The sequence below is a fragment of the Lactuca sativa genome, chromosome 6 (assembly GCF_002870075.4).
Source record: "Lactuca sativa cultivar Salinas chromosome 6, Lsat_Salinas_v11, whole genome shotgun sequence".
Lineage (NCBI taxonomy): Eukaryota > Viridiplantae > Streptophyta > Magnoliopsida > Asterales > Asteraceae > Lactuca > Lactuca sativa.
In genome coordinates this window covers 3,973,130-4,045,218 of record NC_056628.2, presented here as the reverse complement: position 1 = coordinate 4,045,218, position 72,089 = coordinate 3,973,130, and the positions used below count along the sequence as shown (strand labels likewise).

At 38.1% G+C, this 72,089-nt stretch overlaps 5 protein-coding genes across 12 annotated transcripts; all 5 read right to left on the bottom strand.

Annotated features, from left to right (window-relative positions):
* Nucleotides 1-41,028: 41,028 nt before the first annotated feature.
* Nucleotides 41,029-42,015, bottom strand: LOC111886908 (uncharacterized). Its single transcript, XM_023883145.1, has 2 exons — nt 41,577-42,015; nt 41,029-41,477 (listed from the first exon to the last, which is right to left on the bottom strand). The coding sequence occupies exons 1-2, from the start codon at nt 42,013-42,015 to the stop codon at nt 41,029-41,031; spliced, it is 888 nt and encodes a 295-aa protein (XP_023738913.1).
* A 336-nt stretch (nt 42,016-42,351) lies between these two features.
* Nucleotides 42,352-44,753, bottom strand: LOC111886873 (uncharacterized). The gene is made up of 2 exons (XM_023883113.3): nt 43,130-44,753; nt 42,352-43,051 (listed from the first exon to the last, which is right to left on the bottom strand). The coding sequence occupies exons 1-2, from the start codon at nt 43,178-43,180 to the stop codon at nt 42,521-42,523; spliced, it is 582 nt and encodes a 193-aa protein (XP_023738881.1). The 5' UTR covers nt 43,181-44,753; the 3' UTR covers nt 42,352-42,520.
* Nucleotides 44,754-44,873: 120 nt separating this feature from the next.
* Nucleotides 44,874-46,727, bottom strand: LOC111886871 (protein MOS2). The gene has a single exon (XM_023883112.3). It carries the CDS (start codon nt 46,357-46,359, stop codon nt 45,133-45,135), a length of 1,227 nt encoding a protein of 408 aa, XP_023738880.1. The 5' UTR covers nt 46,360-46,727; the 3' UTR covers nt 44,874-45,132.
* Nucleotides 46,728-48,895: 2,168 nt separating this feature from the next.
* On the bottom strand, nt 48,896-51,075 carry LOC111886879 (probable inactive shikimate kinase like 2, chloroplastic). Its single transcript, XM_023883120.3, has 8 exons — nt 50,701-51,075; nt 50,322-50,509; nt 50,045-50,239; nt 49,916-49,977; nt 49,769-49,835; nt 49,566-49,684; nt 49,319-49,498; nt 48,896-49,231 (listed from the first exon to the last, which is right to left on the bottom strand). The coding sequence occupies exons 1-8, from the start codon at nt 50,932-50,934 to the stop codon at nt 49,134-49,136; spliced, it is 1,143 nt and encodes a 380-aa protein (XP_023738888.2). The 5' UTR covers nt 50,935-51,075; the 3' UTR covers nt 48,896-49,133.
* A 7,856-nt stretch (nt 51,076-58,931) lies between these two features.
* LOC111886869 (inactive poly [ADP-ribose] polymerase RCD1-like) lies at nt 58,932-63,375 on the bottom strand. 8 transcript variants are annotated; one of them, XM_052764528.1, is made up of 8 exons: nt 63,025-63,375; nt 62,038-62,154; nt 60,391-61,408; nt 59,813-60,054; nt 59,662-59,747; nt 59,414-59,584; nt 59,243-59,338; nt 58,932-59,170 (listed from the first exon to the last, which is right to left on the bottom strand). In XM_052764528.1, the coding sequence occupies exons 2-8, from the start codon at nt 62,120-62,122 to the stop codon at nt 59,117-59,119; spliced, it is 1,752 nt and encodes a 583-aa protein (XP_052620488.1). In that variant the 5' UTR covers nt 62,123-62,154; nt 63,025-63,375; the 3' UTR covers nt 58,932-59,116. The 8 variants fall into 8 exon arrangements, with proteins under 8 accessions (XP_052620488.1, XP_052620489.1, XP_052620490.1 ...); XM_052764529.1 differs by having other exon boundaries at nt 62,038-62,149; XM_052764530.1 differs by having other exon boundaries at nt 62,038-62,115.
* Between the last annotated feature and the right edge of the window lie 8,714 nt (nt 63,376-72,089).

Sequence of the window (72,089 nt, the reverse complement as noted above, 5' to 3'; positions counted from 1 at the left end):
TCAAACCACTATAAATGTTTGCCATATATAAAAGGGTTCTCCAAAAGTCAATTTATCAAGTTTTGTGTTCAAGTTTCATAATTAAAAAAATTAGTTTTTGTTTGGTTTTCATTTCTTTCGTAGTAGTTAAGTTGAGTCTTTGTACATATTCATGCTGCTTTCTAGATTTAAAAATAAAAATTAAAAACAAAAAAACAGAGAAAGAACCGAACCAAGCCTTTCCAGATTTGTCATGATGATATTTTCACAGGAAATTCGTTTGTGTTTGATGTTATTGGCTTGTTTAGCACTGATAGTTTGTTTTGAGACCAACAATCATGTTATACGGTTCTATTTTGCTTGTTTTGTATATTTTTTGTATATATTTCTTTTGCGCTCTTGTTATGGTCATGGATTATTATGGATTGTCGAGAGTTAGCACGGTTTTTGGAAGAAGATATGAAGATTGTGCAACCGCAAGCTGTTGAAGAGAATGGCTAGAAGACTAAGAAGAATAGGATATTCCTTACCAACGCCTGAGTGCCCTCTACCTTAAATAACGAGTGTAGATTCTTTGATAGGAGTGAGTTCACATATCTTGTGAAATGAGTGTGTACATGAGTTAAGTGCTTCAGTGAGCACGTCCTATAGATTGAGATGCACCTACCTTGTTAGTTAAAGTTACTGGGAGAAGCCTTATACTATGTTTCTGTGCATCTAAGCCAAGTGATTGGAAAATATTTGTATTCCATGCCTTCTACTGACCTGATTTTGAATGTAGTACATTCATTTATGTATGGGGTATAGGTTGACAACTCTTTAATCATGATTATGTTTTCGGGATAAATAACTTGAGGCACTCTTTCTTTTTATTTCTATGTTTTCATTTACGTTTGTATTTGCATTTGCATTCATCTTTTCCAGGGTTGATTCTTGTTTTGCTTTCTTGAGGACAATAAAGGGTTCAAGCTTGGGGAGATTTGTTAGGTGCATAAATTGCACCTTTTCATAGGTTAATTTCATGTTTATTTATAGCATTGCATTGTATTTTTAGTGTAACTTTCATGTATTTTACATTTAGGGACATTATCAAGGATCTATCCATATTTCACCATTTTATGTGGATGTTTCAGGGTGATTTGAAGATTAGCGCATGCTTAGGATGCTCGAGGGAAGCTCTCGGTGAAGTTTCGGAATTTTTGGAGCTAAATTGAAGAAAATGGAAAAATCAGAAATTGGCTATCTTTCAGTTCATTACACGGCCCGCGCTTTGGCAAGGCATACGTTACACGGCCGTGCTTTTGAAACATTTCAGCACATCAGGATCATTACACGGTCGTGTAATGACAAGGCATACGTTACACGGGCCATGTAACGTGATCTGAGTGGTTTTTGAGTTTGTAACTTCCGATTTATCTTTGCTTCCAGGAAAATTTTGAGATGACTTCGACTTGGGACTTCAATAGGGCGATTTTGGGAGATCATATCAGTACTTAGCACTTTGGAAACACTTTAATTTGCATTCTGTAAGTTGATTTGAAGATCAAAACTTGTTGAATTTGTAGTTCGATTTAGCCATGAGTAGCAAACCTTTCTATCATTTCTTATTCCGGATTCCAAAGTGTTTGTTATTAGATTGTAATTTGCACTTGATTTCATGTTTATCATCTAGTAATATTTGATTTGGTCTTAAATATATGTTTGATTAGTTCTCCTTTCACTTGATCAATGGAATTAGGGTTCTTATCATTTTAGTTAGTCAAATTGTAAAATTCGTATATGTTTTATGAATTGATATTAGTAACATGCACTTGATTGGTTGGAAATAGATCAAAATTAGTGTAATCAAAGATTAGATGTTCATATTCCCGAACTTATGAGGAATGTTGGATATTGTTGGTAACTGTTGCAAGAACTTAATGTCATTTAGTAATTTGATGCAAGAGCTTATTTGAGTTAAATTAACTAAATGAAAGTTTATTTGAAGAACATATTTTGAATGAAAAACTTTTGTTAACTTTGATATTAGAGCTTATTGATATCTAATTACCAACCTAGATTGAACATAAATTATAGTCACATTACATCTTATAACATAACACATGTATAGGAATCAGAATCAGAAATGGATTTCACATTTTGAGTTTAGTATTAATTTTGTTTGTTTATGAAGTTCAATTTGAAGTCATACAAAACCCCCCATTTTAACATTAATTGTATGATGTGTGAGAATATGGCTAAATAATAAATCCCGTATTCCTATAGACCGAACCTGCTTACCCTATACAATCTTTAGTGTATGTAGTAGCAGTGACTTGTATTTTATTAATATTATTTTATCCCACTATTTGGTGGTTTGACCACCAAACACGGTCCTCATGCATAAATGACGAGTGATAGCTTATGCTTCGCGGCAGCTAAAGCTGCATGAGATGAGATATCCTACGCATAATCTTGAGTTGGGGGCTATGGTTTTTGCCCTCAAGATTTGGAGGCATTATCTTTATGGTGTCTGTTGTACTATCTACACGGATCACAAGAGCTTGAGACACGTTATGGATCATCTGAACCAGAACATGACGCATCACAGGTGGCTGGAAGTAGTCAAGGATTATAACTGCGAGATCTTTTACCATCCGGGTAAATCGAACTTAGTGGTGGATGCCTTGAGCCGCAAGTCAGTTGGACCTTCTGATGGGATGTCATGTATGAGGATATCAGTGGATTCTCCGCTTGTGGGATTGATTAGGGAGGCTCGGGTTGAGGGTGTCCGGGAAGAGAATTGGAAGATCGATAGGATTAGGGGTGAGATCACCATATTTGTCCCAGATAGTCGTGGGTTGTTGACTCGTTACGGTCAGGAATGGGTTCCTATGTCTGCTGGGGTCAGATAGATTGTGTTGGAGGTGGCTAATAAGTCACTTTTTTCTATCCATTCGGGGGCCACCAAGATGTATCGGGATCTGAGATTGAGCTATTGGTGGTCGTGTATGAAGAGGGAGTTTACCTGGTACGTTGACAGGTGCTTGACCTGCAGGATGGTCAAGGCCAAGAATCAAAGGCCGCATGGTAAGCTACAGCCTTTGGAGGTTCCTAAGTGGAAATGGGAGCAAATTTCGATGGACTTCATCACCAAGTTGCTGAAGACGGCAAAAGGTTTTGATGCTATTTGGGTCATCGTGGATCGATTGACCAAGAGTGCCCATTTCCTGGCGATTCAGGAGAGTTCATCGGCCAAGAAGTTGGTCGTTGTGTATACTCGTGAGATCGTTGCTCGCCATGAGGTTCCGGTCTCCATTTTTTTAGACCGTGATGTTTGGTTCACCTCCCGTTTTTGGTAGAAGTTTCATATGAAACTGGGCATGAGGCTACACTTTAGCACAGCTTATCATCTGCAGACTGACGGCCATAGTGAGTGGACGATACAGACTCTTGAGGATATGTTGCAAGCATGTGTCATTGATTTTGGTGGGAGATGGGACTCCTACCTGCCTCTTGCAGAGTTCTCCTACAACAACAGTTTTCAGTCCAACATTGGTGCTCTGCCTTTTGAGCTCTTGTATGGGCAGAGATGTCGTACCCTATTCTGTTGGGGCGGGCTTGGTCACAAGGTTATGGGGTGGACCAAAGTGGTCCTTCATAAAACATAGATGATTCATCAGATCAAACAGAGATTGCAGACTGCTCAGAGTCGGCAGAAGAGTTAAGCCGACCGACACCGATCCGAGTTGGAGTTTCAGGTCGGCGACATGGTGTTGCTGAAGGTCTCACGTTGGAAAGGTGTGATTCGCTTCAGGAAGAGGGGGAGTTAGGTCCCTGATATATTGTACCATTTCGGATTATTACCAGGGTTGTCTAGGTCACCTATCGATTGGATCTTCTTGAGGTACTCAATCAGATCCATAGCACTTTCCATATTTCACAGCTGCGGAAGTGCGTATTAGATGAGGATGCAATTTTGTCATTGTATGATATTCAGGTTGATGAGCGCATGAACTATGTTGAGAGACCAATAGTTATTCTGGAGAGGAAAGTAAAGGTTTTGTGAAGCAAGGAAGTACCTTTGGTAAAGGTACAATGGAAGCATCAGAGGGGCTCCGAGTGGACTTGGGAGCCGAAGGCGGAGATGTGGGAGCATTACCCAGATTTGTTTGATGTAGTAGAGTTCGGGGATGAAGTCTAAATCAAGTGGGGGAGAGTTGTAACATCCCGGGTTTCTAGTATCCTCAAAATTTTCCTTTAGGTTTTAATATGTCATTTTGGGTCCTTGGATTATAAAGATGTAGCCCTACAAATCCCTAGTGGCAAAATGGTAATTTTGGGAGCATGAGTAGTACGATGGGCGTACATATTAGTACGATGGGCGTACACATATGTACATTGGACATACTAATATCCGAGTGAAGCCCTAATTTTTAGGGTTTGAAGAGTATTTAAGAACCTTTATGGATCATTTATCCTCACTCTTTCATCCTCCAAGTCCTTGAGTCATTCTTAGCAAACCCTAACCCTATAAGAGAGTGTTTTGAGCTTAAAGTGTGTTATTTGTGTGCTTAAAGGATAAGGAAGTGCATCAAGGAGTCTAGGAAGGAAATCAAGTTGGTTGATCTTGGATCATCATCTTCATGGGAAGCTCCAGCAGGTAAAAACTTGTTACCTTTAGGCTTGGTTTGCTTAGAACTCATCTTAGTAGCTTTATGATGTTGTTTTGTCCCTAACAGTCCCATTGTTGTGCATGTTTGGTTCTGGACATTTTAAGTTGTCCTTATAGACCCTAGCAATGAGCCTTAGTCATAAAAATGAGGCCCCAATGGCCAAAAGTGTCTCATGCATTTGAAAAAAGGGTCTTAACGGATTAAGACCATGTATTAAGAACTTATGGACGTGTAAAGTCATAAAGTTAGAGACTTTATGACTCTAGGGTGCATTTGGACCATGGAATTGTAACATGGGCTTAAGTGCTTAAGCCATTAAGCACTTAATGAACTTTTCGGATTTGCGAGGGTACTCCCCGCATAGGGAGTAGTATGCCCCGCGTACTTGGTCAGCCACCCTGATGGTGGTCAATGTGAGGAGGTGTACGCCTAGCGTATCGAAGGAGTACGCCCCACGTACGTCTTCTATTGGATTTCGGACTTTGGGCTTCGAGTTTTGGGTCACCTTTTGGGCTTGAATACTTGGGGCCCTCATTGGACTATCTGAGTATGAGTGTTTTGGGCTATTTGGAGAGTTGGACCTTAGGATAGGCCCGATAAGGAGTTTAGGCCCAATTTGGAAAATTTGGGCCAATTATGGGTCTTGAAGTAATTTGGGCCTTTTGGATCAAAAACGGGACTTGGGTCTTGGCCCAATTAGGGAAAAGGTAAAGTGGAGATATACCCTAAGTATGGATCCTTAGTCAAGGATGGTAATCCAATTGTTAATTGCATGTTTTTTTTGTTGTGATAGTTTGGGATTTTTCGTGAGCCAGCAGCCGGAGGTTTTTAGTGTGGTTCAACATTGTGAGGTGAGTTTTCCTCACTGTATTTGCGGGTCAAAGGCACCAATGTTGACCCCTTTGGATTGATATCCTGTTATGCATGATGTTAAATTGTAGTGATCTGTTAGATCGGAATCCTAGTAGATAGGATGATGTTATGCTTAGTGATCTGTAAGATCTGTCTGTTTGTTTGTTGGCTGGTTAATAGAATATCATCTGTATTATGTGAAAATGATTGGTTGGTAGCTGAGGCTTCATTGCTTTGTGCGTAAGCCAACAGGTCGGGGCATTCCAACACGATGGTTGAGGGCCTAGGGTATTCCATCCTGGGAATGATTGGACCCATAGTATGTTGGCATTTCAACCCGATGGTTGAGGGGCCTAGGGTATTCCAACCCGATGGTTGATTAGACCAATAGTATGTCGGCATTCCAACCCAATGGTTGAGGGTCCTGGGTATTCAAACCCGATGGTTGATTGGGCCCATATTATGTTGTTATCTTGTTTGTGCTATTTGTAATGTATTGGTATTTTGGGGGGACTCACTAAGCTTTGGTCTTACAGTTTGCATTATGTTTCAGGTACCTCAGAGGATCGCGGCAAGGCAAAGGCGTGATCGTGCACCTCCTTATGTTTTGTTATATGATTTTGGGATTTCTCTTATGTTGAACTCATTTTGAAAACAATTTGTAAACAATGATGGTTTTTGGGTTTGTTTAAAAGTTTAAATTTTTCATGAATTTTATAGATGTTACATCCATGCCATAGGAAATCACTGAAGTCAAAACTGTCACTCTTAGAAAAATAGTCCCTCATGAAATCAACACGCACCCCCACACTTATTAAAAGTTATGGCTCTCGAGTATCAACTTCAAACTCTCATGACTTTTTCTCTTTTTCTCTCATGACAAAACAGCAGTCGTACCTAGCGGCTGAACTTACTACCAGCTTTCTAAGGGCGAAAATTCTGCAAAAATCTTAAAGATCAAAGAGCATCAGCATGGAAAACAAAATTACATCAACAAAAAATAAATTAAACATCTGAAATTTAAACAAACTAAATACACACCAAAATAAAATAAAACTACTAAGTCTAATAAATCAAAATAAAATAAAAATAAAAAGGATAACTACAGTAACTCGTTATCCTCATCGTTCTATTGTTTCATCCCAGATGTCCCTGCTCCATCACCCCACTGTCCATATGGCGGAGGAAAAGGAATTGGATGATGATAACCATGAGAAGCAAAGAATTCATTCGATGCCCCTTCAAACCAATTATGCCTAGACTCGGCGTAATCAAACCAGCCATCCATGTGATGAGAAAGGGAATCCAAAGGCATTCGTGATATCCGCTAATAGGGTCCTTCTTCCCAAAGAACTCTGGAGCCCCACATGCCTGAAACTCTCGGAAAGTCAAGGAGCAAGCTCCCACCATCATCACAATCTCAGAACGTACTCATCGAAGCACAATAGGGTCCTTCTTCCGCTTTTGGATGTTATCAAACAAACCTTCGTTATGCCAAGTTTATGAAAAATTTATGTGTTTCTAAGAAAAAAATGAAAATTAATGAAACTATCAAAGCTGGCGAATAAATTTATGCTATTTTGCAAAAAAAAAAATGCCCCGAAAGTGTAAGGATCCAAGTATTTTCTTGATTCCTTGTAAACTGGGCAACCTTACTTTTTCAAGTGTCATGCTTGATTTAGGTGCATCAATCAATGTCTTTCCCTTTTCAGTTTTTGAAAAAATAAAATTAGGAACTTTACAAAAGATCGAGACACTCGTTAGTTGGCAGATCACTCGACAGTACACCCAAAAGGTGTATTGGAGGATGTTCTCATCCAAGTGGGTGAGTTTATTTTTCCCATTGATTTTTATATTTTAGACATGGGTGATTTAGACGTATCAGATAAAAATTCAATTATTTTCAGAAGACCTTCTCTGAAAACTGCTAAAACGAAAATTGATCTTTTTTCTAGTATGCGTTCTATGGAATTTGAAGGGGATTTGATGAACTTTAAAATGAATGATGGTGATACTACTTATTATATTTTGTTAATTTTCTTGGTACCAGCAATCCTTTATCTCAGGGTTGTTGTGAGTTTTCTGATGATTTTATACAAGATCTATTTTTAGACAGGAAATCAGATGATGATATATTAATGGGGCTGAACAGAAACAAGCTTGGGGAGAAGGAGGATACAATTTCTACTGAAGAAACATCATAGAAGGAGATGGAAAAAGGATAAAATAAAAGGTAATGATTTATGTTGAGAATATTTCTGAAACGAAAAATTAGAAAATGGAGAAGCTTTTTGGAAATAAGAAGATTAGAAAACGAAAGAAGTTTAAAATTTTGAAGAAGGACTTATTTGATAACAATATGAAGTCTTTCCAGTTTGCTAAACAAGTTCCAAATCCACCAATCTTGTCATATCTTAAGGGATCTGGAGTGAAGAAGAAGAAGAAGAAGAAGAAGAAGAAGAAGAAGAAGAAGAAGAAGAAGAAGAAAAAGAAAGTGGAGCTATAGAGAAGTCCTAACCACACTAGCTAACAAATCTGGTTAGCCAAGTCAAGCCAACGAATTTAAAAATGGGCGGCTTTCCGGGAGGCAACCTGGTGATTAGTTTTTAGTTTTATATGCTTTCATTAAAGAGATTGTCATAGTCCCAAGCAAGCTTGGGGAAATCAGAGGATCTTCAAAGTTGCTGAAATTCAGATTTTTCGCCAACATCATCGTCAACATCATATGTATGCAAAAATTATCAGGCACATTCATTCCTAGCTACAAACTTTTGCTTTTATATGATTTATTGAGTTGTTCATTCCTCTCTGAGCATTGAGGACAATGCATCGTTTTAAGCTTGAGGGGGTTAGTGTAAAAAAATTTAAATTTTTATCTTTTTTTCAGTTAAATTTTTCAAATTTTATTTTTTCTTTTTGCACTTTATTTTCTGCATTGCATTTTCATATTAAAAAAATCCAAAAATCCATAAATATATATTTTCTATTTATATTTTTCTACATCCTTATAAATAAATAAAAAACCCAAAAAGATTTTTATTTTCATTTTCTGCATTTCAAAAAAAAACAAAAAACACATGAGATGAGGACATTCTTGCATTCCATAGCTCTGTATAAATGGAAAATGAAAGTCTTAAACGATCAGATCGATAGTTGTAAGTTCGGTAATAGTTCCCATAACTAGGAGTCGCAAAACATCGTGATCTGAGACACCGGTTATAAAAAAATAAAATAAATGTCGTACTGAAACATTGTGTGGGTGATAATAATAGTTCAGAATGATTTGCTAATTAATGTTTAAAAATAACCTTAATCGACAAGTCTGAACCCACAGAACATGGTCTTATTTGTTGACACATGTTACCCTCATGGTAAGTGAGAACCTTGTATCAGATCCACACAGTCAAAGGAAGGAAGGGTATAGTTGTCATATCTAATACTCAAGTTAACTTCAAGCACTTAATCGAAGAAATCTCGAGAAATATAAAAAGCCGATTGAAGAATTCAAGCTAAAGTTGATACAAATACAAGTTCAATAAAATTAAGAGCCACAACAAAGACACATTTGGCGCAAGAAGAACTGTGTGATATGATATTTGTCGTTCTCTACCAAGTGAAAGCATAGAGTTGGGCTCCTATGGGGTTTGGCCCACTACCACTTCGGCGAAAGCTGATTTGGTTGTGCAGGGTCTTAAGGATGTGTTGATTATGGGTCTTAATTATCTAGTCCTAAGGACATGAAATTCTGAAATTTCTTATTTTCGCTTGCAATGCTAATTAAGGTATAAAGTTTAAATAAAAGTTGCAATTGGTTTATTGGTTCACACCGTCGAGCTTCTTCCTAACTTTGGAAATTTGTAAGAAATGGAAGGTATCGTAATGATCATTTAGGTAGTGATTCCATTTAGCTTTCTTCGGTGTTAAGTCTGATCATGTTTAAAAAAGTGAAGTGTTTTCAGTTTAAGCTTTTAAGTTTTCTTTTATATATTTCTGTTTTTTTTTTCTTAATTATTTTTAGCTCATCTATATTTTTCCATTTGTTTATAATGTTAATCTTTTTATTACTTATGGGCAAGTAAGGTTCAAGCTTGGGGAGATTTGATAGATGTCATTTTATGCATCTTTTAGGATAGTTTTTTATTATCATTTATCATCATATTTTGTATATTTGCATGTCATTTGTTTAAATAATGTTCAACTCATGTCTTTTAAAGAATTCTCATACTGCTAGCGTTGTTGGGTCATTTTCAGATTGTTCGAGTGGGGCGTTACTTTGGAAGAAGCTTTGGATGCATTTAATGGAGAATTGGAGTTAATTGTATCTTGGAACTTAAGAAGGATGCTAAGGAATAACATGGACTGCTTAAACTGAAGAATCACGTCTGAAACGAGCCAGAAATCACTTTCTACATTCGCATTTAGCATTTCTGTGATCGCATAAATGCAATGAAGTTCTCAAGGGTAGAAATATTTCATCAGGGAGTCATCTGAAGAAAAAAACTCATTTCTTTGATCGCATATTGCCTTTCTGCGATCGCATTTCAGTCACGCAACCCTATAAATTTCAGATTTGGCATCGTACTTCATTTAAACGTAGTTCTGGAAAAAATCTGAAAAACTGCGATCACATAAAGCCCTTTTGAGATCGCATTTTTCCCTGAAGTTCTAAAAACGTGGAAAATAGATTCGTACATCATTTAAGGGTAAATCTAGAAAAAATCTCAGTTTCTAAGATCGCATATCTGACATCTGAAATAACATTTTTCATTTACATTCTCAAAAAGCTTCGGTCTTGAGTACAAATATGACCCTCATAATCATATTCGAGGGTTAGACAGTTCCAGACGAAGGAAAATCACTTCTAAAGGCGATTTCTGATACCTTTCATCGATTTCTGAAGAGCTGAAGGTTGTGAATCATCTCGCACAATTACTTTAGAAGATTATTTGCTTAATGCTTCTTTTAACTAGTTTAGAGTCGTTTTTAGCCATGTCTAGCTAAAACCCTAGTTTATAGTTTTGCATATACTAGTACTTTTCATGTAATTAGTTATCACATATGGTTTCCTTTTTGTGTTTCTATCTAGATTTTTCAGTTTTGAACTTAATGAATGTTTGATTTTAAATTCTTGTTAGTCTGATCACCTAGCTAAGGTTTTAATATTGCAGTTAATCAGTTAATAGAATCTGTAAATGTTCTTGTCAGCTGGTAATAAGTAACAAGCATCAGATTGGTTTCGCGTTTAGGATTTAACTCTGATATAAAGTGAAAATTCAAATATTTACGCTTCCGAGCTTGTGAGAAGTATTAGGTATTGCTGAGAATTTTAAAAAGATCATAAAGTTGTTTTTCTGATTTAATTAAGAGCTTGTTTAATTGAACATTAAAAAGTTAAGGTTAATTCAAAGAGCTTGTTTTGGTTAACTAATTAGGTAAAAGATATTATACTATGTCTTGTTAGTTTTTCTCAATACCAACTTATATAGAACGCATTCTAAATAACCATATCTAAGCTGATTGCATGATTAGGAAAGTTACAGCAAAACTAAAATCGTTTTTATTATTAATTTTCATTTAGTTTATTTTCACTGCAATTTTTAATATTTAGTTTAATTAAAAAAAATCCCCCTATTTCATATTATCTATTTAAATGACTAGAATGTGCCTGATGCAAAAAGGCATTGACCGTTAAGATGTGTCCCTGAGGATTCGACCCTACTTCTCTGTGTCATATTATTAATGCAACCTGTAGTGAAATTTTATTTGCTTAATACGCATGCGACAGCGTGTTAACACATATAAAGGAATCTCTCCTAGAATTCTATCATGCAATCCTGAGCAGATCATTAGCCCTAATCTAACATGCTATCCACAAATTCACAATTCAAACCATATGACATAGAACATGTACGCGTATTTTGGGAAAACTTACTTGATCTCGGTCGATTACATGCACCACACCCCTTTCTTTAATTAGAAAATTATTTAATAAAACTTTTCTTTTTATAAAAAAATCTACCAAACCCTCGATTTAAGTTCAGACACACCCGAGAGTATACCCAAATCCCTCAAACCAAGCCTTTGATACCAACTTGTAACGTCCCTGTAACACCTTCTCCCGAATCATTACCCATTTGGGTGTGGGTGATGTAATTTAGATGATCTGGGTGTGCGGATAAGGTTTTAGAGCCAATGGGTATTTTGGTAAAATGGCAGCACGGGATTTTATGGAAATTAGATTTTTTTTTGAGAAATTGTATGGCAAGTATGAGTTGATAAAAGCGTAGAGCTTCTCGTTACCTTTTCATGGATATAAGGATCATCGAAATCGGATTTATAACGAAGAAGTTATGACCTTCGGAGTATTTAAGGGTTTAAGTGGAAACCCTAGTACGCGAGGCGTACTAGTGCGAAGTGCAATACGATGGGTGTACACTGGTGTACGCTTAGCGTACCAAGGAGGAAGGATTGTGAAGCCTCGGCCTCGTACGTTGGGCATACAAGGGTGCAAGAAACCCTAATTTTGATCATGTGTACCCTATTTAAGCATCTTAAGTCTTTAGGGATGGCCTCTTTACCAGCCCCCAAACCTCCTAAAACCCTAAATCGATCCTTTAGCCTCTTTGTGGTGTTCTTGAGCTATTAATAAGACTTTGGTGCCCATTTTTGCCTTTGTGAAGGAAGTAGAGAAGCTTGAAGTTACCTTGCTTCGTGAGAAGGTTTTCGATCTAGAATCATCATCTTTTGTGCAACCTTTCTAACGTATCAAGTTTAAACCTTGGCTTGTAGATGTTTAGATCTCCTTATAGCATATTTTGATATGCTTTTGGTCCTTTTTGGTTAATTGAAGAGTTAAGACATTTTAAGGGCTTCTCCTTTTAGATCGAAGTTTGTATTGGACTCCTTAACCATAAAGGTTCAAGCTTTATGGGTTGGTCACATGCATGCATTAAGTCCTTTTTAAGATTAAGAGCTTCATTTAGTCAAGCATGAACCTAAATTTAGCAACTTTACGTGATAATCCAGCTCAAGGAAGTCATATTTATGTTTTGGAGCTTTGTCTTAAGGGATTAAGTGTTGAAATCAAGTTTTGGGCTGAAGGGTGTGAGTAGGATGGGCGTATAATCAGGTATGCTTAGCGTACAAGCCCTCAAGCGAGTACGTTGCACGCACATGTTGAGTACGCCCTGCATACTCAGTATGTTGGGCCTCGTATGTTTGGGCTATCTTTTGGGATTAATTGCTTAGGGGCATTGTTAGGCCATCTGAATGTGTGAGTTTGGGCTAAGAAAAGTTAGTGGGCCTTAGGGTATGGCCCATGTATGGATTTGGGCCCAATTTGGCAAATTGGGCCATATGTGGCCTTGGATGGTTAATTGGTTTTTAGACCTTTTTGGATTGAAAGTTTAGGCCTTAGTCTTGGGCCAAACTAGGTAAGGGGTAAAATGGTCTTTTTACCCTAAGCATGGATTGAAGGATATAGATTCGACTCCAATTGTTAATTGGGTGTTATTTTATATTGATAGCTCGGGGAATTGTCGGACCAGTAACCAGGGATTATTACTGTGATTCAATAGTGTGAGGTGAGTCTCCTCACTATGTTATGGGTCGAAGGCACGAATGTCGGCCCATTTGGTTATGTATTATAGGAAGACCAGGGGGTGGTCCTTGGTATTTGTATGAAAGACCAGGAGGTGGCCCCGGGCAAATCTGTATGCAAGACCAGAGTTTGGACTCTGGCAGTTAAGTAGATAAGTAGTTGTAGATTGTGTGCAAGTTGTCTTTGTGATGCTTTCATGGAAGACCAGGAGGTGGCTCTTGGCACTTGTCTATAAGACCCATGGTTTTGGTCCCCAACCTGGCAAGGAGGACCATGATACGGCTCGTGGCATAATGGCAAGACTATGGTTGGCACATAGCACCTCTTATTGCATGTTTGATATGTATGACTCGTATGTTATGTATGGTATTTGGTATTTGGGGAACTCACTAAGATTTGTGCTTACAGTTGTTTATGGTTTCAGGTAATTCCGGTTCGAAAAGGGAAGGGTTCGGCTTGATCGCAACGCATACACCTATATTTTCTGCTACCTTGAGATTTTGGGATTATACTTTGATTATTGTTTTTATTATAAAATATCTTTAAGGATTTGAGTAATTGATAAATGGGTGTTATAGTTGTTTTAAAAATGAAATTTTACCTTCGTATTTTCAGATGTTACAGTCCCAAAAGTTTATAACCAAATATTTCATTTTTGTATTAATAAAACCATCAACCAAACATGTTTAAAAAAATCATAAGGGAAATCAGAGTATGTCAACAATCATCCAAAAATACATCATGATCAAATAAGGCGGAAAATCATGATGTGCGCGATGTGATCATCCCGAGCTCTTCCCTTCAAACCGGAAGTACCTGAAACATAAACTAATAATTGTAAGCACAAAGCTTAGTGAGTTCCCCAAAATACCGCATACCATACATGTACGTCAGCTCAAGGTTGTACCAGGTCTATTTCACCCCGAGTCTATTTCACCCCCAGGTCTATTTCAACTCAATCGGTGTTTTTCAACCATTCGAGTCTATTTCACCCCACATACATATAGGAAATAGGCATACATGCATATAGCAAGAGTCACAAAGACAACAAACGCATACAACCCTAGTGTCCTACAGTATATTGAGCAAACTCACCTCGATCCGTTGATAAAGAAATAGATGCTCGGGCTGCTGAACCGGAGATTCCCCGCACTAAACAATCAAATAATACCCTAATTAATAATTAGGTAATAAACCATAACCGGGAATCTAATTCATTAAACCCAGCTCCTAGGGTAAAATATCATTTTACCCTTTTCCCTTAATCGGCCCAAATAACCGTGCCCAAACCCAAAAGCACCCGAAGCCCAAAATAGCCCAAAACCTTCTAAACCCACAGTTAAGAGTACGTTTAGCGTACCTGACTCGTACGTCATGCGTACTCACACCAACCATGACACAGGGTTTAAACCTAATACACGCAACGTACTTAGAAGTACGCCTGGCGTACTGGTCTGTGAACCATTCCTTATATAGATGGCTTAATCCTTTAAGACCCTATCGTCCAAACTTTAGATCTACTCCAAAACAAGGTCTTAATCCATAAAGTCAAAAGCTATAAGCTTATGCATGGCTTAATAAGCCCCAATACCAAATTTTAACATTCTAACCCCGTGAAATGAGCATCAAACCTTTCATGGTTGAGTTATACCCGTAAAGATACCATTTTTATGCACACGGGACCTCATAAAAACTAAGATCTACCATCCTAAACTGTTGGAGTAGCTTATACTCACATGAGACAACTCAAGGGACCAACACATGCCAAGAACTCTAAGCTAACTAGATCTAAGATATGAATCAACAAAGTTGGAATTTTATACCTTCTGGGACTTGCCAAGATGATGAAGATTTGGATCTTTAGGATCCACTCTAATCAATGCTTGATCACCAAGTTCCTACTTTAGCTTTACAACCTAAATTCACATATAAACACAAACCAAATCAATAAGCATATCGTCAAGAAATATGAATCTACATCACAAATAACAAGTTACAGATCTAATATAATGCCGATTGTGGACATGGATCGGATAGGAAGATTAATGAGAATGACATGGAAGATGGTGGTGGTCATCAATGGAAGCGAGGTTGGATAAATCAATGTACCAGATGGAGTTGTGGTAGCCATCAACGAGGAAGAAAACAACTGAGATGGTCATCGGTGTAAGGGAAAGCATTGGTGTAACGACCAAAAATTTCAACCAAATTTAAAACATTTTCTTTCATTCAAAACCACTAAGTTCATACATTTCATTTTCAAAATAGTTTAAACATTAGAGCATCCCCAGAACCATATCACATAAATCATAAAACATGAGGAATGGTACGATCACGCCTTCGCCTTGCCACGATCTCCTGAAGTGCCTGAAACATAACACTACAATTGTAAGCCTGAAAGCGTAGTGAGTTGCCCCCAAAATACCAACCACAATCCCACACACATAACATACCATATCATAAACAGAACAGCCATGCATATCGAGTCTACAGCGTGACTGGTCCGCTTGCACCGGCCTTCAGTCCACCCGGTCCACTCTCTCTCTCTCTCCGAGTCTACAGTATGACTGGTCCGCTCGCACCGGGCCTTCAGTCCACCTGGTCCACTCTCTGAGTCTACAGTATGACTGGTCCGCCCGCACCGGGCCTTCATTCTGTCTGGTCCACTCTCCGAGCCTCGGCACGTCTGGTCCGCCCTCTTGCGGACTTCAGCCTATCCGGACCGCTCGTTGGCCTTCGGTCTAACCGGTCCGCCCTGGGTATGTTGGCCTACAGCATAAAGTAGGACCCGCCTCAACCCAACCCCAGTCCAACGACCATGTGCACATAAACATGTAATCATATAGCAATTCACAACTAATCAACCGATCTAGCAGATCATATAACATAGCAACATCCTAACCAGGATACCGACCTAACCGGTCACTAACATATACCATCCTAACTACCAGGATGCAGACATAGCAGGCAATAACATAACAAAAAACTACTCGGATTCCCATCCGATAAAGGGCCAGCCTTTGTGCCTTAGACCCTGTCGATATAGTGAAGATAACTCACATCGAAACTGCCGAAATCCTGCAAATCTCCGACCACTGACTCACCAGGACTCCCAACTATCACATGATAATCACCAAGTTAGAGTCCAATCATGACTTTCTAGACCAAGGTCCCACAACACTCATTAAGTTCATCATCCTCTTATTGAACCAAGTCTCAAAATCAAATCCTCATGCAAAGCCCAATATTGGCCCAATTTACTAAATTGGGCCCAATTCACCAAATGGGCCTAGATCCAAGGTCCATAATAATTATTGAGTCCAAATTACTCCATCCATGATGTTCGGTCATGGCCCAATCCCCCACTAGCCCAATAACAGCCAATCACTTAAGGCCCAAAATCAAAAACCCAACAGAGCGCGTACGCTGGGCGTACTCCTCTGGTACGCGGGGCGTACCCCGTCTCAGGTTGACTAGAAAACAGTTTGTTGACCCTGTACGCTGGGCGTACAACTTCCTACGCGGGGCATACGCGAGTTCCACAAAAATCCTCATAAGTGCTTAATGGCTTAAGCTCTTAAGCCCAAACCTCAGATCCATTGACCAATTATGCCTAGGACTCATAAAGTCTCGAACTTTATCACTTTGGACGTCCATAAAGTTCTTAATCCAAGGTCTTAATCCATTAAGACCTTTCTACTACTTGCATGGGACCTCATAAGCCATTGGGACCTCATTTTTATCACTCAACACCCCATCAAGACTCTAAAAGGACATATCATTTCGTCCAAAACACAACATACATCATCTTGGGACTTTTGGGACAAGAAATGGTTCCAAAATGCTAGAATGGCTAGATCTATGATATACAAGCATAAAGTTCAAAGCTTTTTACCTTCTGGAGCTTCAAAGACACAAACCAACTTCAGATCTACAAGCCAATCTTCTTCTCCAACTTCTTGGTGCAATGCCTTCACTTCCAAGAGCTCAAAATACCCACCAACTCACACTCTAACACAAGATCTAGGGTTTGGGACGTTTCTGAAGGATGGAGGCTCAGATTGGAGAGAGAAAATGAACCTTAAGGATGCTTATATAGCTCTCAAACCGGGACGTTAGGGTTTTCATCTTCTACGAGTAAGCCCAGCGTACTAGGGCGCGCCCTAGTACGCCCAGCGTACCCTTATGTACGCGCGGCATACTCCTCTTGGTCCCAATTTTACAAATTAGTCCCTCAGCTTTTCAAGACTTTACCCCATCCACTCCCACGGACTACAAATGACAAACTTGGGATGTTACAGAAACTTTCTCGAATGAAACCCATTGCCCACAAAAGACCAAACGCCCTTACTCTTGATCTCGGAAATTCATAAATAAGCACTTTTAGAACAGGGCGTTACAATTCTCCTCCACTTAAATTAGGCTTCGTCCTCGAAGCCTGCGGCAATACAAACTTGCAGATGATACTCCTAGTTCCTCTGATCTCAAACCGGCTCAGATTCCCTCAAATACAGGTATCGAATCTCTAAAATCCATCTCTTCCCTTGCAGGGTCCCGATCAACTGCTTCAAGATGGCCACCGGCTTCTTTTCTCTGATGAAAATGCTCATTAACTGAGTGCCACCTGAAGGCACTACCTTACTTCCGTCCCAAACATTCATCCGCAACTTGCGAAAACTGGATACCACAACACCCACTGAGCTTTCGCCAAGGCACTAGTCCATCTTCCTTCACCCAGAATTGGCGATAGCCCTGATAACTTTCAACCTGGAACGAATCCTGTCCCATCCTCGGGTTCTATCCCTTACGTTCTGACAGGATACTACATCCCTCAGCACCGGTCCAGACTACTCTCGGGTCTGTTAACCTACTGTCTCACCTTCCTCTGTCCCAATCTCCAATCAGGAATCCCTTTCCTTCTCCTCTTCCAAGGGGACCGAAAACATGCATGTGCATCATCCGACATTGCCACAAACTCAACGGGCATCCGACCCGTATGTGCTTCCATATATTTGGTACCATCCCAGTGCTTACTACCAATAACCGAAGCATCTTCGATCATCCTTTTACTCTGTTGCCTTCCTATCAGAGGACCCACACTCCTTCCAGAGCTACATACATTTCCTTTCCATGAAGTCTACTCAACAACCCTTACCGCACCTATAAGTACCACAGAGCTAAACTCCACTCTACACTATCCATGTAGAGCAACCCTTATTCTCTAACTCTAATATACTCTGAATCCAATCACATAACTAACAAGGCCCATGCACGGCCTCCAGCCATCTCCATCATCACGATCAATACTAGGGGCCAGACCATATCGATTACTATTGCATATCGACATATTTACTCATTCTCCTCATATCGATCCACTATCACATACAGAGTCTTCAGCATGACTGGACCGCCTTTCCAAGCCTTCAGCCTATCTGGACCACTCTCAGAACATTCAGCATGTCTGGACCGCCCTCCTGGGCCTTCAACCTATCTGGACCGTTCCCCGAGCCTTCGGTCTGACTGGTACGCCCACCGGCCTTCAGTCTATCCGGACCGCTCAAACACTGTCGCACATCACCCTGATTCATTCTTCCTGGAAACCACTCCCATGTAGTCTGCAGTCTGTTCTAGCCCTCTTGGGGTTCCGAACTCCAGTTCCATTCCCGGAATCCTTTCCATAGCCTAACCCAGGCCTCACATCGACCAACTTCCTTAACTGAAACCATGGTCTGTTCCCTGCCCCACTTGTCTATCACTTGCTAAATCTAAACAGCTAACCAACCCTGGATACTTGCTGTTTTACCGGAGAATTTTCCAATTCTCCCCACTTAGTGCACTGACTACTAACCACCGATGCCCAAAACCGCCATAGCTCAAACGCCCTTACTCCATATATTCCCTCTTATCCATGAACTGAATCCCTCGGGAGTGAGCAACCTCCACTGAATAACCCTTCCGCCATCGCATACCCGAACTCCAAGGGAGTTCGAACCCCAACTGAACACTTCTTGCATCGCAGTCGCTATTCCTAGCAACAAGATCATAAACCTTATCTTTTGACCAAGAATCCTCCTGAACGCTAACCAACTATAACTCCCAACTACTAAGGTCCTCACTCATACCATAATTCATGCGAAAAAGGCGAACATATTTACAATACCACATAATCAACAAGATAACAAGATATCAAAAAGGAAACATACCCGCAGCTGCATCCGGCTTTGCCCTAACCTCCTCTGCTATTAGCTGGAATGCGCGTCCCTGGGCCCTCGGAGGCTTCGCTCCTCCCTGACCCCCGCCAGTAATCCTCAAAGTGGTTGGTGCTGGAGCCTGCACCGATCCTGCAGCAAACTGTGGACAGTTGGCCCTCAAGTGTCCAACCTGATGGCAGTGATAACAAATCCTCATATCTCGCACCGGGGCTGACTGGCGACAATCCCTCGCATAATGCCCCTCTCTCCCGCACTTGCGGCACACACCACCAGACCTACAAACTCCGGTATGACCCTTCCCACACTTCTCACAAGTGTGGCTACCCTGACCCCCAATCCTGGAGTCAACGGTTTTGAACCGTTTCGGCGTCGGCTGCGACTACACCGGGGCCTGCCTCTGCTCTCGCAACTGCAACTCTGTCTCTAACTCATGCCGCCTGGCGGCCTCCTGCAACTCTAATAAGGTATCACATCTCTGCGTGGACACAAACTGTCTAATATCCCTCTTGAGCATACTCAGATACCAGGACATCTGAGCCTGCTCCGACGCGAACTCCGGGGAAAACATCGCCCTCTAAGTGAACATCCTGGTGATCTCTGTCACCGGCTCTGAATCCTACTTCAGCTCCAGGAACTCCTGAGCCAACCTCTCTCTCTCAACCTACATAACATAACGAGTACTGAACATCTCCCGGAACTGATCCCAAGTAACAGCAGCCCGCTGCGCATCAGAATAAGATCCCGTAGTCAACCTCCACCAATCCTTCACCCCGAGCCTTAGAAGGTTCAAAGCACACCTCACCCTCTGATCCGCAAGGCATGAACACGTGAAGAAGCAACCCTCCACGTCTGAAAACCACCTCATAGCAACGATCGGATCCTGAAATCCATCAAAAGTAGGGGGCTACGTTTGTCGAAATCCCGATACTAAAAACTCCGACTGGCTCCTCCCCCTACCGCTGCTACGGCCGCTGCATCTGCCGCGGCCACTGTCTCTGCCAGAGCTGCATAACGCTCATCAAAACACTCAACCATGGCGGTCTTGATCGACCCAAACAGTTCCGGCAACTCAGCTCGGAACATAGCAGCAACCTCCTCATGTAGGAAAGTTGATTGGTGAATCTGCCTTCAAGACCTCTATGGTTATAGACAATGGCAACGAAAGATATGCTATGATCGAAAAGTTTGATCATAAGAGAAAGGCAATGTCTGAAGTAGTTCCATGTGCTGTTCCAAAAGAGTCGATTTGTTTTTATATTGCCAAGAGAAGGGGCATTGGAGACGAAGCTGCCCTATTTATTTATACTCAAAGGTTTGAGGCCATATGGGACTAGTATTATTCTTGTGTTTCACTTTGCATGTTTTGACTTCCAGAATAATTGAGTTTATTAAGAATAATCGAATTATTCAAACGGGCCACAGTCGTTCATATGTTGGAAGTAGATATGAATGAACACTGTCATGAATTGGTGTGTGGATTGTCTAAAGAGCATTAGACATAAGCAAATGTTTGTTGCAACGTTCATGAGTGCTTATGAATATGAATTTGAGCATTGGATTAAACCCACGCTCACTTGGATCACTCCATGAATTGTATCACGAGTGATTGGTGAGACGATAACATCTTATATTCTTGAAACCGAGATGTGTGAGTTGTATCTTGCGAATCGGTTGCACATTGATAATATGTAAACGCACTAGTAACTTGGTGTTATAAAACATATTGTTGTGTGTGATTTGGTTAGTGAGTGCAAGCAAGCATTGAATCAAAGTTTATCCGTTCCTTTTATCCAAAGTAGGATAAAAGCGATATCTTTGGGCCCCTCGATGGTTTAGTGATGACAAACGTAAATGCTCGGTCGGGCTAGGGCGAATTTGATTTGTTCAATTAGTCAGTCGTCATAAATCGGGAATCGAGATATAGTACAAAGAGAATGATTTGAAATCATATCTCATATGATATCTAGAATGGAGGAATATATGATCCCTTATCTAAGGACACGCGTATCTGATAGGATCAGAGTTGACAGCGGCTTTGGAAAGCTACGATTGCAGATCAGGATCTGAAGTCATACGCATAATAGTTATTAGACTTATCCAAGTGGGAGACTGTTGGATTAGTGTCTAAGTCCATAACTATTTTGGTATGTACTTGACCCGATGGTGCATGGTCCTTTTGGGTTGCCTTCACCAAAGCAACTTGATAGGATGAATTACGGAGAGAAAGGATTAAATATGATTTATTAATATATTATGGGAATAACATATTAAAGGGGAAATCATATTGTTTAAATAATATTAGTCAAGAATTAATTGGTAATTAGTTTTGTGACTAAAAGAGATTAATTAAACTTAAGGGACTGGAATTGTAATTATAAGATAATTGCAATTTTGGCCATGGATTGCCTTGAATCAAGGGGTGGACGAATTCTATGGGGAAACCCATAAGGAAATCGTCCATGGGCTTGATTAAAGGAGTCTATGGGTTGCTTAGGGCTTAAGCAACCAAATTAGGGTTTCCTTGTTAGATAACCCTAATAGCCTCACTATATATAGAACCCTTAAGGCTCAAAAACGTGGGGAACTTCCCTTGCTAGGGTTAGAACACGTTTTGGGCAGCCTCCATCCTCTCTCCTCTTCATCCTCTTGCTTATGGTGTTTGTAAGCCATTAGAGGAGTGACACTTGTGACTCTAAGCCTTCCAAAGTCAATACAAGGAGATCTGGGATTATTATTGCAACATAACAATCAAGGTAACATCTTAAACCTAATTATATGTTAATATCGATTTCCATATGCTAGAATTAGGGTTTATAGTCTTGGATAACTTGCATGTACAATAGAGAAACCTAGATCCAAGCATTAGGGTTTGTATGAGCACATAGGATGTTCTTATAGCTAAAACCCATCAGTGGTATCAGAGACTAGCATGGTTTCAATTGTATTGATGCATTGTATAACTGGAAAATTTGTTTCTTTTGGTTTCTGGAGGCTGGACTCGCCGAGTCCATAGCTGAACTCGCCGAGTCCATGCTGACTCGCCGAGTCCATGCTGACTCGACGAGTCCAGGCTTGACTCGACGAGTCAATTCGTCAGATGGAGGGTTTCTCAGGTTTTCTTGCTGTTTTTGCTTATGGATTGTTACCATATCATGTTAGATCAATATTAATCCGATTATATGATATATTTGACTATAATTTTGATCTAATTGAAGATATTTATCAATTAATAAGATAATTGTTTCCTTATGTGATAATTGATTAATTATTTTGAGTAAATTGATAAATTGTTTTGCAAGAAATCATTAAATAAATCAAATATGGATAATTATGTGATTAAATGTTAATTTGAATTATTTGTTATTTGATCCTTGTTGTTATGAAAAGTTTCATATTTTGCCCTTAGGTTTTATAGTTTAAATTTGAACCCAAAAGTTTTGTTGTTTTGAAATTTAAATAGTTAAAACCCTAATGTTTTGAAAAAGGTTTCAAAACTTGACCTCAAGTTTGGGAATTTAAATTTTGATTAAATGGTTTAATTTTGATGTATATTTAAATTCTAAACCCTAATGTGTTGAAATGTTTCAAAACTTGCCCTCAAGTTTTGGAATTTAAAAGTTGATTAAAAGTTTAATTAGGAATGTTAAATTCTAAAACTCTAGTATAGTTTTGAAAAAGTTCAAATCACACCCTTATGGTTTTATTAATTAATTAAGGTGTATAATTAAAAGAGGTTTAATAAATCCATAAAAGTTTTGGTTTACAAATTTAATTGAATTAAAGGTATAATTATTAAATTTGACCACCTAGTATTTTGAAAGTGTAAAATACACCTTATACTATATATATGACATTAAAAGTCTAACATTATATATATGTATGAGTAAAATTCAGTCTTACCGTTAGTAGGCCTCATTCACGAAGCTGGTCTATAAGGGGTGTTTAAGGAAATTGCCTATAAAATGGCGATTGAATGGGTATCCACTCTTACCCACCGTACTCTTGACTAGTGGAGGGTCATTAGCAGAACGGGTAGGATAGGACAAATCCTTCCATTATAAGTATAATAAAATACAAAAGTAACTAAATGTTTTTCAAATTCCCAATCTTAGTTACTTAGGCAAAAGTGAATTGATGCAATTCCATCAAATTACACTTTGTGCCCTTGCGAATACGTTAGTGGAGCGTGTGTGGTTTACCGGCACACTAAATGGTTCTAAGCAAAGGTAGCAAGGGTGACTCAATGTTTGTCATAGTTCGGTGGAGCATGTGTGGTTTACCGGCACATCGAATAGGTGACTGTAACATGTGAGGGCACCATGTAAGTTTGCATGGTCATTCACACCCGCTTTGTGATCCTCGGCATCCCAGTCACAAACTAGAGGGGCATATCGAGATTTAAACATGCCATTTAAAGTTCAATGAATCTCAAAGGATCTAGGAGTTTTCATAGATTTAAAACTTAAATTTTTTTCGTTTTTCATGGTGGAAATTAGTGAATCGTCATTCACTTACCTTCAAATGTTCTGCAATTAGGGTTACGGCATCCCTCTCCCGAGTTGTAGAATATTGTGTTGGGTCCTAGCCTTAGTATCTCATTTGGGTGATTTACCAAGGACTCAATCTATCAACTAACTTGAATTTCGTTTTCTCCCGTTTTGTAGATGTCAAAGTTCGACAACTATGGTCTTCCCGAATCCCATGGAACAAGCATTCCGCGTGAAGATGATATTCCACGATTCGATCGAGGAACAAGAAATCATGTTTCACTTCCTCCTCCTCCTCCAGTTATTCTCCCTAACCCACAAGATTGTAAAATTGAAAGGTTCAATATCACTCAAGCCCTTTTGGCAAGCAAACATAAAGAAGGAAAGTCGGTGTGTGCACACGTCCTAGGGATGAAGTCGCACATTGATAGACTAAGAATGTTGGGATCCGTTGTCTGTGAGGAAATAGCTGTTGAGTGGGTTCTTCATTCACTTCCTAACTCATATAGTGAGTTCGTAAGAGAGTATTATATGATGAACCGCGACATGACCCTTATAGATCTCACCTATATGCTTATTACTGCTGAATCAGCAATGGTTTGGCGCAATAGAAAAGAAAAGTTGATTGGTGAATCTGCCTTCAAGACCTCTATGGATATAGACAATGGCAACGAAAGATATGCTATGATCGAAAAGTTTGATCATAAGAGAAAGGCAATGTCTAAAGTAGTTCCATGTGTTGTTCCAAAAGAGTCGATTTGTTTTTTTATTGCCAAGAGAAGGGGCATTGGAGACGAAGATGCCCTATTTACCTAAGAGATCTAAGAGATGGGAGAGTCGAAACGTATGGCTCTGCTTTAGGTAAAATCCATTGACTAACTCTTTTAAGCTTCTATTCTAGATTCTTAATACATAATGTGATAAGATTACAATTGATGTTTTGTAGGATCGGAGAAAAGAAAGGAAGCTTAAGGGAAGAAGTGAGCACAATCTAACCGTGAAGGAATGAATTTCGATCGCATTTCTCGAAGATTAGATTCTTGAGCTACTACTTAGAGTTAGAATTAGATTGCTAAGAAATATGTATTAGCATAGTTTTTCAATGAATTGCATTGTAACAACAAATTTTTTCCGCAATAAAATAAATTTTTATTTTATATTATTTATTTATCCTTGCAATGGCGTATATGAAAAATTGATGTTTGAATGTTTCTATTAGCAATAATGGAGTTGATTCTTAATTATGTTGTTTATGGAAATGTCGAGAATTTACCAAATAGGGAGAGTTTCTCAGCGCCCAAGTTTCAATTGGACGGAAATTTGGAATCATGCAACTTGGTTGCACGATGAATGAGAAATTTCATATTTGTAAATAAGACTAATTCATTGACAAAGTGTCAAGTGAAGGACTAGGAGATCGAGCACACAAAGTTGCGTACTAATCAAGTCCACCATAAAAGTAACAATGATATTCGTCATGATTTACTAAAGGTTTAGTAAATATGATTATACTTATAAGATTAAGTGTAATTCTGAATTGATTGAAAAGGTTTAAATCAATAGTAGAACGAATAAGAAGAATCAAGTAGGCAGAAAGATAAAAGTTTCTCCATTCTAAGAAGAAGGGAGACTACCTTTTATGCTTTATGATAGGTCTTAATGATTAAGAACCATATCTCAATTGATCCTCTAAGTGAGTCTTAGTACAATTGTATGTTCAAGAATTGAAGAAATGGTTAAATCAAAAAGTCAATCATACTTCGTTCCAAAACAAGTCTTAGAGTTAAGATTGTGACAATGAGTGACAAGTATTAAGAAGGTTTATAACATTCATCAACTGTGGAAAGTTGTGACGATGTCTTGGATAAGAAAAAGACCAACTAGGACCAAAGTTATGAAGTGTTTTTCTTGATAAAAGCTACACTAACTCTTGAATATTTATTTGTCAAGAAATGTTTTGACAAGAGAATCTTATATGTCAAGGAGTCAGTGGGAGTCTTAATGGTCTTGAAAGGTTTCAAGAACAAATCAAATAAACCTTCTTGATCACCACTAGCACACGAGTTGAGGTTTACAACCTATCGTGTTGACATCATTTTGTTTCTGTGCCAATCCAATCGAGTTAATTATGCATGTGAGTTCTATGAGTTCTCATTTTGAACGCATAAAAGGCAAGGCACCTTAATCAATGAAAGGTACATTGATAGGAAAGGGTGAGCTGCTTAACTACTTGGAAGACGTGGTGGGCAGCTGTGCTACCATAAGGCAAGAAATCGAGATTAAGAAAGTTCGATCCATATGAGTTTGAATTTGTCGTAAACTTTGGTTTTGACAAATTCACATGGATAGGAACAAATACACCGTTTAAATCTAAGTGTCATAAGATTTCCTCCTTCATGAAAATGATTGTGAGGAAATGCTTTCATTAAGAAAGATTTTAAGAAGATAGTGATTGTAAAATTGCATTCTCGAATTCGATCATGGTTACGGTATCCCTTTCCATGATTTGAATTGTGAGGTTTGGCAATTAGTCTTAAGTGTTTAGACACACATATGAACTATCGAAGGCAAAGGTGTACAAGTTCAAGAAGCCTTGATAAAAGATTATCAAAGCACTAAGTATTAGAAACATGAACTTAAGAAATTCAATAAGCATTGTTTTTCTGAAAGTTAAGATGTTTATGAATACATGTCGAAGCTAGTGGGAGCATAAGTGTTATGCTTATAATAATCATCATGATAGTGGGAGCATAAAAGTTATGATTGTATGATTATTAAGGCACGTATTGCAAGTTGGCAATATTAATTATAGAAAATAAGAGTCATTCTTTGCAAAGTTGTAAGGAAGGAATGGTTGTTTTGCTATAATTAAGGGAGAGAATATTATGCTTCATTTCAAATCTAAAGGCTTAGGTTGTGGAATGTAAATAAAATTTAGTCAAAGGTACATAGTGTGTTCTTAAAATTTCGATTATGATTACAGCATTCCTCTTCACAATTCGAATTTTGAGAACATAGCAAATAAAACATTATGCGTCGTGTCCCATACGCTTCGGGTATAGGATCGATTGCAAATGCTTTAATGTTAGACCATTCTAAAATTTTCCAAATGTCTAGCGCATTTAGAGGGAAAAGGACTAGAATTGGTTTTGACTAATATAATTAAACAACTATCAAAGGACAATCCAAAGTTCGACGAAGATTGGTCGCTTGTGAGTAGTTGAAAGCATGGTATTGGATGGACCATATCGACATTATTATGAATAGAAAAGATTCTATTAAGAATGAGTTGTCATATGGAAAATATGGAAATGTGTCCATATTGGATGGACCATATCGACATCATTACGAATAGATGAGATTATATTAAGAATGAGTTGTCATATAGAAAATATGGAAATGTATCCATATTGGGAATTGAATATTGAAAATCTATGACTAGATTAGAAACTTTTATGCAAAAGGATGTTCAAAGGAATGTACTTTGAGTGAGAGACATCATATCTAAGGAATTGTCTTGTAACAATCTCCGATAGAGGACTTTGTAATATCATTGGCAATAGTCTTTATGACTTTGGTGCAGCGACATTACGAAAGGATAGTTGCATAGAATGTTAGAATCAAGCATATTCTATAAGTGGCAAGAATTTGATATTCTTAAACTTATGAAAAATGGATTTGGAGTTGTGAAATGAGAATGATTGGAAATGTGTCCAATGTGATCTATTTCACAAAGTAAGAGCCATGAGTAAACATTGTGTGCATGCTAGGAGCATGGGACAAGTGTAATAATTCAAGTAAGAAGTTGATTAACCGAAACGACAAATAATGAGTAATCGATATGGTGATAAATAAAAGGTGTTTTATTTATACTCAAAGGTTTGAGGCCATATGGGATTAGTATTATTCTTGTGTTTCACTTTGCATGTTTTGACTTCCAGAATAATTGAGTTTATTAAGAATAATCGAATTATTCAAACGGGCCACAGTCGTTCATATGTTGGAAGTAGATATGAATGAACACTGTCATGAATTGGTGTGTGGATTGTCTAAAGAGCATTAGACATAAGCAAATGTTTGTTGCAACATTCATAAGTGCTTATGAATATGAATTTGAGCATTGGATTAAACCCACGCTCACTTGGATCACTCCATGAATTGTATCACGAGTGATTGGTGAGACGATAACATCTTATATTCTTGAAACCGAGATGTGTGAGTTGTATCTTGCGAATCGGTTGCACATTGATAATATGTAAACGCACTAGTAACTTGGTGTTATAAAACATATTGTTGTGTGTGATTTGGTTAGTGAGTGCAAGCAAGCATTGAATCAAAGTTTATCCGTTCCTTTTATCCAAAGTAGGATAAAAGCGATATCTTTGGGCCCCTCGATGGTTTAGTGATGACAAACGTAAATGCTCGGTCGGGCTAGGGCGAATTTGATTTGTTCAATTAGTCAGTCGTCATAAATCGGGAATCGAGATATAGTACAAAGAGAATGATTTGAAATCATATCTCATATGATATCTAGAATGGAGGAATATATGATCCCTTATCTAAGGACACGCGTATCTGATAGGATCAGAGTTGACAGCGGCTTTGGAAAGCTACGATTGCAGATCAGGATCTGAAGTCATACGCATAATAGTTATTAGACTTATCCAAGTGGGAGACTGTTGGATTAGTGTCTAAGTCCATAACTATTTTGGTATGTACTTGACCCGATGGTGCATGGTCCTTTTGGGTTGCCTTCACCAAAGCAACTTGATAGGATGAATTATGGAGAGAAAGGATTAAATATGATTTATTAATATATTATGGGAATAATATATTAAAGGAGAAATCATATTGTTTAATTAATATTAGTCAAGAATTAATTGGTAATTAGTTTTGTGACTAAAAGAGATTAATTAAACTTAAGGGACTGGAATTGTAATTATAAGATAATTGCAATTTGGGCCATGGATTGCCTTGAATCAAGGGGTGGACGAATTCTATGGGGAAACCCATAAGGAAATCGTCCATGGGCTTGATTAAAGGAGTCTATGGGTTTCTTAGGGCTTAAGCAACCAAATTAGGGTTTCCTTGTTAGATAACCCTAATAGCCTCACTATATATAGAACCCTTAAGGCTCAAAAACGTGGGGAACTTCTCTTGCTAGGGTTAGAACACGTTTTGGGCAGCCTCCATCCTCTCTCCTCTTCATCCTCTTGCTTATGGTGTTTGTAAGCCATTAGAGGAGTGACACTTGTGACTCTAAGCCTTCCAAAGTCAATACAAGGAGATTTGGGATTGTTATTGCAACATAACAATCAAGGTAACATCTTAAACCTAATTATATGTTAATATCGATTTCCATATGCTAGAATTAGGGTTTATAGTCTTGGATAACTTGCATGTATAATAGAGAAACCTAGATCCAAGCATTAGGGTTTGTATGAGCACATAGGATGTTCTTATAGCTAAAACCCATCAGTATCACCACATCGCCCTAAGCACAAACATACACAGCAAGCACTCAATCCTCACCCCTAGAGGAACACTTAATAGCTCCTAACAACGAAACCCTAGGCTAGCAGACATCATAAATCAGGCAATTTTATCATGCAATTCCTGAAGATCCCTAGCCTAGTGCTAGCATGCTGTTCTAACATATCACATAATCAAATAACTTGCATGATATTTTGGGGTCAACATACTGGCTCTAGCTGATCGTACCCTCTAGATCCTCCTTTACTTATTTCGAAAACCTTTTGAAAACCATTTTGAAAATCCCTCCTTGATTTGAGACTGGATTCACACAAATGTTCCTCCATTTCACTCAAACCAAGGCTCTGATACCAACTTGTAACGACCAAAAGTTTCAACCAAATTTAAAACATTTTCTTTCATTCAAAACGACTAAGTTCATACATTTCATTTTCAAAAAAGTTTAAACATCAGAGCATCCCCAGAACAATAACACATAAATCATAAAACATGAGGACCGGTACGATCCCGCCTTCGCCTTGCCACGATCTCCTGAAGTACCTGAAACATAACACTACAACTGTAAGCCCGAAAGCTTAGTGAGTTACCCCCAAAATACCAACCACAATCCCACACACATAACATAACATATCATAAACAGAACAGCCATGCATACCGGGTCTACAGCGTGACTGGTCCGCCTGCACCGGCCTTCAGTCCACCTGGTCCACTCTCTCTCTCCGAGTCTACAGTATGACTAGTCCGCCCGCACCAAGCCTTCAGTCCACCTGGTCCACTCTCTGAGTCTACAGTATGACTGGTCCGCCCGTACCGGGCCTTCAGTTTGTCTGTTCCACTCTCCGAGCCTCGGCACTTCTGGTCCGCCCTCTTGGGGCCTTCAAAATTGGTTCCAACATGCTAGAATGGCTAGATCTATGATATACAAGCATAAAGTTCCAAGCTTTTTACCTTCTGGAGCTTCAAAGACACAAACCAACTTCAGATCTACAAGCCAATCTTCTTCTCCATCTTCTTAGTGCAATGCCTTCACTTCCAAGAGCTCAAAATACCCACCAACTCACGCTCTCACACAAGATCTAGGGTTTGGGACGTTTCTGAAGGATGGAGGCTGAGAGTGGTGAGAGAAAATGAACCTTAAGGATGCTTATATAGCTCTCAAACCGGGACGTTAGGGTTTTTATCTTCTACGAGTACGCCCAACGTACACAAGATTACGCCCAGCGTACTAGGGCGCGCCCTAGTACGCCCAGCGTACCCTTATGTACGCACGGCGTACTCCTCTTGATCCCAATTTTACAAATTAGTTCCTCGTATGAGGTTGACAGTGATGACTCCGGTGTTGGACACCATTCAGGAGGCCCAGGTGGAGGCCATGAGACCGGACAACCGCAAGCGAGAGCGGGTGATTGGTCAGATATATGAATTCATTGCCGATAGTCGGGGGCTTATGACCTTCCAGGGCCAAATTTGGGTGCCATTTGAGGGTGGGGCATGTGCCATTTTGATGGAGGAGGCGCATCGGTCGAGGTTTTTGATCCATCCCGGGGTCACTAAGATGTATTTGGACCTGAAAAAGAGATTATTGGTGGCCCTGTATGAAGAGGGATGTGGCGTGGTTTGTATAGAGGTGCTTGATCTGTCGCAGGGTTCAACCTGTGCACCAGTGTCCACATGGCAAGTTGCAGCCGCTTGAGGTTCCCTAGGGGAAGTGGGAATAGCTTTCCATGGATTTTATCACCAAATTTATGAGGATTGTGAGAGGCGTGGATGTAATTTGGGTGATCGTCGACCGGCTGACAAAGAGCGCTCATTTTCTTGCTATTAGTGAGAGCTCTTCCGCAGAGAGGCTGGCAGAGGTATATGTGACGGAGGTGGTATCGCGGCATGGTGTACCGATATCGATTGTGTCAGATCGAGATGTACGTTTCACTTCCAGGTTCTGGAAGAAGTTCCATGAGGAGTTGGGTACTAGGCCACATTTCAGTACCGCTTACCACCCACAGACGGACGGACAGAGTGAGCGGACGAATCAGACACTCGAGGACATGCTTCGGGCATTTGTGTTGGACTTTGGAAGGAGTTGGGACATGTATCTGCCTTTGGCTAAGTTTTCCTATAACAACAGCCACCATTCGAGCATTGGTATGCCTCCATTTGAGTTATTGTATGGGAGGAGGTGTTGGACTCTCGTTTGTTGGAGAGAGGTAGGGTAGCGAGGGATGGGCAGCACTGAGATGGTGCTTCAGATGACAGAGCAGATACAGCAGGTTAGACAGAGGTTACTAACGGCCCAGAGTCTCCAGAAGAGTTACGCGGATAGGCGTCGATCTGAGCTCGAGTTCCAGGTTGGTGATTGTGTACTCCTGAAAGTGTCTCCTTGGAAAGGAGTGATCCGATTCAGGAAAAGGGGCAAGTTAGGGCCCCGGTACATTGGACCGTTTAGGGTGATTGCGAGGGTGGGCAGGGTAGCTTATCGATTGGAGCTACATGCGGAGTTGAGCCAGATTCTTGATACCTTCCACGTGTCTCAGCTGAGGAATCGTATAGCCAATGAGTCAGCAGTGGTGCCATTGGAGGATATCCAGGTGGATGCGGGTCTAAATTATGTTGAGAGGCTGATCGCGATCTTGGACCGGAAGGTCAAGATTCTGAGGAACAAAGAGGTGCCTCTGGTTCAGGTCCAGTGGCAGCATCGGAAGGGGTCCGAGCTGACTTGGGAGCCAGAGTCAGAGATACGGGAGCAGCATCCGGAGTTGTTTTCGGCATGAGACTTCAAGGGCGAAGTCTGGTTCTAGTGGGGGAGAATTGTAACATCCCGAAATTTAGGTAAGCTATTTAACCCTTCCATTTTATCAAGTTTTCAAGATTGGTCCCTTGAGAGAGTTCTTGTAGCAAATAAGTACGATGGGCGTACTAGGGAGTACGTTGCGCGTACTCATGCACTTAATTTGGACGCGGACTCACCTGAGTACGTTGGGCGTAACGGGTCCAGATGCAAACCCTAAATGATTGGCTTGTGCACTATTTAAAGGATGCTAAGGCTCATTTCTCAGCCTCCATATCAGAGAGTGAAACCCTAAGAGAGAGCCTTCCATCGTCCTTAGCTTGAGTGTGTGTGTGTGTGTGTGTGTGTTTTGGAGCTAAAAGTGTCTTGGTGTGTTTGTGAAGAAGAAGGAGAAGAGCTTGTGGTGGCTAGGGCTTGAAGTGCAAGTTTGGATCTGAGATCTACAGAGAAAGTAGCTTCATCTAGAGGTATAAAGTTCAAAACATTCCTCTTTATTTGGTTTGATGTTGCATGGACCATTTTTAGGGTTAAAAGTACCAAAGGTGGAGACTTTATGAGTGTAATGTACTCCATGGACCTAGATCTGTCCCATTTCAGTGATATTTGTGTTATAAATCCATAAAGTTTCCATCTTGGTCGTTTTTTGAGGTCATGCTTGAGTTATGAGCTTTCTAGAGTTGGGAAATGGAATGTTATGGGTGTTAGTGACTTGTCCAGCCATGCAAAGGCTTAGAGTCACCAACTTTATGGATTAAGAGGTTTAGAAATCGTCAGATCTAGAAGTTGGACGTGGGTCTTAACTATTTAAGACCTCAAGAGCTTAGAGTCTGAAACTGGGAGTTACACGGGGCGTAATCCCAGTACGCACGGCGTAAGGGGTCGCGCAGCCCGTTTCTGTGAGGACGCCGTGTATGCGGCGTACATGTTTGGTACGTGCAGCGTAACCCGAAGAGTTGACTTTTGTTGACCTTTAAGGTTTGGTCAACGCGCGGCGTAGATGATGTGATTTCTTTGTGATTTATGCTATGTATGTTACAGAGTTTTTAGAGTTAGGACCGGAAGGTCCACAGAGTTAGGGCCAGAGGTCCCACGGAGTTATGGGACTGGAGGGTCCCACTGAGATACATTGACCAGAGGGTCAAACAAAGTTATAGCCTCAAGTGGCTAATATGTGTTGTGTGTGGTATTTTGGGGAACTCACTAAGCATTTATGCTTACAGTGTTGTGTTATGTGTTTCAGGTACCAATGAGGATCGCGGGGAGGCGTCGGCTGGATCAGTACACACACGAGGAGCTTTTACATTTTTATGATCTTGGGATGTGATGTTATGAACTGATTATGTGATACAATGATATTTTTATAACAATTACGAATGAAAGTGTTTTTTTTTAATGTGAAAAATTATTTGAAAATTTGGGTGTTACAAGTTGGTATCAGAACCTTGGTTTGAGGGATTCGGGTGCACCTTCGGGCGTATGTGAACTCAAACTGAGGATTTGAGGGATTTTCAAAATAAAATTCACAAAATTTTTCTCAAGAGTAACAAGTTTTTGAAAGAGCAGAGCAGAGCCGTGTGTACGATCAGTCAACGCCCGAACGGTGATTTCCCAAAATACCCTTACATTAAGAGTTATGAGATATGTTATGATATGATATGCATGCTAGATTTGGCTAGGTATTCTTATTAGGACTAAAGTCCTGATTTGTGATGCCTTAGCCTAGGGATTTTGCTGCTAGGAGATGCTTGAGAGTGAGTAGATAGCAGCGAGGAGCTTATGAGAGACCTGTTAGAGAGTAGGCTATGCATAAAGAGAGTAGAGTACTTGGGACTTGGGATCCTAGGAGGAGGACTTGGGGTGAATATTGATGTGGTGTGGACGGTAGCATTGGGCCCGTACTACCGAAGACACCGGATCCGTGCGCAGCCCAAGTAAGAATCCTTAGGGTACCAGGGATCGAGTAGGATTGGGATATCGAGTGTGTGTACACTCGAGCGAGTCTCTGATATCTTGTGTTGTATTTCAGAGAGACATCATGGTTGGGACACGCCACAGGCCAGGGACTAGCGAGGGGGGTGTGAGCGATGAGGATCTCCGCCAAATGATTCATGATGAGGTGGTTGCTGCCATCCGCGCTGAGATTCCAGAGATGTTCGGGTCTATCAAGACCACACTAATTGAGACTTTTGATGAGCAGTATGTTGCTCTTACTGATGTTGTTTTTGCTACAGCCACTGCAGCCGTTGCTGCTGCCAGGCCGCAGGGGGTGACGCGTTGCTGTACCGGGAGTTCAGTCACAAAAAGCCACCAGAGTTTGATGGGACTTAGGATCCGATAGCCACGATGAGGTGGATCTCTGACATTAAGGGGTGCTTCTACACATGTTCATGTCCGGAGCATCTGAGAGTTCTGTTCGCGCTGAACCAGCTTCGCTTGGGGGCAAAGGATTGGTGGAAGTTTGTGACAACGCACTATTCTTCTGCAGAGCTTGCTGCGGTGACTTGGGAGAGGTTCACCTTTATGTTTCATGATGAGTATGTTCCCCCGGTGGAAAGGGAGCGTTTGGCCCAGGATTTCTTGACCCTCAAGCAGGGTACTGAGTCTGTTACTGTGATCACCAGGATGTTTCATGATAGGGCGATGTTCTGCCCTGAGCACGTGTCTTCCGAGCAGGCACATATGAGTCAGTATTTGAGTATTTTTGAGGAGAGACATCCGCGAGTTCGTGGCGAACTCGACGTACCGGACATTTGTCGAGCTTCAAGAAAATACCCGGAAGAGGGAGATTGAGCTAGAGACTCAGGCCAGGGAGGAGGCGGAGTCTCAGGGGAGAGATCGGCAACTGACACAGTCCCAGCCGGCTGCCAAGCGGGCTAATCCCGCCGATTCGAGATCAGGGAACCAGAAGGGCCGCACTTGTGGCAAGTGCGGCAAGAGTCATGACGGGGTGTGCAGAGCAGGGTCTTGCTACAAGTGTGGCAAGGAGGGGCACATGGCCAAGGATTCCCCCAAGGGGTTTGCAGTTTGTTTTCACTGCAACCAGACCGGACACCGGAAGGCCTAGTGTCCGCAGTTACGGGGGTCAGCTCCGGGAGGTTCTCAGGGATCTGTCCCTGCTGCTGTTAGAGCTACAGAGAGTCGGCCGGTAAAGGTCGAGGCGCCAAAGGCTCGCGGGAGAGCCTTCTAGTTGACAGCAGACGAGGTCCGCGCAGCACTCGATGTTGTGGCTGGTATGTATTCTTTCATATGTTTATTTTGAGATTGTGGTGTTATGCTTATATTGTGATATGCGTAGGTACATTTCTTGTGTGTTCTATACCTGCTTTGGTGTTATTTGACTCGGGTGCGAGTCGTTCTTTCATGTCATTAGCCTATAGTCAGCACATCAGTATTCGTCGAGAGGCATTGAGTCGACCTTTGCGAGTTTCCATAGCTGACGAGAGAGCAGTGTGTGCCACTGATGTGTACTCGAGATTTTCATCGTCGATTTTCCGATTGATTTGGTCCCGATTGCTATGGGAGATGTCTGTGTCATTGTGGGCATGGACTGGCTGAGCAGATTTGGAGCGGTTATCGACTGCGAGCAACAGTTGGTGACCATACGAGACCCTAGTGGGGGAGTTCTTAAGGTTTATGGCGAGGGTACCCGTTCTGGGTCAGCATTTTGTTCAGCCGAGAGAGCGAGGCAGAGTCTACAGCAGGGCTGTAGTGGGTCTGTGGCTTATGTGGTGGATACGAGGGTAGGTGTAGAGAGACCGAGGTCGGTCGATGAGGTCCCAATAGTGCATGAGTTCCCGGATGTTTTTCCCGAGGAGTTGCCGGGTGTGCCTCCCGAGAGGCAGGTGGAGTTCCGTATCGATTTGGTTTCGGGGGCAACACCTATCGCCAAGGCGTCTTATCGCCTTGCACCTCCAGAGATGCATGAGTTATCCTCGTAGCTTCAGGAGCTTCTGGGAAAAGGGTTTATACGGCCGAGTAGCTCGCCTTGGGGAGCGCCGATCCTTTTTGTCAAGAAAAAGGATGGTTCACACCGGATGTGCATTGATTACCGGGAGTTGAACAAGCTGACGGTCAAGAACCGTTACCCCTTGCCAAGGATCGACGATTTGTTCGATCAGTTGCAGGGAGCGTCTTGGTTCTCCAAGATTGACTTGAGGTCTGGATATCATCAGATGAGGGTGCGTGATGAGGATATCCAGAAGACAACGTTCAGGACTCGTTGCGGGCATTACAAGTTTGTGGTGATTCCTTTCGGGCTCACCAATGCACCAACAACGTTCATGGATCTCATGAACACGGTGTGCAGTCCGATGTTGAATCGTTTGGTGATCGTGTTCATTGATGATATATTGGTGTATTCGAGGTCCAGAGAGCAGCATGAGGAGCTTTTAAGGGAGATCCTCGGAGTTTTGAGATCAGAGAGGCTTTACGCTAAATTCTCCAAGTGCGATTTCTGGTTACGGGAGGTCCAGTTTCTAGGACATCTCGTCAACTAGAATGGGATATTAGTCGATCCGGCCAAGATTGAGGCGGTGATGAGTTAGGAGGTGCCGAGATCCCCTTTGGAGATCAGGAGTTTCTAGGGGTTGGCCAGATATTATCGGAGATTCATCCAGGAACTCGTAATGCATCGGTCGAGGTTTTCGATCCATCCCGGGGCCACTAAGATGTATTTGGACCTGAAAAGAGATGATTGGTGGCCCTGTATGAAGAGGGATGTGGCGTGGTTTGTAGAGAGGTGCTTGACCTGTCGTAGGGTTAAGGCCGAGCACCAGTGTCCACATGGCAAGTTGCAGCCGTTTGAGGTTCCGTAGTGGAAGTGGGAATAGCTTTCCATGGATTTTATCACCAAATTGATGAGGACTGCGAGAGGCATCGATGCAATTTGGGTGATCGTCGACCGGCTGACAAAGAGCGCTCATTTTCTTACTATCAGTGAGAGCTCTTCCGCAGAGAGGTTGGCAGAGGTATATGTGACGGAGGTGGTATCGCGGCATGGTGTACCGATCTCAATTTTGTCAAATCTAAATGTACATTTCACTTCCAGGTTCTGGAAGAAGTTCCATGAGGAGTTGGGTATTAGGCTGCATTTCAGTACCGCTTACCACCCACAGACGAACAGACAGAGTGATCGGACGATTCAGACGCTCGAGGACATGCTTCGGGCATGTGTGTTGGACTTCTGAGGGAGTTGGGACGCGTATCTGCCTTTGGCTAAGTTTTCCTATAACAACAGCCACCATTCGAGCATTGGTATGCCTCCATTTGATTTATTGTATGGGAAGAGGTGTCTCCCATTGTTGGGGAGAGGTGGGGTAGCGAGCGATGGGCGGCACTGAGATGGTGCTTCAGACGACAGAGCAGATACAGCAGGTTAGACAGAGGTTGCTGACGGCCCAGAGTCTCCAGAAGAGTTACGCGGATAGGCGTCGATCCGAGCTCGAGTTTCAGGTTGGTGATTTTGTACTCCTGAAAGTGTCTCCTTGGAAAGGAGTGATCCGATTCAGGAAAAGGGGCAAGTTAGGGCCCCGGTACATTGGATCATTCAGGGTGATTGCGAGGGTGGGCAGGGTAGCTTATCGATTGGAGCTACCTGCGGAGTTGAGCCAGATTCATGATACCTTCCATGTGTCTCAGCTGAGGAATTGTATAGCCGACGAGTCGGCAGTGGTGCCATTGGAGGATATCCAAGTGGACGCAGGTCTAAATTATGTTGAGAGGCCGATCGCGATCTTGGACCGGAAGGTCAAGGTTCTGAGGAACAAGGAGGTGCCTCTGGTTCAGGTCCAGTGGCAGCATCGGAAGGGGCCCGAGCTGACTTGGGAGCCAGATTCAGAGATGCGGGAGCAGCATCCAGAGTTGTTTTCGGCAAGAGACTTCGAGGGCGAAGTCTGGTTCTAGTGGGGGAGAATTGTAACATCCCGAAATTCATGTAAGCTATTTAACCCTTCCATTTTATCAAGGTTTCAAGATTGGTCCCTTGAGAGAGTTCTTGTAGCAAATAAGTACGATGGGCGTACTGGGGAGTACGTTGCGCGTACTCATGCGCTTAATTTGGACGCGGACTCGCCTGAGTACGCTGGGCGTACCCAGGGTAACGTTGGGCGTAACGGGTCCAGATGCAAACCCTAAATGATTGGCTTGTGCCCTATTTAAAGGATGTTAAGGCTCATTTCTCAGCCTCCATATCAGAGAGTGAAACCCTAAGAGAGAGCCTTTCATCATCCTTAGCTTGAGTGTGTGTGTTTTGGAGCTAAAAGTGTCTTGGTGTGTTTGTGAAGAAGAAGGAGAAGAGCTTGTGGTGGCTAGGGCTTGAAGTGCAAGTTTGGATCTGAGATCTACAAAGAAAGTAGCTTCATCTAGAGGTATAAAGTTCAAAACATTCCTCTTTATTTGGTTTGATGTTGCATGGACCATTTTTAGGGTTAAAAGTCCCAAAGGTGGAGACTTTATGAGTGTAATGTACTCCATGGACCTAGATCTGTCCCATTTCAGTGATATTTGTGTTATAAATCCATAAAGTTTCCATCTTGGTCGTTGTTATGAGATCATGCTTGAATTATGAGCTTTCTAGAGTTGGGAAATGGAATGTTATGGGTGTTAGTGACTTGTCCAGCCATTCAAAGGCTTAAAGTCACCAACTTTATGGATTAAGAGGTTTAGAAATGGTCAGATCTAGAAGTTGGACGTGGGTCTTAACTGTTTAAGACCTCAAGAGCTTAGAGTCTGAAATTGGGAGTTACGCGCGGCATAAGGGGTCGCACACCCCGTTTCTGTGAGGACGCCGGGTACGCCCAACGTACATGTTTGGTACGCGCAGCGTAACCCGGAGAGTTGACTTTTGTTGACCTTTAGGGTTTGGTCAACTTTAGGTTCTTTGAGCCATGAGAGGGGTAAAATGGTCTTTTACCCTTCTGAGAGTACTAAAAGAGGGAATAGTCTAGCCTTGAGAGATGTATTGATTTAGAGTGTTTATTTCATATGATTAGGCGGTGGCTAGACCCGATTTTACAGAGTTCGAGATTACCGAGTTACCCGAGGTGAGTCTTCTCACTATACTTTACCTAGAGTGGTAATTAGAGTTATGTGACAGAGTATTTTGTATGCTTTTGCATGATGTGATTTCTATGTGATTTATGTTATGTATGTTACAGAGTTTTTAGAGTTAGGACCGGAAGGTCCACAGAGTTAGGGCTAGAGGGCCCACAGAGTTATGGGGCTGGAGGGTCCCACTGAGACACATTGACCAGAGGGTCAAACAGAGTTATAGCCTCAAGTGGCTAATATGTGTTGTGTGTGGTATTTTGGGGATCTCACTAAGAATTTATGCTTACAGTGTTGTGTTATGTGTTTCAAGTACCAGTGAGGATCGCGGGAAGGCGCCGGCTTGATCAATACACACACGAGGAGCTTTTACATTTTTATGATCTTGGGATGTGATGTTATGAACTGATTATGTGATACAATGATATTTTTATAACAATTACGAATGAAAGTGTTTTTTTTAATGTGAAAAATTATTTGAAAATTTGGGTGTTACAGATATAATAGTATACCCAAAACAAAACAAACAAAGATTTATAAACTAAATAAGCAAATTGTCCCGAATAAGCAAATTGTCCCAAACCACAATTACCACTTATGATATTTACTCCAAAAATTAATTAAAATCCCTCCTACCCATGAGTTAAATAATCTATTAAAAATCTAAAACCAAATGGTTTCTAGCCCTACGATATCAGGTGTTGTCTTTCCTCCTTAAAGTTGAGGGCAAGGTTATCAAAAACATGATTTTGATCGTAGAATTGCACGATTCTATGATCCTACATATGCATTTTGTTTTCAATCTTAGTAAACTCGTTTTTAGGTAGAATCGGAGTCGTAAAATCAAATCCTAAATGATTTGATTCTATCGGAGTTAACTTTGACTTTATTTGGCTATTTGACCCTAACTTAAAAGACTAACAGATGAAAATGATTAAATTAGAAGCATAACGAGGGAAAAAATACAACTCCTCGATCCTCATGATGGCGAACGCAAACCCTACACCCATTTTTTCTCTCCTCCTTTGAAGTCTGAAAACACGAATACGCTTGAAGCCCTAAAGCCTTTATCAAACCTGACGAATTGTGAGCTTCAAGATTGCAATTGATGACTTGATTTGAACCATGTATCTCATTCTCAGTTCTCACCCCTTTCTAATTACTACTCTCTCAGTTAGTGTTTTATTTTAATCTAAATATGTTGTTGTCTACTTGTGTAGAATGTAGATGATGGAAATTAGATTGTCATCAGATATGTATATTACTTTTTGAAATCAGATATGTATATCAGTTTAGGACTTGAAAAGTTAAAATATTATAATCAAATATGTATATCAGCCTTCGAAATCAAATTTTGAAACTAAGAACATTTATGTTCATATATGTATATCATATAACTATCACCCTTTGAAATCAAATTAAAATCAGAATTTATATTAGATTATCAACCTTGGAAATCAAGTTATAATCAGAATTTATATCAGATTATCAGCCTTTGAAATCAAATTATAATCAAAACTTTTATCGAGTTCTAAGACTATCATGTTCTAGATTTGTATAAGAGGCTGTTTGGTAGCATCTGAATTATTCATATCTAGATGATGCAGATGTCTGGATGATGTAAAGGGTCTGTATGATTCTATACCTGAATGATAATTTGATGTTTGGTCAGACATCTGAATATCTGTCTCTTAACGGTGAAAATAACCATTTTATCCTTCTGAACTATTTGTTACTGATTGGTTGGACTGAATGATTGTGTTGAATGATACTGAATTTGAAAATAATTATAAATAAAATACAAAACTTCATATAAAATCCAAATTAAACATAAAACAAAATACAAATTAAAATTCATACAACATCCAAATTAAACATCATACAACATCCAAATTAAACATAATCGTGAAAGCATACAACTTTAAAGTAATTGATTAACAATCTGGTTACGCAAATTAGCCATATATTTGTTGTCTTGGTTACTCCATTGAATGTCATGTACGCTTTGGTCATCACTTCCTCCACTTTCTTCAGTAGTAAACATAGTTTCCTCTTCTAAGTCCATAAATAATTGATCACGAATATTACATTTCCTAATAAAATTATGGACTGCAAAACAAGCAAGCACTATGTCTCTTTGTATTGGAAAATGATAAGGAGTCATTTGCTTTAAGATTGGGAATCTCGCCTTTAAAACTCCATAAGCGCGCTCAATAACATTTCTGAGTTGTGCGTGAGCATGGGTGAACTTTTCCTCTTTGGTTAATGCACGTTGTCTTCGAAAATCCGATAACCAATACCTCGTATTGCGGTAGAGAGCCATAAATCCACAAGTGTTGGTGTATGCGGCATCACAAAGGTAATATTTGTCTATAAATGTTAATTTTGCAATTGTTATATGAAAAATAGATAATGTATTTAATAATCAAAGTTAAAAAAATAATAAAAAAAAATAAAAAGATTACAAACCTAACGGAGGAAATGGAAAGCTGGAAGTTGGGTTAAATACAACTTCTTTTAGAACTCGTGAATCGTGTGCTATGCCCTCCGAACCGGCCCATACAAACGTGAATATCATATCAAAATTACAAATTCCAATAACATTTTGATAACGTTCACCTTTTCCTCTTCCCCTATAACGAGTTTGTTGGTCAGCGGGCACGACTGCATGTACAAGAGTTCCATCTAACGCACCTATCGCTCCCGGAAATATTTCTTTCAACCTTCTATGTCGTCCTGATGTATTTGTGGTTGCACTAGAATATGTTGGCACAATAATTTCTCTTGCAAAATTCATCATCGCATTTCGAACCTCATGAAAACACCTGTGAATTGTTTCTGTTGAATGTTGAAATCTGCGTTTAACCATTCTAAACCGCTCATTGTGTCCGATGACAGTAAAAAACATAGCTATTTTCTTCAGTGGTTATAGACCGGCTACTTTGCAACCAATTTTTTTGTTTAAAATGGTTGCATAGTAGTACATATGCTTCTCGTGAAAGGCGCATCAACTCATGACATCGTAAAGAAGATCCATGCAATAATTCTTGCGTAAATTCATGACCGGTCAATGTTGAATTCAAGTCGCTTATCCTTTCTATTCTTATCGAAGCTAAAAACATCCAATACCAAGAAAACAACATGAAATATACAATATCACCTGTCAACCAACATATAAAAGTCAACATTTTAAAAACATAATGTCAAACAACATATAACATTCAACATTTTAAACACAATAATGTCAAATAAAATCCTAAAAAAGTTTAAAATTTTAAATCCATAACACACATCAAACAAAATACTAAAAAGTTTAACATTTTAAATCCATAACACACATCAAATAAAATACTAAAAAGTTTAACATTTTAAATCCATAACGACACACATAACATAAAATCCTAAAAAAACCATCACATCAAGCCATACTTTGATCCAGCATTCTTTAACCACATCTCACAAGCTTCCGTCGGAAGAAATAACCAAACTTTTCTAAGATCAGCACTTTCACCAAAAAGCAAAACAGTCGTTTGGTATCTTGGATCAGATATTCCCCATTCCATTTTCACCAACTTTTCCATACATGATGCCATATCGTGTTCTTTATGTTTCTCCACTAACATTCTTGCAACTTTGCTAATTTCATCACCGACTTCAACGATCTTTGCGTTGATTGCTGCTTTTCCTTTTCCTTTACCTCCTTTGTTTTTGAAAACACTAGAGGTTCCTTCATTTGGACTTTCGGGTATACTTTCCATGTGAGTTACATTAATACCATCGACGTCATTTAAATTAATGTCGGGTGAGTCATGAGAGGGGTGGGGAAGTGTAAAAGATGGCCCCCAACCATGAATGTCAGTCGCAGCCGACCCATCAAACAACTGAACACAAAGATCAGGGTACACTAGTGGAGAAGTCTTCAAAGTTTCTACCATTCTGTTTGACTGCTTGAAAATATTATAAATATTATTAAATATTATAAAATATTATTATATATTACTTCCTATAAAAAATTACAATACCTTGATCTCTAGTTGCCATTCGTCTTCTTCCATGTTAAACGTGTTAGTCATGGGGTTATAGACATTGTCTGTTTTGTTTTTTTAATTTCAACCAAGCACAATACTTTGATTTCAAGTAGTCGTATCGGTTTTTCATTTGCTTTTGATCAACTAAAAAATTGTAATCTGTTTTCAATCTTTTAGCTACATTCTTCCATGAGTTCGCTTTCAAACTACTCCATTCACGCCCATAAGTAGTAATTTCTTGAATACAAGCTTCAAAAAATGTTTTTTCCACACCTTATATCTGTTTCTAATTCATTCTTGGCCTTTTGTGCCATTTGTGCAATGTCTAGTATTCAAAATTCACCAACAACATGTTTCAGCAAGAAAATCCAGCAATGACAAAAAAAAAATCATAGCAGCAAATCAACAAGAACACATATTTTTTGAACTTCCAATCACAGATAAATAGCAAATTAGCAAGAAACAACAACAAAACAGCAAGAACACATATTTTCGGACTTATAATCACATCTAACAGCAAGAAAACAACAAATCAACATGAATACAGCAACAGCAGCAATACAACAATGAAACAGCAACAACACATCAACGCAAGGAAGAAGAAGGAAGCAAGGTATGCTAGACAAAATAGAAAAACGTACCGGTGAAACGGGGGAGACGACGACGAAGGCAGAGGTTGTCCGGCGTTGGAGGTCCTACGGTGGCCGATTGAAATCGACGCAGGGAAGAGGATTTTGGGAAGAAGACGCTCGAAGAAGAAGAAGAAGGGCGCAGAAAAAAAGTGGCGGACGTCTTGTATCTGTTTTTAGGGCAAGGGTATGAAAGGAATAATTACCATCCAGACTCCTTATCTCATCTGACCGAATAAGATAATATTTTTTAATGTCTGGCTGATTAAGAGGCTGAAATAGTGTCAACCAAACGCTTGAATCTAAACGATTCAGAGTCAGCCTCTTTATGAGATCATTAAGAGGCCAAACAAAAAACCCCTAAGCCTTTTGAAATCATTGTAATCAAAATTTGTAGTAGATGATTTGAATTTAGAAGAGAGAAATGATATGGATGTTATTGTTATGTTAGATTAGATTGGAAATGATATATATTAGCCATCACAAATGTTTTAAACATTCTACACCTTGGAGACAATCAACTAATGTATGATATATTTTGCATGTTTAAACTTATAATTAGATTGTTTTTGTAGAATCTTAAGATTCCGATTCGATTTTACGATTACGGTTTTACGGTTTTGCAAACCCAAAAACAATTCTGTTAGAATCTCCATTTTGCAAACCTTATTTAAGGGTATGTGGAATTAAGAAATAATTTATGAGTAAATTTGATTTGATGTTCAAAAAATTAAAAAATCTAAAACCATATTTTTGGTATCATAGAAAAATCGGTAATAAAATAATCTTGAGATCTAAAGAAAGATGATGGGTGCTCTCTCACTGGAAAGAATAAATCTCTACTTACTAACTTCCATTAGTTTTTCAATAAATTGCATTCTTAACCATACATCATAGGTTTGACCATTGACCAGCCATTAGGTGTTTACAAATTGCTAATTACTCAACAACTTGATCATATTGAAATTCAATTAAAGTAATAAGAGGCCAACTCTCAACAAAGTAAATGGTTACGCTAAAATCATTAAAGGTAATGAAAAAAACTGAACCAAAAAACATAGATATTCACCCAGACATTTAATCAAACACTTTGTCTGCACCTTACAGAATATAAAAATATGACACTTTAAACAGAAAATTAAGCAACATGTCGACAATATTGTGATTATGAATAAAAACTACATTACATGTACCCATTTTAAATGATAATCAACAAAAGCTTAAAAACAAATTCCCGAGAACATCAAAATGTAATAAAGATGCAAGACATTGAACCCATTTTGAATTCAAACCAGTATAAATCACAAAGTTGTACACTCTCATATGGTTTTCAGAAAATCTAACCTGAATCATGAACAACAAATCAAATCAGTAACCAATATCATCAGGATCTCCGAGATACTCAGCAATTTGCTCTAATCGAACATTGATCAAAGCATGTGTATCTGCATCACGAACAACTGCAGTTTCATTATCATTATCTTTCTCCTGCAAACTCCCATAAACACCCTTATGCCTACCATACAAAACAAGAACAGGTCCGCCTCGTCTAGGGAGTGCAGTCTCAAGAAACTCTTGTTCTACACCTTGTACAAGCTCCCGACTATTATCCATGGATATATCACAAGTAGTGGGGCCCACAACATCCACAATCTCACCCTTTTGTAAATACAATCTCCCTCCTTTTAACTGTTTGCTAATAATTCTTACTCTAATGTGACTATTTAACCAAGATTTTGAAGTGGTAGGAGCAGGACTAATTTCATGCCTCCTTTTACTACCCTTACGCTTATCATAACTTGATTCATCTCTTTGACTGTGACTCCGGTGAACTGTTGAATCTTTGCTCCTCCTATCACCACCACCACTCCGCCCTTTCACCTCCTCCCTACTCCTCCTATCACCACTACTCTCTTTTCTTTCCCCATTGCTAACACCTTCTGTTTTGGTTTTTGTAGATCTGTTGTTGCTTTCAGTGGTCGGTGGCATGGGCATATCATTCACGAACCCTAACCCTTCTTTCCCAGTTCTTTTTGTGTACTCAACTACCTTGACATCTTCTTTGGCATTCTTCCCAATTCCTCTCCCTTCAACCCACCCATACCCTTTTAGCAAAGCAGATGCGAAGTCCTCCACAGACATATCTTCGAACTCTTCCATCCCTCTATCCTCCGGTAACCTCTCCAGATCGTTTCTCAACTTGTTCAACATCAAATTATCGATCGAGGAAGTCGATTGGGATCTCTGGACTTTTGATTCTGAATCAGGTGCAGAATCTTTCTTGCCACGGAGATTGAGACCATATGTGATGTTCGGATCGGTTTGCTCGACAGTATGATTCATGACTTCGAATTCAAGGTTGGGGTCGTCGGATTTGACCGGTAGATCGATGTTCCGCATCTTTTTCTGAGGTCTCCATTCGTTGGAAATCGGAGCAATCACAACAGGGTTTTTGGAATTGCGATCCGCTAGGGATTTGGATGGGTCAAACTCTGTGACGAATTCTTTTTTCAGAGACGATGATGGCTGATCCTGCAATGATTTTAGAGTAGGTTTTGGGGGTTTTGAAGATGAAAGGGAAAAAGATAGTTTCATGGTATCCTGAAGGGGAAGATTTAAAGGTGGTGTGGGAATTGGCGATCTGTATATCAATCAAGACCAAGGTTTTTCAAGCAATTCCTCTTCGGATTATTATTAGGGTTCGTAAAAGAATGGGGGTGTCACCTTGTTTTGGGTTTGCCAAAACTCGTGTCGAGATACAAAAAATAAAAATACCTTCAGTTAATAGCCGCCAAAAAGAGATTCGATCGAGAAGCCAGGGTGTTTGCCGTCGATAGAAATCAGCAGGTGATAAACTAGGGTTCGATGAAGATATAAAGGTGAGGATCCATGGCATGAGTAATTGCCCAGATTGTGAAGAAAACTAAGATTACAAGGGCTAAAATGTAACTGCAAGTTTTAAAAAAATATAAAAAAATTTGGTGTTTATATTTGATAGTTCTGACCGAAAAACTAGCTGGTAATAACATAAAAACTAGATGAAATAACCTTTGGTAAACTAACTAAAATATATAAAATGATATAAAAACATATTTTAAAAAAATATATTTTTATAATTAATTAGGAGTATATTTGAAAAAAAAATTAAAACTTTTAAAAAGCTAGTCTAAAAAGCTATCTTATAAACTACTTTTTGGCTTACCAAATATTACAACGAAAAAAAAAAAAAAAAATTAATAAACTAGCTTATCAGCTAGCTATGGCACGCCAAACATAACCTAAGAGTTTATTTTTATAAGCTTTTTTCTAACTTATTTTTCAACTTATCAATTTATTATGACTTACGTCAAGAAATAAGGTTAAATAAACGAGCTTATAAAATATAAGCTCTCGAAAAATAAACCCTTAATAAGCTAAAACAAACGCCCTTAAAAATTTGTTTACTTTTACCAAACAAAGGATTTGAAGTCATGTTCTAGTTTCATTTAAGATGAAAATAAGGGATATAAATATAAATAAAAATATAGTAAAAGAAATTGGTGTTTATAAGTTTAATTAAGAGAAGGAAATTGATTGAAATGGAATAAATAATAGTAATCACTTTTTTTTATTTAGAAAGAAACAAAGAATGTTTAATTTTTCTTTTATCTTTTTCTAGCTTTAAAATATAAAATACAAATTTATTTTTCTTTACTTTCTATTCTTTTCTCTTCATATTTTTTTTATTTTTTCTTTTCTTTGTTAAAACTTGGAAACTAGACATAAATTTTAAATCCTAATAAAATCCTCAATCCAAACACATTTTAAAAGAAGAAAATGATTTGATAGGGTAATATAGCTTTTATTTTGTACACATATTGAGTCATTAATATTTTTTGTCTATATTTGACCATTTAACTTGTGTTTTTCTTTTTACATATTCAGTCATTATAGCCGGTTACTCAAGGTTAAGCCGGAAAAAAATGACTTAATAAGATAATATAATATTTAGTTTATATACATTTAGTGTTTAATATTTTTTATTGCAAAATAAGTTCTTGTTGTTTTTGTATACATTCAGTCCTTATAATTGGTTTATTCAGGTTTTGCTCACAGCATCTTACGTGGGACAATCATTAATAAAGTGTTCTTATACGAGCCTCATATCAAAACATCCCTCATATCAAAACATCTCGTTAATGATTGTTGTATGTGGTTCAATTTGACATGTTTTTCTTTAACCCATTGTCAAAATTTGCATTTTTTATCTTGTTTATTTAGTAACAAAAAAACAAATTTTAAGCAAGTAAAAAAGAATGTCAATTTGAAAAGAACAAAAAACCTATTTGTAGGGGAAAAAAAGGTCAAAATTGACATACCAAGGAATTAGGAAAGACTAAATTTTTTGTTATGGTGTTTTTTTTGTCTTAGAAGTGCAAATTTCAGTTGGGAGGAAACAATCACAAAAAAATGTAGTTGTCTACTATGGAAATAGATGAAACCAAAGTTGAAGACATCTTCTGCGTAGAGAAAACTAACGCACCAGAATCTCATCTCGTGGTCAACTGAAGAAAACATCCCTCTTTTACTTGGTGAGACACGATGCATTAGTTTTCCCCTTATAGACATATTAGATTACAATAAGTAGTACTCCATGTTTCCGTTTCTTACATATTTCAAGGCAGTAGTTGTAGATTGCATTTGTTATTTAAATTTTTGTAATTTCCTTGATGAGTAGAGAAGAAAATTGTTTCAGTCGTGTTATTTCTTTTGGTGTTTTCTAGGAGATTAGTTATCTCGAATTTGGGTTTTATCATGTCTCATAAACCAGAAAGTGGACAACCCGATGAAAACCTCACCACAAGAACGAACAACTTCAAGCACTCCTCCATCTTAACAATTAACACCGTCTCACAAAGTCAAGTCGGACAAATTTGGTCGACATCCTCCTCCTTAACGCCTTTCTTTTGTTGCCTTCTATTTTTAGAATGGTATAAATATCTTGAGATCCGTTTCAGCCCCTTCACAAACAAGAACCACTTTGTCCAATCTCATCGTACCAATCAGAATTTGAGAAAAATAAGGTAGTTTTGTCATTTTATATTACTTTACTTTACATTTCAATTTATTTGCTAAATTTGCAAACCAAACAGAAGCCAACAAAGAATTCCATTACACATCAACTAAAAGCATCATAGATTCAAATTCCTTCTGATATTACAGTTCATTTAAAAGATTCCAATTCCTTTTTCTAAACATTCTGCAAACAAAACATGTCATTATGCTCTTACATGATTCTTTGTCAGTTGAAACAAACATGCATTATCTTAGGTATGAATTCTTGCTTCAGTTCATCAGAATGGATGCAAAAACTTGTCAAGAGCCGAATATTATACAGCACCTGTTCCAGATGATGGGTCCCACCCTGGTGGCTTAATATTCGGCCAATCACCACGACATCCCAGCCTTATATAAAGACCCTTCTTACCTTTAAAAATGAAAATCCATTTCATTTTAATTAGAATTCATGAATTTTATAAGAAATATCAACATCAAAATTATCACACACACACACCTGGAAGTTTTTTATCCGACAGGATCAATTGTTTAAGGGCACTCAATGCAGCCTGTGCCACAGCTTTAGAGTAGTCACTATCCCAACCACCAATCTTCACCACCACATCAGCATTACAAAAACCCTGACCACCACCACCCTCAATGTTCATCCTGGCCTCCTCTTTTGCCGCCACTTCATCTGAAACAAGTCAAGAATCACAATGAAAAATGTCAAAGAAAAAAGGATATCAAGTCAAAGGTTTGACCTTTAGCTTCAGATTGTGACAGCCAGACTGTAAATCCGGCGTAAAGATGCCGCCAGCGATCCCCACTTGCAGCCGCCCCGTGCCGCCCTCCTATCGTTGCAACAACCGAACGAATATGACTGCCAATGACAGGTGTCAATCAGTCAGTCATTCCATCATTTCATCAAAATAAAAAAAGGAAAAATGTTTTCATTATTTCATACCTACTTAGGCTTTCCAATATGACACCTTCTGCTTCTGCTACAGCATTTGATCCTTCTGCAATCACCACTAGAATTTATTAATTATTACTTGTTAAATTAACACAAAAAAGTCTTGGTTTGTTCATAAAGGTTGATGAAATCACTCACATGAATCAACTGTTTGCTTGGTAAAAGTTTCCAGTAGCTCTTCTGTATTCAGTGGTGTATACCTGAGAAAACCAGACAACAAGGGTAAAATGGTAATTTCAAATGTTGGGGTAGAACATAGTCACATACCCAAGGCCAACGGCTAACTCTCTAGAAACTTTATGGTTGATTTCTGAGGACTCCCCAACTAAATAAACTGAAGCCCCTTTCAGAAGTTGCACAACTCCAACTGTTAATGACTCCCATGTTTCTGTAATGTCAGGCCATTTCACATCGGGATCTTGTTTCTTTAAATTTACAACCAGTTGATCGTCATCTAACAACCTGATTAATCAAATAGTTATTAATTGAGATTTGAAGCATCGAGGTCAATGAAAATTTGGATTTTTAGAAGATGGAGACGTACCATATTGTTTCTGCTGGCTTTATCTTCTCATACAAGCTGATTTCCATGGCGGTTCTAAATGATCCATCGTGTTTCGTTTTGATAGTTAGGAATTTCTCATCGATGTCAACAATGACATCCTTCGAGCTCTGAATGCTTTCATCTCCAAGAAATAATCTCAGCTCTACCTCTTGTGAGTCATCTGAAAACTGTCAAATGTTTCAGAAAGTGACCAATGAAGAAGCAGATATGGTTTCATACTTGTAGAAAATTTTAACTCTGAAGAAGAAAATATGGTTTCAGATTACTGGGAACGGAAAATCTGCATAAAACTAAACCCTAATAACAGAGAAAACCGTGCTTACCCAACTCGGGATTTACAAAAATTGTTGGTAGTTACCTCGTAATTGGTAGTGCTTGTTGACACAATGGAGGAACTGCTGCAGATGAAGCTGATGGCTTTTCTTGATGAGGCGAGATTGATTGAATTTGAACGATGAATTGAAAAGGGGGTAAAATTGGATTTTGAAAGTGAAATTGTGGTTTTAGGGAAAGTAAGATGAATGGGCTGAAGTGATTTTGAAGAGAGACATGAAGGAGAAGGTAGCGCCGATAGTGTGCTGGGAATTGCCATGATCGTTAATGTGGTTGAAAGATAAGGAGGGAAGATATAAAGCTCACATGTGTTCTAGGAGAGTTGAGTTCCACTTGGAACGGTGCCGTTTACATGTGAACATAATCCATGTCACTTCTACGGTTTTGCCTACGTGTTTTTGTGCTTTAAGATGGTCACTCTTCAAACAATCCACGATAAGTTCAATATGTATTAGAATTAGAACTTTTAAAGTTTAAAATGTAGTTGTTGAACTTGAACCTCGAATACTTAATTTTTCTTTAACCTTTATGCAAATATATCACTCAGAAACCAACCATCGGTCAATGTTGACAACAGTTTTGGAAAGTAGATGTCGACGGCGAATTTGCTGAGAAAGATTTGGCCACTTGGAGTGTTTTGGTCCAGCTTAAAGGTTATCTTGGAGCGGTGTCCAAGTCTGTGCATTTTCCTTGAGCAATAAGGAAAGTAAACAAGGAAAGTTTAAATGGTAACAATTTAGGAATCTAGTTATATTCTAATGTGTTTGTTTTAGTATATAATGAGATAGGATCCATTATTTTGTACTCAGAGAGTTACGTTAAGAGATTGAAGATTTGGAGTTATGTTTCTTCAATAAAGTCAAATGTGTGTTTTGGCATTCATGTGTCTTTTGTTATCTTTTCTTTACAAACCAAGCTTCCAATACGGGTGGCGCTATGCATATATGACCTCCAACATGTTCAAAAGTGACACATGTATATGAGAGAAACAAAATAAGAGTAAATCTAAATGAACAATAAGGCCAAAATGAGTAAATCATGAAACAAGCTTATGGCCTCGAGAACCTACAAATAATGCTAAACAAAACAAAACAAATCTGAGAGTAAGTCAATGTGTGCAAGAGAACATATAATAGTAAAGATGAAAACAAATAAGGGAGTTAGGCTACTTATCTGCAAATAATATTAAGCTTTCAAACCCTTTTATCTGAGATCATGTTCTCTGAAAGTACAAGTTCATCCATGTCAAGCTTCACAGTTCCTGCTAGAACGTTCTCTCCTTTTAGGGATGAGGGAGTCATTCCATCCCAACCCACTGAACCTACTATCATATCAATTTTTGTCTCTTCTTTTTCTTCATCTTTCCCAACCCACAACACACGAAAATCTTATCTTTCTCAACCTACTCAACCCACTCAATTAAAAAAAATATAAAACAACTAAGGTACAAGTTTTAAAACACATGGTATAAGAGAAATGATGTAACGACCCAATTTTTCACGTCCAAAAATTTCATTTTTGATTAAGTGATTTGCAAAATATTTATAACATAATATCAACTGATCATATCATTTCATAAAAACATGTCTCGTGTCTGAAAACCGAATCGTAAAAACATAATAATGTCAGAGTACAAATCCCAGAATAACTCATAATGCGGAAAACAATGTGTGTGTATGATGTGTCGCTACCACACCAGCTCATTCCCCTTAGCTGAAGAGGCAGGGGCGGATCCAAGGGGATCCCGGGGTAGCTCGGGATACTCCTCAAATTTTTTTCGGTAGTGTAATTTTTGTTTACGTATCCCTCAAAAAAAATCGATATAGTGTATATATACGCATCCATCCACTTATAAACACAAACAAACAATTGTTCTACTGGTTAAGGTGTTGGCTTATTCAAGCAAAGGTCTCGAGTTCAATTCTTGCTTCTTACATATTCTTTGTTTATTTTTGTTTTATTTTCCTAGCTATTCTATCCCACATCGCTAAAAACGTGTAAACTCGGTCATTTTTTTATATTATATAAACTTGTTATGCTCATGCTTTATTTGATATCTACTTTGAGTCCCACATCGATTCAAGTATCAAAATATACTTCAACTTCATGTTTATATAACAAGACTTGAGGTTAGCTAAGGATTCGATTAAGATTTTGTAACATCCGGGCTCCCAGGTATCTTATTTTATGCTTTAATATTGAGTTTTTGGAGAGAGACTCGGCGAGTAGGCGCTCAGACTCGTCGAGTAAGAGTGCGGATGGTCAAACTGATTTAATGGCGGACTCGGCGAGTCCATTCGTAGACTTGGCAAGTCCACACTGTTTAATGAAACCCTAATCCCCAGGGTTTGAGACCTATTTAAAGGGGCTTATAGCCACCATTTGCGGCTACCAGACCCCTGAGAGGAACCTTAAGAGATCCAGAGTGTTTGTGAGGAAGAAAAGGTCATTTTTGATCTTTGTATGGGTATTTTTGCAAGAAGAAGGTGGCCAAGGCAATAGGGATCTAAAGAGGGCGATATTCTGTGGATTTCAGAGGCTAGGAACTTCATTTTGAGGTATATATTTCAATCCTTATTCAGTTTGGTGTTAATCCTTGAGAGTTAGGGTTTCTAGCCCCTTTAGAGCATGGAATGTGGTGCAATTGGTCCCTTCTTGTGTTGAGACTTTGGATCTGGATCCAAAGTGGTCCAGAGACCTTAACTCCTCGATCTTTATGAGTGTTATTGGGAGATAAGAGCTTGGGATGGCATATTGGGTCCATTTCTTCAAATAGAGCCATTAGGTCTTTGCACGGGCATCAAGATCCAAACTTTATGTGTTTATTTTGCTTAAGGAGGCCAGATCTATGGGTTAGAGGAACGGATCTAACCTCAGAAGGTCATTTGAGTTTGAGCATGGCTTGAACTCGCCGAGTTCAAGAGCAGACTCGGCGAGTAAGATGGGTTTTCCCCATAAATCACACAGATGGTAACTCGCTGAATTGGGGAAGTGACTCAGTGAGTCATTTGGGATTTTGAGGACGTGAGTTCATGGCTGAACTCACCGAGTCACAATAGTGCACTCGGCGAGTCTGGTCAAAAGGTTGACCGTTGACTTTTGTTGACTTTTAGGGTTTGGTCAACTTGAGAGTATTTGAGCCTTAAGAGGGGTAAAATGGTCTTTTACCCTCTTGAGAGTGCTAAGAGAGGGAATGGTCTAGCCTTGGGAAATGTGTTGATGCCGAGTGTTTATTTTCGTATGATTAGGCGGAGGCTAGATCCTATTTCACGGAGACCAAGATTTCCGAGTTACCGAGTTACACGAGGTGAGTCTTATCACTATACGTTACCTAGAGTGGTAGTTATGTGTTGACCAGAGGGTCTTATGTGCTATGTATGTGATTATGTGTTATGTGATATATGTATGTTATATGATTGTACAGACCGGACCGGAGGGTCCAACGAGCTACGGAACTGGAGGGTCCAACGAGCTACGGGACTGGAGGGTCCCGCTGAGACGCATCGAACGGAGGGTCGTACAGTAGCCTCGAGTGGCGTATGTGTTGTATGTGGTATTTTGGGGAACTCACTAAGCATTTATGCTTACAGTTGTTGTGTTATGTGTTTTAGGTACTAGCGAGGACCGTGGAAAGGCGCCGGCGTGAACGTACCCACAGAGGAGAGATTTGATTTGTGATCTTGGGATATGTGTGATTTGATAACTATTGTGGAATACTTTTTGAGAATGTTTTATATTTAAAAAATTGGTTGTTGAAAAATGAAAATGTTGTTTTAAAAATCGCGTCGTTACAGATTTGGGTTTAAAACCGAAACCGAACCCGGGAAACCCAAGTACCCCAGGAAAAAAATTAGGTTACCCTAAAAAAAATTGGGATACCCATTTACTTTGATCCTGGCTCCGCCATTGTGAATAGGTACCTGAAACCAAAACTACAAAATATAAGCACGAAGCTTAATAAGTTCCCCCATCGTACCACATACCATACAATCACATAACATACATATTGCCGGGCAATTCTGGGGTGCTCGACCTACCCGGTACGGCCATTCTGGGGTGCCGACATACCCATGCCGACCTACCCGTGCGGCCATTCTGGGGTGCCGACCTACCCATGCGACCATTCTGGGGTGACGTCCTACCCATGCGGCCATTCTAGGGTGTTGTCCTACCCGTGTCAAGCCATTCTGGGGTGCTGACCTGCCCGTCGGTCCTAATAACCGACCCTCGGGGACTATTCCACCCCTTTTTGGTACTATCACATATATCATAACATAAACATATTATCAGACATATTTGAGGTTTCCGAACTACCCTTCGGTCCTAACAACCGAACTTGGGGACTATTCCCCTCCTACTACCACTATCACATAGAAAATATCATGCCAGCATATAAACATATCATCACATATTGTCAGACATATCTGGGGTGTCTGACCTACCCTTCGGTCCTAACAACCGAGTTCTAATACTATCACATATAACATATCATGCCAGCATATAACATATCAGGTAGTAGCAAACCTAGATGATATCACAAAGACAATCATCTAACATACAACTCCTACTGGTGGGTCGGCATTGTGGCCGTAGACCCACCGCTACTGGAAGGTAACTCACCTCGTAGTTGTTGAACTGTGCGGGAATCCTCTGACTGCTGCCACTGCTGCTCCGAAAATCCTCCGGCTATAATTCCCACAAAACACTTAGTCATACACTGCTAACTATTCTTAGGGTAAAATGACCATTTTACCCCTGACCAAGTCAAAGTCAAAGTCAACTTCCAGCTGACCTGACTCGCCGAGTTAGCTCGCCAACTCGCCGAGTCCCTATCCCTTTACTCGTCCTCATCCATGACCCTACTCGTCGAGTTGGGCCGTCGAACATCACATGAAAACTCATCCGACTCGCCGAGTTGATGAACAACTTGTCGAGTTCACCTTCATCCGATGAACAAGTTTTGTCCTCGACTCGCCGAGTTGATGAACAACTCGTCGAGTTCTTCTTCATCCTTAAGAAGATTGCCTTGGACTCGCTGAGTCTGCTCATGCACTCGCCGAGTCTTATGAATTTCTAGAACAATGGATTAGTCCAAAACATTGGGTCACTCCCCGGGACTCCCTAAAACCTTTCCACACTCAACTGGGTCCTTTTGACCCTCACTGAATGGGACAAAAACCTAGGACTCGTGCGAGTCCAAGAATGGACTCGTCGAGTCGGTCACATCCCTTCACTAGAACTTCGATTTCTGATGTACAATCCTTGATCAAAAGATAGATCTATGCTTCTACAATCGATCTAGCACGTAAAGTTACAATCTTTACGTGCTTACATGGGACTTTGAGCTCAAAAGGTCCTAAAACAAGCTCTTACAATGCATGGGGACTTTCTTTGAGTGCAAGAGCCACTCCTTTCTGCCTTGAAACCCCTCTTAGGACCTAGATCTGAAACATCAGCCCCCAACCATGCTTGCAAACATGGTTGGTGACCAAAATGGCTTAGAAAAGCCCTAAAACTCCACAAAATGGGATCTATCTAAAGAGCAAACAAGGTATAGACTTTATACCTTCTGAAGACTGCAAATGATGTTCAAAATCGGATCCCTCAAGCCTCCTCTTGATCCTTCAAGCTTTTCCTTCCTTCCTTGGATCACAAAATCACCAAAATCACTCCAAATGCCTTAGATTGCTTTAATAACGGCTAGGGTTTGCTATAGGGGTCTTCTGGGAGCAAATGGGACGAAGGAGGCCGAGTTAAGGTGTTTAAATAGGGTGCAAACCCTCGGATTAGGGTTTTTGTCCAAACAGGACCTACTCGTCGAGCCCGGGACTCGACTCGTCGTGTCCACAACTTAAACTTCGCGTCTCATCCCGCTTCAACTCGGCAAGTTGGTTCTTCAATTCACCGAGTCCAAGGCCAAAATGCAAAATATTTGAAAGAAGAGAATACGTACCAAGAACCAGGTGCTACAAATGAGATAGAGAAAGTAGAGAGAGATGATGGTGTGGGTTAGTGAAACCAATTAAACAACTCATTGAAGAGAGAGTGGTACCGACAGTAACTCTATTGCTAATTAAGATTCTACCTTGATTGTTTTGTATTTTTTTTTAATTGAATGGGTTGAGTGAGTTGAAAAAGATAAAAAAAAAAATGAAAGAGAAAAACTGATGTGGCAATGGGTTCAGTGGGTTGGGAGGGAATGACTCTCTCCTCCCTTACTATCAATCATCATCGGCGTTACTCTTTTTACCATCGTTGATACTAGCCTTCTTTAAATATGTTCATACCACCTCAATCGTTTTTTCCTAAACTTTTTTTAAACATCAAGGATTGTGGACATAGCTATTGGCTAATTTAAACAATAAACTTACATGATTTTTTAAGTTATAAAACTTACTAAATTCTTATTATCACATTTTTTTTTCCAACTACTAGTGTATAAACTATGATTTATTTTGGATATTCACCCCAATTACCATATTTTCCAAACCAATATCACATAATAACCACAATTTTGTGAGAAAAAAAATAACCATCTTGTTTGAAAAATCTATCAGTTTTTTAATACCATTAAAAAAATTAACTGGTTTTCTAGACATAAAATTTGTTCTATTAAAATTGATTTTGTAGAAGTTCCGAACATCTTTAACTTTTCTGAACTTAGTGAGATTTCTTTTTTTTTTCTTTGACATAAAGCATTATCAAAATTTATTTTTTCTGATTTTTCAAAATGTATCCTTATTTGCAGAACTACCTTTGTGGCAAAGGTAGGAACATGTACAAAAATTAAATATTTCATGTCTATTTAAGCATATTGTTTTATGTGATATTGGATGCACATTCCAAAAGTCCAGATTTCTTATAATAACATAAAATAGTTTATGTAATGTAAAGGTGTAGAATTTTATACCGTTGTTTCCAAATTTTTCGGTTGAATTATATCAAGATATTTCATTGGTTAACACAATTTGTCACAAGGGAGTTGCATGCCAAAGACGTGCACTACACAGTCTAGAAGAACGACTCCAAGAGCGAGTGAAATTGTGTCTTAACGACAGAATTGTCTGAAATACAATCTTGTGGGCATAAAATGATCATCAAATAAAGAGATACAGTTTAATCAACAAATACTCCACAATAACTAAAATGCGAACTACAAAAATTGACTCCGAATGGAAGAGTTCTTCACGAGTATGTTCTTACATATCATTTGGTATACGATTGCAAAAATATTAGAAATGTCAAAAGAAAAAAGAAAAAAAAATTGGTTAACCGACTTAAAACTTTTGAATGGTAGAAGAGATAACAAAGTTACAAAAGATTTACGAATTTGTACCTATTAGTTAATTTGATGACAACTTGAGTGAAAATTTATCGGAAATAAATCTTTCATGCGACTTTTCATCATCCAAGAAGTTGTTCATTCCTGAATTTTTTTAAAAATTGTTATCAAAGAAGCACATGTTCTTTATAAGGAAACCATTGTAAAAAAATATGCATTTGGGATACACACGCAAAAGATTAGTCTCTCGGTCGATGAACACTCACGTGAAGGATTGGTCTCCAACACACTTTCACCTGAGTGATCCTAAATAAATAAATAAATAAATAATAATGTTTTTTTGGAGCATCTTCTAGGACGGATAGGATGATCACGTGAGCTTCAAGACAGTGTGAGGGTGGGATGACTCGTGAAAAAATGTTTTACTCTTGCTATTTCTGGTCTCCATTTCTTTTAGTTTAATGATCACTCGAATACAAACAGAGGAATAATAGAAAGATACGACTCTATTTAGTAACAGGTTCTTCAAATTGTCAACATGATCATGCTAATATGGTCATAATTTCCAAATTGGGAACAGGTTCTTCTATTTTGAATGAACTTTTAATGAAAATCTACTAACATATGCATACATTTTTCAAAATCATGATGCCATTAGTCTCTCACATAATTTAAATAGGGGACCCCATATTATCATTTTCAAAACAATAATACATTTCTAAAATTTATAATTTTCAACATGGTGGTATATATTATTAGCATATGGTTTACATAGATTGATAAAAATTCAATTCATTATTATCAACAGATCACTAACAATATCCCTTTTTTTTGGGTTATATATTAATTTTACTCGGAAACAATGCAACTTTAAACATGTTAACACAAGACATGTAAACATTGGCATTGTTCATGCTTCTATTTACATGGTGTTACTAAAAAATAATAAATAAAGTGAAAACCAAACAAGAAAATAAGCACCAATCCATGTTTTACTAACACATGATACCTTTAAAGTAGGTAAACAACAATCCAAAAACACCAACATATATCATTATCATTAGAGTTTATAAAATGAAAACTACTAGAACAAAAAACATCATCCCAACATATATAAATAAAAGACATCAAAAGGGAAACAAGTTTTTATTAACCTGTTTCAAACTTCTTGCCCATCTTTAACTTCTGACACACTTCCCGAATTCGAAACATTCTACACAAAAATTTTTAAATAAAAAAGGTCAATGGTCAAACCAGATAAGATGAAAAGTCAAGTCAATCAAACCTTGCATTGGAGGCTGGATATCGTTGACCTCAATATCTGATCCCCAACAACCGATCTAAGCTTCTTAATAAACTCTTCTCGACTCATTTTTTTCGCCTAAATATATTCACCACCAAAATAGATTTTAAACACTTTCTTTTGTATAAAAAGTTTAAAAAATACAAAACATACCCTAAAAGATTCATACAAAATATGCACCAATCTCATATGATCAGGTTCAACTTTAGCAGAAACTGCTTCAAACAACATAGAAAATGGCATCCATGGTGATTTAGGATCTTTAGCTGTGCTTGAACCAACACTAGGAATAGGAACCTTCTCCTGAGGTGGGAAGTTTTTCCCCTGAAAATAATAATTTATAATTCAAATTGAAACTTTTTACATGAATGATTAAAAAATAACAGGATAAAGAAACTTACTGGTGTACTCGAAGAGGTATTATGTTGATCATGAGTTGTAGTGACTCTTGACATATCAAGCCTACTTTCTTCAACAACAGCATTCCCTAAAAGAAAAAAGAAAAAAGTTGTTAAAAAATTGTGATAAAAAAGGGGGTGAAGTGAAAGCTACCTTTGAGAGTTGGAGGCATCTTGAAAGCAACTGTACATTCAGGGAAGATGTGTGTGTTGACATCCATGTTCCAGATTATATAAGAATTTGGATTCTGTGAATCATCAACTCCAGTATCAAAACATGGATCACTCGCATGAAACTGTTTTGATCCAATTTCAACAACTTCTGAATTCCCCAAAATCACACGACATAAAACCATATGTTTTACCCCATTTTCGTCAACATCACATAACATAGCACTGTAAAAAATATATATTTAAACAAAGCTCATAACTAATCAAATAGCAAATTACATTTTCGGTCCCTGTGTATAGCCGGTTTTGGCAATTTTGGTCCTTCTTTGAGGTTTTTGTAACATTTTTTGCCTGTTCCAGAAAAATGACTATTTTTGGGACCAAATTACAAATATCACAGACCAAAAAATAGTCATTTATTTGAAACAGGGAACAAAAAGTTACAAGAACTTCAAAAGAGGACCAAATTTGAAAAAAATCAGCTAACTCAGGGACCAGAAGTGTAATAATCTTAACCAAGTGAAAGCTAACAAGCAAGAAAGTTGTGATCTTTATTGAAACCTTTTGTGGGCAGATTGAACAGCTGCCAGGTGGACACCATAACCATAAGGCCCAAGCTTTGGCCCATTGTGAGCATAAAACAGAACGCCAGATGGCGCATCCCCATTGGCTACACACCAAGCATACACCACATTTGCCTTTCCACGAAGCTTTTGTGTGATTTCAACCTGTGTCTGAAAAAGCTTCTGTCTTGCTTCCATGAAACTTCCGGAACATTTCTTGACATCAAAAATGTCAACTTTCAAATCTTGACCAATCCCCGTCACAAACATGTTTCTAGCCGTTTCAACATCGACATTCCCACAGATCGTTTCAGAAATCGGGGATGCGTACTCATCACTCTTTTGAGGGGCATTTTCGTCATTTACACCTTGACCTTCCTGGTCAACCTTGATCCTCTTCACGTTTGACTCGTCCATGCATTCCTCAAACTTATTGTTAAGCTCAATCTCCAAATGCAACTTAATTTCAGGAGCCACAGAAGACGACTCAGCAAGATCCACATCATCATGATTCCCGTGACAGGTGGAATGAGATTCCGGAAAGACGCAATTACCCCCGTCATCAATCCAAGCAATCGGCTTTTGGGCCCCGGTTTTCAAATCAATCTGAATCATGTACAAAATCTGTAACATGAAATGACTCCCATTAACCTTCACTTCAATTGCAGCCTTCTTAGAACGAAAATCGTCTTTGACCAAGTCAATGACTTCTTGTGAAAAGTCAACCCATTGACCATCTTGGGAATACAGTAGACGTTGTGGTAGTCCACTCTTGATGAAATTTGAGTAGTTTTTGAGCAAAGTTTTTCTTGAACAGGATCCACATTTGTTTTTGCATTCAGTTGATCTTTTCCTCTTTCCAAGCTTTTGAATTGTGGGCCTAAAAGTCAAAGACTTGCTGTTGACTATTTGGGTTTTGAATTGATTTTGGGTTCCTATTTTCCTTTTTGAATCAAGAATCACTCTTCGACCATTTGCTGAGACTTTCACTATCTTTGATGCCATGTTGTTGTTATCTACACAAGGTTAATCCTATTTACACTGGTCAACCTAAAAGTCAACTAATTTGTACATTCTACTAAAACTAGGTGATGAAGAAATTGCATGTCCTGCAAAATGAGGTCAGAAATAAAAAAAAACATGTAAACAATTTAAGGGTGTGTAGAATTTTAGAAAAACATCGTATGAACAAAATGTGTTGAAAACATATCTATTGTATAGGCATTCATAAACAGTTATTTGTTTCTTTATTTTTATTGGATTAATTTTCTTGATCTTCTTCATTATTGATCTTTATGTTCTTCAACCACCTCTAACACCACCATCTGCCACCACTAACACAACCTTTTTTACAACCTTTAGCACCATTTAAACATAAATCGTGAATATAAAACCAAGAGGTGAGATCAAGAAAACAAAAACTTTGAGAAAACAAAACTCAATGGATTTAGTATGGTCAAATATACATTAGAGTACATGGTTGAAAATCAAAATAGTATTTGAAAAATGTATGGTTTAAATAGCTACTTCAAGAAATACATATAACTATTTGACAAACATAAAAAAAAAATAACTTTAAAACTACAAAAGAAAAATAAAAAATAAAAAAAGGGGAAGAGATAAACAAAACCTATTGAAATCATACCATGTTTAGAAATCATCTCCACTTCCTTATTATGCCGCCATCTCCCTACCATTGCTTGATGTCGACAAATTCCTAATACTATCATAATAGTAATTACACCTCTAATCAAATACTACACTAAAACATATATCTTTCATCAGAAATCAAAGCTAAGAAAATACACACATTTCAAATTATCAGTTCAGCGTTATGTTTCTATCAAGAATGTACTTGATATAAACTCATGCATACTTGCATACACATTCAAAAAAGAGTGCACGTTTGAACAAATAAGCTACATTTTATCTTCAAAACCCACAAGACTTATTTTCATTCTGCAAAGATAAGGGGATAAATGCATATACCAAGAAGTAAATTTGAAAAACCTTTTGAAAAAATATGATTACAAAAATATTTTTCATTACAAGTTAGAGGTTTGTATCCTGCTGAGTTTGGCACATGATTCAGTTGCTTCTCAGTCAAGTATACCTCTTCTCCAAAGAAAACCCTTTCCAAAAAACAGAAACTCATGAGCTGCCAAAAGAAGCTCTAAACATGCAGTTTAGAGTCTCATATGATGATTTTTATCAAGCATGTTAAGTATATGTCCTTTTTCTCATACATTTGTGAACCCACACTTGTTTATTTTCAAAAGATCAAGAAATATAGAGACAAAAACCTAGAAATAAGAGTTTGATGACGACAAAATCGCTAGACAATTTCAAATTTTACAAAATCTCAAATCATACGCTTTGATCAAAATCAAAAAAGATGATCTGCATACAGCTGATAAACGGACATACTTCGAATTCAAATAAACTTTTGTCATCGGACCTCAAAAATCTCAGATTGACCTTAAAACTATTTTAGTTCCGATGAAAATGAAAAAAAGGTACTTTTGCATAAATCAAAGAGCACACCAACAAATCCATTCAAATACTACCAAAAAGCAAAAAATTAACACCGATCCACCTAAAGCCCCAGAAACAAACACGAATATAAACTTACCCTTGTAAAGAACAGAAAATTAACTATATAGCCTGGGGTAAAATCACCAAATTTAGATAGGATTTGATGAGCAGATCAATCAATTGATAGATCGATCGGTGTTTATTCCAGTCGCCGTCTCTGAAGGGCTCAAAAATGTTGGGTTTTGGGCAAAAGAGGAAGAGACGGCGACGTTATAGAGGCGATGACTTTGGCGTTCATAGAGAGATTTTTATATATGGGTGTGAATTGGTTGAAAGATTTTTGCTTGGCGAAAAAGAAAATATGAGAGAGATTAAAGGTCGGCGAGATTCGTAATGGGGTTTCTAAGAAGGGGGAGATGGGGGAGGAAGGAACGTATGATATCACATGGAGTCTAGGGTTAAAGATAAGCTTGAAAGTCAAATCGGAAGGATAATTTTGTCCTCTTCGGATACAACTTTTTTATTCCATTATAAAATAATTAATATTAAAATATTAAATATAATTATTTAGGTTCAACACCATATAAATTAAATTGAACTTTGGGTTCGATTTTAGGTTAAGAAGATGGTTTCATTTATAATTCGGCGTGATCACTAGAGCATCGAGAGGGCCTTTCTTTATAACACAAACCATCAAGACCTTACTTATTGGGATATTTGTGTTCACTAAAACTGAAATATCGGTAATAAGGTTGCATATATCATTCCATAATTAAATAAAATCAAAAACATAATAAAAGTTAATAGATATACAGAATGTATAATGACTGACTATATCTTAAATTACGTGTAAAATACTTGTGGTTGTTTTGTTCGTTGATGAAAGACAAGAATAGTAACAAGATAGATCGCTCCAGATGTATAGTGTCAAAATGTTGGGCTAACCAATGATAAATGAATCTCGTGCATCATGAGAAGTAACATAACCTACTCGTGGTTGTTTTGTTCGTTGATGAAAGACAAGAATAGTAACAAGATAGATCGCTCCAGATGTATAGTGTCAAAATGTTGGGCTAACCAATGATAAATGAATCTCGTGCATCATGAGAAGTAACATAACCTACTCGTGGTTGTTTTGTTCGTTGATGAAAGACAAGAATAGTAACAAGATAGATCGCTCCAGACGTATAGTGTCAAAATGTTGGGCTAACCAATGATAAATGAATCTCGTGCATCAGGAGAAGTAACATAACCTAGCAGTATGTTAACTTGATATGTGGCGTTCAACCTTACTACTACACCTACATGTTGTTTCCTCCGACTTAAACTAATAATATCATGGATAAAAGCATAGGAACCCTGAGAGATCGACTATCATTTACACAACCATTTCAATCAACAAATTTTTTCACATTTGAAAATTAAAAATACAAATTTGTAATAACAAGCATATGTCTCCCCATGCCCTTAAGATTAAAGGGATAATATGTTTCATCCTAAAACAATGTTGTTTTGAGAAATTTTATAATTGAAAAAAATATGGTGGATATGTGTTGTTGACTTTCTAAACTAATCGTTCCTTGCTCATGAACAAATATAAGAGAATGTAATTGAAGAAATAAATGTAATCTAACAATTTTTTTGTGTATTTGCAATAGATGTTCTAATATATTTCTTAATATGTTTAATGTTTAAATTAGCAAATCAAAATCCTAACATAGTTCTTTCTAGGGCTATCAAATATGTACCACGGAGAACCAACCAACATCTTACCAACCGAACCAAGAAAATTGGTTACCAATATATTTGGTAGCTAATATGTTTGGTTGGTAGTACCGTACCAATTTAGTAAACTTGGTACAGTAATGGTATTAAATTTTAATTACCACGGTATTACCGTACCAACCAATTTATATATATATATATATATATATATATATATATATATATATATATATATATATATAAACGAAATCGTATTTTTATATGTCTAAGTGTTTACTATTTATGATTTTAAAAAGTATGATATTAGACATTAGACTTACTCAATAGTTATTACCACATTAGATTAAAAACTAAAAAGTTACTTATTACATTTATTAGTAACTATAATAGTTAATTTACTACTTTATATTACTAGATGAGAAAAGTGTCTCGTATCATTACTAGTATTTAACTATTGCAATTGAAAATTAAAACAAAGTTGGTAATATATTATTACCAATGTGTACCAACCAAACAAGTTGGTACCAAATATAGTTAGTACGGTACTGGTAGCAAAAAATTTATACAAACTATAGTTGGTACGGTACACGGTTTGAGTAAAAATCAATTGGTACCGTACCATGTTCAGCTCTAGTTCTTTCCATATCAATAAGAAAATCACATATTTTTCTATTTAGATCATATATTTCATCGATATTCAATACGTATTAATAAATATAATGTAACTAATTAGGAATTAAGTTTTTGTAGAAAAAAAAATTAAATAAACGTAACTATAAACGTTAATTTTGAGATGTTTTGGTTCCGACTGTAGCATGATAAATTATTAGATGTAAATGCTAACTTGGATGAGTTTTCTTTTGTTGGGATGTTTTTCTATTTATACGACGCATCTGATCTAAGATTTTACGTGAAATTTTTTAAGTAAATAAGATTTTATATTTAGATTAAAGGGATAATATGTTTCTATCATAAAACAATGTTGTGTTTTGAGAAATTTTATAATTGAAAGATATATGGTGGATGTGTGTTATTGACTTTCTAAACTAATCGTTGCTCGTGAACAAGTAGGATAGAATGTAACTGAAGAAATAAATGTAATCTATAGCATTTTTGTGTATCTGCAATAGATGTTTTAAATATATTTCTTAATAATTTTAATGTTTAAATTAGCAAATCAAAATCTTAACATGGTTCTTTCCATATCAGTAAGAAAATCACATATTTTTTTATTTAGATCATATATTTCCTCAATATTCAATATATATTGATAAATATACTGTAACTAATTGGGAATTAAGTTTTTATAGAAAATATTTGTTAAATAAATGTAACTATGCATGTTAATTTTGATGTTTTGGTTCCGATAAATTATTAGATGTAAATGCTAATTTGGATGAGTTTTTTTTTTGTTGAGATGTTTTTCTATTTATGCAACGCATCTGATCTAAGATTTTACGTGAAATTTTTTAAGTAAATAAGATTCTATATTTAGGATTGACCAATATTGATATAATATGTTTCATGGAGGATTGTTAATGATTTAGGTTATATAGAAGTAAAAGAAGTACATATATTAAGGTGTTATTTTGTAATTTTAGATAAAAAAAAAAAGTAATATTATTTTAGAATTATAGTTAGATAAATAAGGTATTTTAGAGGGGAGGGGGGGGGGGGGGGAATAAAAGAAAGATTTAACCTTGTAGATTCACGTTCAACATCTAATGATGAAGTTTAAAAGGAACTAGGTGTGAGACCGTATATTATACGGGTTGATTAAAACAAAATGTTAATATAAATGATTAAATGGAAAATTTATTTGAATTTGAAATTTGAGATAACTGAAAATTATGAGAAAAAAAACATGCAAAAAATAAATAAATTAAAATTACGTGTTTAGTTATCAAATTTGTGTACTAAACAGGTAAATTATAACAAAATGCTAAACACAAAGGTTTAAATTGTAAATTTATTTGAAATTGAAATTAAAATTTAGAATTTGAAATTTGAAATTAATAGTCATTATGGTAGGTTTAATTTATGGAAGTTATATTAATGATATATTGGAAATAAAAAAATGAAGTAAATGACAAGTGGAAAATAAATATATCTCAAAATTATGACAAAATGACATGTGGTCAATTGAATGAAAAAATGAAATGTGGCAAAACCATTCCTATTTATTAGGGTAGATTTGTTCTTGTAAATCTAAAGAAAGTGATTTGTGTTATAGATAATTGTTTTATGGTTTATATTGTATTATTGTTGTTGTTATGTTACTTATGCTAGCAACAACTTATGTATTTACTTTTAATGGTTATATGAGTAATGGATATTATGTCGGTACAAGATGGTGCGCATGCACTTAAGCAGTAACAACACATATATTTATAGAGTATGTGAAAATAAATTTCTTAAAAATGTGTGACACTTCTTATTTAATTAATAAATATTAGTTTATAACGATAGCATAATAAACAAATAAAACATTTAACATTTATATAAAACCAAGCTCCATTCTACAACTTTATTACATACACTTCTAACTTTGTGTAGAAACATAATTTATAGTGTAAATGGAATACACTAAAATCATGGAATTGTTTGAATTGGAATCGTTATTGTTATAGATACTTTTCGGTATTTATGATCGTAGATCATATTCTTAGGTACGTCAAGAAGTTAAAAATGTTTGAAGAATTCATTATGCCTAAGGCCCTGTTTGTTTTACCTTTTACTGTGCTAATTATGAGGTTGTCTCTTATTTGGTCCAGTAAGAGTGATTGATACCAACACTTTTAGCCTTATATCGGGTCCTAAAGCCTTTTATCCAATCCTTTAAAAAAGATATTGACCGAATAAGTTAACAACTATTTCCTCTTTTAAGCCTAAGGATACATCGCTTCTACCTTCCATCATTTTCTGCCTCAGTTGCTTCGACCTCCACCAGTGCCTTCATCCACCATCTGTCAATGCTTCCTCCACCATATAAGTTGTCCATCCCTGCAACTCCATCGTTTTCTACCATGTATGTATTTTTAGATGCCAATGTTAGTATATAGCATATTATGTGTAGCCTATAGTTCGCCATTTGTATTCGAACCTTGTGCCTTGTATATATTGTTATATATTGTACGTATCGAGGAATGAGAATCATATAGTGATTTCTAATCAATGATATGGTATCAAACCTTCTCTCCTAAAAAAAGTCTACTTTCTAAAAATCATTATTCTCTTATTCCTCAAGTTGTCGAAAGTCTTCATCAACCCAAAAAAAAACCTTGTCTTATTTCCTATTCTCGGCTCCATAACAGGATTGTAGCACCACCACACTGAGTTTTTTGTGTAACCAACATCAAGTTCATGTCCCTTTTCTTCTTGACTCCAAGAGGTTGAGCTGCGATTCTTGGCGTGAACTATTCATCATTCATCATGAATCTTACAGTGCTCTTGATCACACTGATGGTACGTATGATGATCCGACTCCTAAACCTACCAATTCCAATTAGAAGAAAGTTGACTCTGCTTTCAAAGGATGGATTTGTTTGACCTTGTCACAGAATCTCCCTAACATGGTTTTCAAGCAAGAACCATATGCAATACAAGTTTGGCTTAACATTGAGCGGCTATTTCTTGACAACAAATACTCTAAGGCAATCTAACTTGACACCGAGCTTCGTAACATCTCCATGGGTGACCTTGGTGTCACCACCTATTTCACTAAAATCAAGTATGTGGTAGATCTCCTTGAAAATTTCAACCCCCAAGGAAAGGTTCCTGATAAAAACTTGGTCATTTACACTATATATGGGCTCTTTTCTTGGTTTGATCATGTGGCAAGCATCATCCGACAATATATCTCGTTTGCGTATTTTGAAGATACTCGCTCCATCCTGTTTTCTGAGGAACATAGGATTCTTTTCCATCGGCATCAACAACAATCGACTCATGCCACTCATTCATCCTCATCGTTGCTTCACACCACCATCGACAACAACATGCGAAAGGACCGTTGACAAGATTTTCAGCCTTCTCTGGATCAACGTTGCCAACAAGGGAACAGCCACAACGGACCATCGCCAACACCCCCAACAATATGGTTGGGTTTACATACCACCGTCACGCTCTTCTCGTCTCCATGGGATCCCTTTAATCGACCCAACAACACACATCAGTGGGATGTCCAATATCGACAACAGGCTCCTGTACTTCTCGGTTCTCCCCCTCAACGACCTCCTTTCCATGTTGCCCAAACCCATCTCAGTGCCAACTTCACTACACCAGTCCAACACATGTCTATTATAGTAACGCCTCCTTGGGCCTAGTTTGGATCCAAAAAATAGCCTACAACTCCTCAAGTTCTTGTCTCCACCAGCTCCTCTGTTTGGCACCAACGCCTTGGTCATCTCGAAAACCACGTTTTTAATTTTTTATTATCATATAAATTGATTCAATGTTATAAAATTGATTCTACTTCTTTGTATCACGCATGTCAAAGTGGAAAAACATATTAAACTTCCATTTAGCTCTTTTAATAATTTAATTATATTGTGTCACATGCTTCTGAAATTATACACTCTGATGTTTGGACCTCCCTTATTACTAGTACCAATGGTTTGAAATATTAAGTTGTGTTTCTTGATCATTAATCTAACTATCTTTGGGTGTGTCCTCTAAAACATAAATACGAAGTTTTCTCTAATTTTCTTGAATGTTTCACCTATGTCAAAAAATCAATTCAACACTGCCATAAAAATCATCCCAATGTGATAACGGGATGAATACAAAACAAATAATTCTGTAACACCCCGTTTTCACGTTTTAATAGGATTCAATATAAACTGTTGTTTATAAAAATTCGAAGTAGAGATATATTATTTTTTAGCCAAATTAATCGTTATAAGCATGCAGGAAATGTCAATGCGATTTTCATAGATATATAGCACGCTTGAATCTGACTTCTTATGGAGAGGTTATGATTGTTTGAAATAGTTCGTTCAACCTTATACGACAAAGCACATCGTGAAATATGAATCGGACATAGATTGCTTATTATCCTAAGTAATCTAAACGAAAGTCCTAGTAGTCATAAAATCCATAGTGTACATATAGAGAACGCTTAAATATGATTTCATATGAGGAAATTATTATTTTTAGAAGTTTTCGCGCAGCAATGCGCGACACTGAAATCGAAATGGAAATCGGTTGATTGTTAGCCGAACCAATCTAAACGATACTTGAAGATATCATAGATAAAATTTCGTAGATATAAAGATAGTCGAGAACGTATGTCGTATGAGAAAGTTATGATTTTTATGCGGACTATAACAGTCTAAGTCTATTAAAGAATAAAAATTTAAAAATAAATAGAGAATTAGCCGACAGAGTCTAAATGAAAGTTGTAGATCTCGTCAATTGTTACGCGTGAATATAAAGAACGATGAAAACGGAGCTCATATGAATAAGTTACGAAATTTACAAGTTGATATAAGAGCCTTGGTTTGAGAGAATTTGATGAACATTTGTGTGATTTCAGACTCAAACTACGGATTTGCGTAATTAAAAAATCTTTTTTAGAAAAAAAGAGTAATAAAAATAATGTGATGTGTACAGTCAGTCGGAGCTCAAAAAGGAAAAGTGATTCCCAAAATATTCATATTGTTAGGATTGTTGATATGTGAAATGTTAGAAATGCATGCTAGTATGTATGTTAGGGATCTTTTCAGGAATTACATGATAGAACTTCCTGATACTTAAGATGTCTTGTAGCCTAGTAATTTGCTTGTTATTTGTTGCTTAGAACCTATATGGAGATTAATTAGTTATTTGACAAATACATTATATTGCATGCTCATAGAAATAAATAGTTTTAGATTGCTTTATTTGGTGCTATTGTGCAGCTCTCATTTGAGTCTAACCATTATAGTATCAAATCTTTCGGTCAACAGATAGTTTGTTTTTTGGTTTTAGAGTCATGTAATCGTATTCGTCAGATAAGTAGTTAGTGTATGTAGAAGTTCTTCCTTGGCAAATAGTAGGGTGAAGTGAAAGGAATCCTAGAAGGAGAGTCTAAGAAAATCAATATATGTTTGATATAGAATAAATTTGCAAGGTATAGAATCGGTAAAGATGAAAAGCCCTAGTAGAGTCTAGGAAAATATGTTGTATGTGCTCGTTGGGACACATAACGATCATCGTGTGTAGTATTGGAAGTGACTTGGAAACTGCGGGAGAAATCTTACGCAAACTATGAGTATGTGTGAAAGGTAGTAGAGGCATATACTATCCAAAGCACAAGACTCGCACTTCGATCAGGAATAATCACAAAGTTGCTAAGGAACTAGCAGTTAGGTAGATAGTGTGGCTAACACTGTCAATTCGTTTCGCATTATTTCCATCATTATTTGTCATATGGTGATGTCTAGGAGAGTGACTTTAAGTTTAGGCCTAAAAGGCCAAAGGGTCGAATCCGAATAAAGTAGGTATGCGTAAGTAAGTTATGAGAACCTCGTATGATATAGGACTGACTTTAGTCATAAGATTTAAGAAGGAAGTGATCAAGGCGATCGACAGAAGAATTAAAAAGCCTTTGTTGGGGCGAAGAAACTAGCAGCTAGAGTTGCTACATACCACGATGTGCTTGTACCACGTTAGAATATCAAAGAATGTGCCTTCTATGTTAAGTGTTTGGCTCGTAGAGACAAGAGTCTAGTTCGTTATAAAAATCATTTGCGTAATTGCAATTGAAGGTCATTAGAATGTAACCATTCAATCAGTTGTTGTAACGTGGTTGTATGTCGACCTCCTAGGAACAAAGGAGTCAGGATCGAATTATTAGTATGTGAAGGATAAGATACATGAGAGATGTCTTAGGTGTTAGTTCGTTAAGAACCTTTTATAGCAAAAGGTTATCAGAATATGTGGTAACAAGTTTTGTTTGTAATAACATAATGTCAACTATGCGCCGTGAAGCTAAAAAAACTAAGATTGGGTCAAACAAGGCATCATTGCACAATTGGATTGTTGTCGAAGTATCACATACCTTTATGGATGCAAATATGGGCAAATATTGACGGATACTACAATACCCGTCCCTGCACCCGAACTCTGATCCCTATACTCGTCCCCCCCTGTCACACCCCAAAACCGGAACGGCGGAAACGTTCTGGGGTGGATGACGTCATGTCAAGTATCACAACACATGCATTATAGTAATCAAAGTACAACAAAACATTGCATTAATAGTAATAGTTTTACATGGTTTACATTACAATACAACAAAGTAATACAAGTAATAGTATAAGAGCAGCTTGGCACAAAACCGTCTTCAATAGAAGCTCCTGGAATGTACCTGTCTAAAGCTCTGAGAATACAAGTTATTTGAAAAGCGAGTATCAGCATTTTTACAAATGCTGGTGAGTTCATAAGTATTTAGTG

Excerpts from the sequence above, each read along its gene's own strand:
- LOC111886908 (XM_023883145.1), bottom strand. The coding sequence starts at position 42,015 with ATGTTTTTTACTGTCATCGGACACAATGAGCGGTTTAGAATGGTTAAA. Across the intron at positions 41,478-41,576 it reads CTTTCCATTTCCTCCGTTAG|ACAAATATTACCTTTGTGAT; the intron begins GTTTGTAATCTT and ends TAACATTTATAG.
- LOC111886873 (XM_023883113.3), bottom strand. The coding sequence starts at position 43,180 with ATGACTAACACGTTTAACATGGAAGAAGACGAATGGCAACTAGAGATC. Across the intron at positions 43,052-43,129 it reads AATGGCAACTAGAGATCAAG|TCAAACAGAATGGTAGAAAC; the intron begins GTATTGTAATTT and ends ATTTTCAAGCAG.
- LOC111886871 (XM_023883112.3), bottom strand. The coding sequence starts at position 46,359 with ATGAAACTATCTTTTTCCCTTTCATCTTCAAAACCCCCAAAACCTACT.
- LOC111886879 (XM_023883120.3), bottom strand. The coding sequence starts at position 50,934 with ATGGCAATTCCCAGCACACTATCGGCGCTACCTTCTCCTTCATGTCTC. Across the intron at positions 49,836-49,915 it reads CAAGCAAACAGTTGATTCAT|TGGTGATTGCAGAAGGATCA; the intron begins GTGAGTGATTTC and ends AATAAATTCTAG. Across the intron at positions 49,685-49,768 it reads ATATTGGAAAGCCTAAGTAG|TCATATTCGTTCGGTTGTTG; the intron begins GTATGAAATAAT and ends TGTCATTGGCAG.
- LOC111886869 (XM_052764528.1), bottom strand. The coding sequence starts at position 62,122 with ATGATAGTATTAGGAATTTGTCGACATCAAGCAATGGTAGGGAGATGG. Across the intron at positions 59,748-59,812 it reads GATGCCTCCAACTCTCAAAG|GGAATGCTGTTGTTGAAGAA; the intron begins GTAGCTTTCACT and ends TTTTTCTTTTAG. Across the intron at positions 59,339-59,413 it reads TTTTGTATGAATCTTTTAGG|GCGAAAAAAATGAGTCGAGA; the intron begins GTATGTTTTGTA and ends GAATATATTTAG.